Source organism: Oreochromis niloticus, unplaced genomic scaffold (assembly GCF_001858045.2).
Source record: "Oreochromis niloticus isolate F11D_XX unplaced genomic scaffold, O_niloticus_UMD_NMBU tig00007374_pilon, whole genome shotgun sequence".
NCBI lineage: Eukaryota > Metazoa > Chordata > Actinopteri > Cichliformes > Cichlidae > Oreochromis > Oreochromis niloticus.
Window position 1 is genome coordinate 119,748 of NW_020328523.1, and position 72,089 is coordinate 191,836.

Here is a 72,089-nt window from a genome sequence, read left to right on the forward strand (position 1 = left end):
TAGGATTTTACCTTCAATATGGACACAAGTGACTGCAAATCACTGCTTTGTCTGCTTTATATGGACACTTTATAAACATCAGAGGAAGCCATGAAAGATTGGGGAACAGCCGCTCTGCTGGACAAGGACATCAGTTGACTCGGAGCAATGGGAAACACACTGAGGCCACCTAGAGGACAAGTGGGGAACAGCAGGGAACTTCAAAAAAAGTGACCGGAGATGGCTGTAAGTGCTAAACAGAAGAAACATCCATGATGTGTAAAGTTCAGCTTCATATGATGAAGGTTTTTATTATTATTGGATGCTTTAAGTACGGCTTCTTCTCTATCAGTCTCCAACTTTAGCTATAAAGACTCCACACATGCTACCAGAGCAGCCCTTTCAGCATCTATCTTTAAACTGGTCCACGATGTAGTTGAAGACACTGCAGAAGATTTTCGGCTACTTCGATTAGAACATTAGTGCTTAGCTACAGGGGCAAGCTTTCCCAGATGAATGTGCCTGATCCCATCTGCCGGTGGATCACTGACTTCCTGACGGACAGGAAGCAGCATGTGAGGCTGGGAAAGAATGTCTCGGACTCCCGAACCATCAGCACCGGCTCCCCTCAGGGCTCTGCTCTTTCTCCTCTGCTCTTCTCCCTGTACACTAACTGCTGCACCTTGTTGGGATTCAGAGATTCTTTTATTGTAAACGTATAATCTGCCTTATGATAAATGCATTAATAACATGTTCTACAGTATTATTTTATCAGTAATATTTCTTATGGGGTTCATAATGCATTGAATATGTTTGTCATTACATTGACCTTTTTATTCACAGGTTGAGTTTATTTTATACACATTGCATAACTGTGCTTGTTTAGAGTTGATGTTCCATCCAAGAGGGTTTTAAGCTTCACTGGTGAGAGTGTCCAGGTGATACATGTTGAGGGAAGATGAGAACATAGCAGGTTAATTGCATGCATGCTTACAATACACTTATTAATTTAGTGGCAGGCCTGAGCAAAGGCCCAAGTGTCTTCTGCTCTCTTTTTGAGACCTGCGCCAATTCAGTCTACTTAGTGATTGGTGACGAGGGTCAATTATTAGCTTTTAACGATCCCGAAGCTTGAAGTTTATTACCTTAAAAGGCAGGTGTTATAGAAAAGAGAAGTTATATGACTGTTTATAGTTATTAAAATGTATAAGATGCGCTCATGTCTGTCAACTATGTATTTTTGACTTGTATTGACGTGTATGTGTGGGCGTTAATGTTCTATGGTATAAAACCAGTTTTTGATGAATTTTTGTCAGAGGAAGACATATGCAGATGTTGCCTCTCCTGTGTTAATAAACTCATCGTTTGATTGCATTCGTCTGGTGCCTCCGTCGTTTGTTGTTTGGTCTCCAGTTGATCGATCTCGCTTCATTTTGGTGGAGGATGCGGGCAACCTGAAGACCAGTAGAAAGAGCTACAGGTGTTTGTTGTTGGCGGAGGTTGAGACCAGATCGGGTGATCGGACGGCAGACGTCACGGGGTGATCGCTTGACTACTACTGGGCCCACATATAAAAAGGTAAGGCACAAACCTCTTAAACGGAAATTGTGCTGGATTGGGACATAATTCTAAAATATGTAGTCAAGTGGTTATCCATAGATCTCTGTTTTGAGTTTTGTTTGAAATAAAAATCGTTGTTTGCAACGAAAGTGAAACTTAAGATAGTGTTGCATTCATGGTCGCCTTGGAAAAAGCAGTACTGAGCTAAAAGTAACTAGAGATGTTGTTTTAAGGAAATAGAGAGGAATAAAGAGATTATAAGTGTTTAAAAGTCACGGAGCTGAAGAACTCCACCCCTGGGAAAGACGTTTCCTGGGTATTAAACTAGGGGGGGGGCCCGCTGAGATTTCGTGGCCTCAGACATAGCCCCGGTGATCGCAGAGGATCATTGTTAGGGAGACACTTAAATAAGAGAAACTCAAGCCAGCCGTGAGCTTGAGGTTTTGCAGCAAGCCGAGCCGAGCAGTGAAACTGAAACTAAACTTTTGAGTTATTGAGATATTGTGTGTTATGAGAGACGATTAAAAGTATCACCTGTGCATTTGTGGACCCGCCGTGGTCAGTGAAGATTTGTGGACCCGCCGTGGTCAGTGAAGATCTGTGGACCCGCCGTGGTCAGCAAAGATTTGTGGACCCGCCGTGGCCCAAGAAAAGCTGTGTTTCTGTTGATATATCTGGAGAATTCGCGGACCTGTTGACGTCTCTTAAAGACGAGCCGCGGTGTGTATATCCGGGTTGTTGGGACCCACGCATACAGCTGGAAACTGTGACGTAAGAAACTGTCTGAAATGATTTAAAGTGCCAGCCGGCTGCAGCTCGGGTGTGTGAGAGGCTGTAAAAGTCTCTTTTCCCGTTCTTTTCTTGCTGGGGAAAAAGTGCGCAGTTAAAATTTGGGTGCGGTTACTTCCCCTTTTAATTGTAATATTGTTTTGAAGGGATCTGTGTATTGAATGGGCGAGACAGACACTGGAGTTTTCACATTAGATCAGAGAGACATAACTGGGTTTACTTTCACCGTTTTGCTGACGCCAGTAATCCAAGGCGAGCCGGCACAGGTGCAAGTGGAGGTGTTTGTTTGCTGTGAGACAGCTTAGAGTATCATTTTTATAAAACAGTGTGTCTAACTGAAATAGAGTTCCCCAGTTTTCTGGATAATTGTTTGTGTTTAGTAGAAGCCCTAGACCAACTGGTGAAACAGAACAGTGAAGAGAGAAGAGAGGTTCAGCAATAACTGATATTGTGTCATATTATTTTGCTCTCAGCAGATACCGAGAGAATTTATGAAATAACTTATGTGGTTGTTTCTTGCCTCCTCAGAAGCAGATTTTATTATTGGAGGAGGCTTAATTTCCCTGCCGATAACAAGGCATGGTATATTGTATGTCTATAAGATTTGAGTTGATTAATTTCCCCGAAGGAATCCTTGCGATAGGTGTAGCTCAGGGGGAAACACAGGATAATTATTATATCCTTATACTCTCGGCATTTATGATTGAGGAGTATCTCCCTGAGTTTTTTGGTTATTGTTTAAGGCAGTTTAGAGAGCTGACTGAAAGGGCTGAGAGGGAATCCACCTCTGAAGGCCAAAGTTGAGTTTCTGTACCAGTAAAATCCCTTGGGGTTTTTTTTTTTTTTTTTTTTTTTTATCAAAGTCATACCACCAGATATTGGTTTAGTTAAGAGTTATCGGTGTGTTATATTATCTCAGTCTATTGAAAGGAGATGATTCATTATTTTTCAGTGTCGGCCAACTTAACATTCGTGGGTGAGCTGACATATTTGGAATTGTATATATATTGTGAGACTGAGGATACAGATCACCAGTTGGTTGTACAGGCAGCTTTGGTTGACTCACAGATTTCCCTGTTTTTGCGGGGTTGTGTAGATTTAGTTCAACACCTTGTTGCCCTTTTTGAGAGTGAGTTGGCCAGTTAAGAAGCTATTTGGGTGCAGTCAATTTTTTCTTTTTATTTTCTTATTTACAAGAAGAGAAATACGCACTGTAGGCCCCTGTAAGAGTAAGAAATAAGGCTGTATGCCCCTCACTGATTTTAAAACACCCCGTTTTATTGAACAGTGTGATTTTGACTTTAAGTAGAAAGAGCAGAGAAGTGTTTTGATATTGTTCATATTAAAATAGTTGAAGTTTAGAATTATGCAGTATTTTGCTCAGCCTTCATTTCTTCTTTTTACTGAGACCTAGTCTATAACTACCACGAACTAGAATTTGGCATAGAAAGTGGTGGGATTAATTGTGTTTGGTGTTTAAAGCAAGAATTGCAGCCGGTTGGGTGCTTATTTTAAAGTGTTGAAAACTGTGGCTGTTCTAAGAAGTTTGTGAAATAAAAGCTGTGCTGTCTGGCCCCGTGTTGGTCACTGTGTATATCAAGCAGGTATAAAAGAGGAAGTGTCTGGGTGGCCGACTACCGTACTTCTGACGGAAAGGAGGAAGTGTCTGTTCTCTGGCCCCAGAGCTTCTGATAGAGAAATAGGAAGTCACGTCAAGGAACTTCCGAGGGCGGGCACATACAGCAGCCATTTTGAAAGCAAGATGGCGAAAAGTTCAACCGGGACATCTAGTGGACAAAAAGTCTATAAGCCACTAAATGATCAGCTTGAAGAGTTAAACAAAGCCATCCACATGGCTTGCACAAAAACAACTAAAGTAGCAGATAAAGAATTTAAGGCTGTAAGGAAACATGTTGAGAAATTATGTGCTGCTCAGCAAAGAACTTTGCAGGATAGGCAACCTCTTCATCTTATTTTTGAAGAAGAAAGGGAGAACTGTGCAAAGAGATTACAGCAATTGCAGCAGGAAACATTAACACATGCAATAAACAGACACACCAAAGCAGAAATAAAACTCTTAAAGGAAACTCACGCAAAACTCTGTAAATGGATAATAATGTGTAAAGGGATTTCAGGTTGGATGAAAGAGGATGAGGCTCAAGCTCAAGAGGTAAGTTCACTTCTCTCACAACAGGAAAAGAAACCAGAAAATGCAGAACAGGTGCGCACCTTGATGAAATCTTTTCAGGAATTGCAGCAGGAAAACAAGAAACTGGAAGGACAAATATATTTGCTAAACACAGCAAATGAGAAACTGGAGCATGCGCATGTGAAGCTAGCACTGCCTTCCAACCCTCTCCCCACCTCTCCTGAATTACCGGAAGACACATTGCCACCACACCCATCTCAATCATCAGTAGACTCTTTGCAACCGTTCCATCCTTGGGTCGTTCAGGCGGCATCTGCTCCACCCCCTCCTTATGTTTTCCCCATAATGTCTTTAGCAGGAGGAGAGATTAGAGGGCCACAAGGACAACAGGGTGCAGTAATCGGAGGTTTTGCAGATGTTGTACACATTACTCCTGCAGCAGCAGCAGGTCAGCCACCTAGTGCACAGCCCAGGGCGGTACAGCCTATGGGTATGGGAGAAGCAGCTTTAGCCAAAGCTGGACCCTCAACTTCATCTCCCAAGTCTGTAGATTTTATGGAGTTTGATCCATTAAAAACACAAGGGGAACCTGGAGCTGAGGATCACCTAAGTGTGAACTTAGCTACCGGTCAGGAAAAGTTGAAAGAAGGAATCTCTGTTACCCCCTCAACAGGTGGGACGGCCTCACCAGCCGATGAGGTTCGGAGGCTGGAGTTTACTCCACTGCCTACCCCAGCTAGAAAAGAACATTCCCAGCCAGTAAAGACAGCTGGGATGGAAAAGCCTCAGTGGATAGGGGAAGTTTATGGAGAAGTGCAAGCTGATAAAGATGCTCTGGCAGAAATTCTGCAAAGAGTAATCAAAGTAGAAGAGAGAGTAAAGAAAGAAAACTTGGCTGTCTTTAATGAAGAAGATGAGATAGAGGAAGAGAATGAGCCAGACTGTGTGGAAGGTTGTGAAGCTCAACCAGATACCAAAATGGCAGGAATGAAGTTGCGATCACAGAAAACTGTGTATCGGACGGAAAAACCAAAACAAAAGCCGGTGAGCCAGGATAAGACTATAGCAGGGCGAGAAAAACGACAGTCTATGTTTAGAAAATATAATTTGTTGAAGCCTGAAGAAAAGGAGGTGCACTTTAAGAATAGCTTAGATAACTTAGAATGGGAGATGCCCTTAATGTGTGGAGCAAAGCAGGAACCAGTGTATCGTTCATACAAGATGAGGGATCTAGAGGCCCTAGTTCAGCAGCTGCCCCCTATAACAGAGGGAGGAGCAGCTTGGTTAAGGAAGTTAAGAACCTTAACAGAAGGAGACGAGCTTGGCCTTGGAGACTTTAGAGCCGTCGCAGGAAGGACGATGATTGCGGGAGGTTTAGCTGATGTGGAAGAAATTGCTAAGACTACCACTCTTCCAAATGATGTGCCATATAGTAGAGTAGAAGATAAGCTAGCTGACGCGGTTCGTGAAAAATACATAACTCCAAATGTAGGGTCAATACCAAAAATAACTTGGGATCCAAAAGACACTCCCAGAGAATTTTTAGAAAAAGCTAAGGAACAGTGGATGTCACAAACTGGCATACATCCAGGTCAAGAAGGTGAGAACAGAGCTTGGTTCCGCGCCGCTGTCTTGAAGGGGCTGCCAGAGAAAGTAACAACTGATTTAGAAAAGAACCCAGATTTTGCAGTAGCAGACTCCACCCAGTGGGAGCGGCATGTAACACATCGGTTACTGTTGGAACAAGATACGGTAAACAAACAAAAGAAGGAGTTAGAAGATGCACAGGCGCAACTGTTAAAATTACAGTTGAATGAAGCTCGTGAGAATTTTAGTGTTAGGAAAAAGGAGAAAGAGGGTAGTAAACCTATGATGGTGGTTCAGCCCCAGGTTGATCCAGCGCCCGAGCAACCAGAGCGTGCTCCCAGTTCTTATCCTGGTGACCATGAAATACCAAGGCAAAGACGCACAGGTAGAAATCGGGGGGCCAACCGTTTACAGAGGGGACGTGGTGGACTCTGGCGACCAGACCCTAGAGCTCGTGGTCCGGGGAATCCCAGAACGAATTCATGGAATGTCTGTTACCAATGTGGAAGAGAGGGGCACTGGGCTCGAGAATGCCGTGAGTTGCCTCGAAGCTATGAACAAAGAGATTACCAAGCATGGGGAACTCAGAGAGGCAGAGGCGGTTACCAAGACAGACATCAAGCTCCCAATCCAAGAGTTGCGCCGCGGTCTCAGTATCCAGTGGGAGACTGGAGCTGGGAGGAACAGTACTGATGGAGCCCACAGGAACCAGGCAGCAGGGGAATGGCAGATCCTATGCTGTCAATGACAGTGGAAGGTGCAGAATTGCCCTTCCTGGTGGACACTGGGGCAACGTACTCAACTTTGAGGACGACACCAAATAGTGCAACCATCTCTAACCACACTGTCAGTGTTGTGGGTTTCTCTGGGATACCAATGACTCTGCCACTCACAGACCCAGCTCTGACCAAGCTGGGCAAACAGACTTTGAGGCACCGATATGTGGTATCTCCACAAGTGCCTGTGAACTTGATGGGCCGAGATTTACTCATCAAACTGGGAGCCACCATTATGTGTTCCGCGGATGGACTGACGGTCTCTCTGCCCGGTGGAATGTCGCTACCGTGCCTGGAAATCAATTCAAAGAATCAATACTTGCTGCAGAACTGTGAACCACCCCCTGCTGACATTTACTGGGGGCGCTTGGTAGAAGAAGGCATTTTGGAACAATATCAACAGTGGAGACCCTGGATCATGAGTCTTGCGGTGTACTCCTCGCCTAGAGATCCATTCCATGTCACTCTCTTTTATGATAGGGATGATGATGATGTTTACCGAGAAGCCTTCCAGTCTGAACTTGAGGGTCAGACCTGGAACGTTCAAACACAAAATATTTATGTGGGGCCAGAAGGTGTAGCAGCGGTTGTTAAATTAACAGATGAACAGTTGTCTTGGTATAACATGGGATCAGATTCGGCCCCACACATCACATTGGCAGTCCATGAGGGACACCAGGCCAAAGAGTTGGGGACGATGGTGAGGCGTGCGCTGGATAACGCTTGGTGGCAACCCACCCAAATTCCAGATGTTTGTTATGCACCAAAATGTAAAATATATCGTATCACATGTGTGTCCAGTGACGCAGTGATATTAGAGCATCAGCAAGTATCAAGAATACATGGTAGTGAGAGAACAGATCATCCAGATGCAGTGGTAGAACTTTCAAAATTGCCTGACACTCTGTGGTCTACAGGACCCACTGATGTTGGCTTAGCCCATTGTGCGCCGGTTTTGTTCCAGCTGAAATCGGACACGCCAATCTCACGACCACAATATAGACACAAGCCTGAAGCAGAAGAAGGGATCGCTGAGACGATTGAAGGGTTGTTGAAAGCAGGAGTGCTTGAGCCCTCGCAATCCCTTTGGAACACACCAATTTTGCCGGTGGAGAAACATGGGACAGGGAAGTACCGTATGGCACATGATTTAAGACTTATTAATGCCATACTACGTACCGATACGGTGCCTGTACCTAATCCATACACAGCCTTAACTGAAATAACCTGCGACCAAAAGTGGTTTACATGTATTGATCTAGCAAACGCGTTCTTTTGTCTCCCATTACATCATTCACTCAGAGACATTTTCTCTTTCACATACAGAGGTCGTCAGTTTAGATACACACGCTTGCCACAAGGCTTTGCCCTGTCCCCAGGCATTTTCAATCAGGTGCTTAAAGAAGCCCTGTCACCCTGTCAGTTGCCTGAAGGGTGCACATTAATACAGTATGTAGATGACTTACTTATCGCAGCTACTTCAGCAGCGGCTTGTACGGCAGCATCACTCACAGTGCTCAAAAGACTGTCTGAATGCGGCTTTAAAGTAAGTAAAGAGAAACTACAGTTGGTTCGACCAGAAGTCACATTTCTGGGCCGTGTAATAGCCCATAAATCATTGGGACTAATGAATGCACACAGAGACCAAATTTTGACACACCCAAAACCAAGAACGGTAAAAGAACTTCTTTCTTTTCTTGGCCTGACGGGCTACAGCAGACAGTTTATTCCAAACTATGCAGGAAGGACGGCTCCCTTACGGGATCTGATTAAACAGGTGGGCGTTCGAAACCTTAAGGCTGAATTGCCATGGACGCTCGACACTGAAGCCGCGTTCATTTCTTTGAAACAAGACTTGTCAAGGGCCTCAGATTTGGCCACACCTAACTATGATGAGCCATTTTACTTGGATATTTCTGAAACACTTGGAATAATAAATGGTGTGTTGTTTCAGAAAAAAGAGGGAGGAAGACAGGTACTTATGTATGTCAGCATAAGATTGAGCCCAACAGAAGCAAGGCATCCTACATGCACACAGCATGCAGCAGGGGTTGCCAAAATAATACAGAAAACAGCACATGTGGTGAGACAACACCCACTAAAAGTTCTGACTACACATAGTGTGGTGGCATATGTGAACTCGCAGGCGTTCACCATGACCTCATTAGCACAACAGAGGTTGAGTAAAGTTCTAGATGCTCCAAATCTGACATTTACACATGAAGGAATTAATATGGCAGATTTAATGGGAGCAGGGGAACCTCATGATTGTACTAAGAAAGCAGAACTGGAAGGGAAAGTCAGGGAAGACTTAAAAGCAGAACCTATTCCTGGAGCTGAGGATTGGTTCACAGATGGCTGCTGCCATCGGGATGAAGAGGGACTGAAAGCAGGCTATGCTATAGTCTGCAAACAAGGAACTGAATTTGAGGTAAAAGAAGCAGGGAGAATTGAGGGACAACAGTCTGCTCAGAGAGCAGAAGTCATTGCACTGAGTAGGGCCTTGAGATTGGCCAAAGATAAAAGAGTGAATATTTATACTGATTCAGCCTATGCTTTTGGAGCAGCCCACGTGGAACTCCAGCAGTGGAAGAGAGCAGGCTTCCGAACAGCAACAAATGCTCCTATTTGCCACAGGAAGGAAATGGAGGAACTGGAGAGGGCCCTGCACGACCCAAGTGAGGTGAGCATTATCAAATGTAAAGGACACTCTCAGGCAAATACCATGGTTGCAAGAGGAAATCAGAAAGCGGATGAAGCCGCAAAGGAAGCAGCAGGCTATAAAGGACGACAGCAAATGGTGCAGGTAATTGCTGAAGAGGAGGCAGGCATCAATATGTTGGAGGAGGCCAGACAGGCCCAAGAGGAGGCTTCTCTGGAGGAGAAAGAGGTGTGGCAGAGCAAAGGAGCGCGAAAAGAGGGTGGTCTTTGGAGAGGAGTTGATGGACGACCAGTCCTAACTGACAAACTGGCCAGACAGAAGATAACTGAGGCACATGGGCTTGGCCATGTGGGAGTGGCACAGATGGAGAGAAATTTGTGTCACTGGTGGCACCCAGGACTAACAGCTATGATAAAGGAAAAAGCCCAAACATGTTTAATTTGTGGAGCTCACAATCCAAAACCAGTGGTAAAACCAGAACCAGGTAAGTTTCTCCTGCCAGAAAGGCCAGGAGAAGAAATTGTGATTGATTACACTGATATGATTGATGTGGGCCCAGGGGGAGTCAGATATCTGTTAGTGTGTGTAGATGCTTTGACAGGGTGGCCAGAAGCGTGGCCCACCCGAAAGGAGGACGCCAAAAGCGTGATTAAGTGCTTAATCAATCATTATATCCCCAGGCATGGGTTTCCAAGGCGCATTAGATCAGATAATGGAACCCACTTTAAAAATCGAGACCTGGAGGAAGTAGAGAAGATGTTGGGAGTAAAACACAGGTTTGGGACTGTATACCATCCTCAGTCTCAAGGGAAGGTAGAAAGAATGAACCTGAATTTGAAAAACAAGTTATCTAAAATCTGCGCAGCGACGGGGTTAAACTGGATTTCAGCTTTACCAATTGCTCTAATGACTATAAGATGTTCTGTTAATAAGTCAACAGGATTCACCCCGCATGAGTTGCAGACGGGAAGGCCATTTCCAGCACCTTGGACAGAGGTTCCAGCGGAACACACCACGAGAGGTAACAGGTCTCATGCAGAATATTGGGATGAATTGAAGTGTCTTGTCTCCAGTTTCACCAAACAGGTTACTTCTGGACTGCATGTGGCGGACCAGGTGACCCCAGAGGCGAAGGCGGTCTGGCTAAAGGTTATCAAACGCAAGTGGAAGGAGCCACGCTGGACGGGTCCTTATGAGGTCGTTGCCAGGACAACTACAGCAGTTCAACTGAAAGGGAAAGGCGATACCTGGTATCATTGGTCGCAGTGTGCGCCAGCACACGAGAGCTTGCTAGAGGAAAACTCCTCTACATCAAACACAGGTGTCAACGATAACGAGCAGAGGCAAAATAAATCCTCTCACCTGTGCAACGGGCCAACCAGTAGTCTACCTGGGAGGCCGAAGAGAGAAGAGCAGCAGCTGAGAAGGTCGCCACATCAGAAGAAAGGAGCAGTGACCAGTTGAGAACTCCAAAAGCAGGGGAGTTTCAGTCCAGAACACAAAGTTTACCTAACATGATGCAGACACACGAGTCAGAGACACGTAATGAGAAAAAACTGATTAAAATGTTTCTTACAACCACATGTCTATTGTATACTGTGATATTAACGATGGCTGTGTTGTTTATTGTTTATATTTTGCAGGGCACTCCGAACCACTCGTCTGAACACGGAGGCCAGTCCAGCACAGCACTTCCTGAGACTGCAGTTCCTAAAACGGGATCGGTAAAAAGACAAAAGCGCCAGGTGTCAGGTAAAGGTGATGAGTGTCTCAGCATGAATAATGGCATAGAGTTGAATTATGTTAAAGGGTCTACCAGCTCTTTCACGTTTGATTTGTGTGACGTTATTAAGTGTACAGGAGCTAGTAGTAGCTGGAGAGCATATGATATATGGGTTTGCAATCATCCCATGATATGCTTCCGTAAGGCTGTTTGGGGCCCCTCGTGGGGGAAACACGTTTACACCTATATAACAGATCAGTGGTGTGCTTGGCAAGACGTGGTAGGTTGGACAGGAGTAGGATGGCAGCCAGACGTGCCGCAGGGATTGAAGGGGATAGCCATTCAAAGGGATTATTCTGTTTCCCAGAACCCTGTCACTCTTTCCCTAGGACCGTGGGATACGCTCCCAAAATCTGGGATCCCGGGAGGTATGTTCTATTTGGTAATTGGGGTGGATGTCATAGGGACAGATCCATCAGGGATAATTAGGGTAAACTTAGTTGAACCAATTATCACTTTAGCTGACCAAACAATAACCTCAGGGGCAGTCGCTCAAAAGGAACAGGAACTAAAAGAGAAATTACTTGTGACATCAGATTACACTAGATTGAAGCCGCAGGATTTGATTGAGCGGGCCACCGGTTTCAAGGACAGTAACCTCTGGCTTGATTGGGTGGCTCAAAATGCTAGAGAACAACATGTATCTGACTGTGTTGCCTGTGCGGCAGCTAGGCCACGTTTGTTTACAGAGCCCGCCCCATTGCATTTAGAAGATAAGTGGGGCTATGAGTGTATGTTACAGTTAACCAGAAGTGCAGTGACCACTGGCAACTGTACTTTGTTGTCCAGGCTTTTCCCTCCCGTTTCAAAGCAGACAACAGTGGGACCATTTATGCCAAAACAAGATAACTATACATGTTTTAAGTTCTCTACAGATAATGAAAAGTACAAGGTGGGAGAGATCGACCCAACTTGGTGTGCTGTCACACTCCAGGGACGAACCACCAATAATGTAAGCGACCCAAACACAATAATTGGAACATGGGCAAGAAGTGGGCTCTATTATTACTGTGGGGAGAGCACTCTGTTGGCTCGTGTTCCTTTGGGAAGCGTAGGGACATGTGCAATGGTGCGATTGGGAGCTCCGCTTATGCTTATTGGGAATCAGGTAAAGGCTATTCCACAACACAACACACGTACTTTAGCTGCAAGACGTAAGAGACATATTTTGGCTAGAAGAGGGACTCAGGGTACACATGCTTATGATCCTCGTTTGGACTCGCCGACCTGGATAGACTCCATAGGAGTGCCCAGGGGAGTTCCTAATGAGTACAAGCTGGTAAATCAGGTAGCTGCAGGATTTGAGAGTATATTAATTTGGATAACGCCTAATAAGAATGTTGATCGCATTAACTATGTTCATTACAATCTGCTGAGACTCTCTAACCTAACCAGAGACGCCATGATGGGGTTCGCAGAACAATTGGGTCCAAGTTCGCTGATGGGCGTGCAGAATCGAATGGCCCTTGACATGTTGCTGGCAGAGAAGGGAGGTGTCTGTGCCATGTTCGGAGACATGTGCTGCACCTTTATTCCCAATAATACTGCCCCAGATGGCTCAGTAACCCGAGCTCTGGAGGGCCTGAAAACTTTGTCTAAAACTATGCATGAGCACTCAGGTATCGAAAACCCGCTGGAGTCCTGGATGACATCCGTGTTCGGACGATGGAAAGGTGTGGCAATGTCAGTGATATGCTCCTTGGGTGTATTTTTGGGGATACTGGTCATTGTGGGGTGTTGTATCATTCCTTGTGTCAGAGGATTGTTGGTAAGAGTAATGGCGAGGGTTGCTAACCCTGGCTGGGTTGAGGGCATCTACCAGATGAACTTAGAACCCATAGAGTGGGGCAGGGAGTGATACAACATGAAGTGTGGTGACATTCCTTGTTGGAATGTCAAAAGAGGGAATGTTGGGATTCAGAGATTCTTTTATTGTAAACGTATAATCTGCCTTATGATAAATGCATTAATAACATGTTCTACAGTATTATTTTATCAGTAATATTTCTTATGGGGTTCATAATGCATTGAATATGTTTGTCATTACAGTGACCTTTTTATTCACAGGTTGAGTTTATTTTATACACATTGCATAACTGTGCTTGTTTAGAGTTGATGTTCCATCCAAGAGGGTTTTAAGCTTCACTGGTGAGAGTGTCCAGGTGATACATGTTGAGGGAAGATGAGAACATAGCAGGTTAATTGCATGCATGCTTACAATACACTTATTAATTTAGTGGCAGGCCTGAGCGAAGGCCCAAGTGTCTTCTGCTCTCTTTTTGAGACCTGCGCCAATTCAGTCTACTTAGTGATTGGTGACGAGGGTCAATTATTAGCTTTTAACGATCCCGAAGCTTGAAGTTTATTACCTTAAAAGGCAGGTGTTATAGAAAAGAGAAGTTATATGACTGTTTATAGTTATTAAAATGTATAAGATGCGCTCATGTCTGTCAACTATGTATTTTTGACTTGTATTGACGTGTATGTGTGGGCGTTAATGTTCTATGGTATAAAACCAGTTTTTGATGAATTTTTGTCAGAGGAAGACATATGCAGATGTTGCCTCTCCTGTGTTAATAAACTCATCGTTTGATTGCATTCGTCTGGTGCCTCCGTCGTTTGTTGTTTGGTCTCCAGTTGATCGATCTCGCTTCAACCTCCACCCACCAGTCTGTCAAGCTAATCAAGTCTGCAGATGACACCACCGTTATCGGACTCATCTAGGAGGGGTATGAGTCTTTCTACAGGATGGAGGCTGAACGTCTGGTGTCCTGGTGCAGCCACAACAACTTGGTGCTGAATGCCCAGAAGACAGTGGAGATTATTGTGGACTTCAGGAAGCACACAGCCCCACTCCCCCCCATCATTCTGACTGACACCCTCATCTCCACTGTGGACTCATTCCACTTCATGGGTACCACCATCACCCAAGACCTGAAGTGGGAGCCCACCATCACCTCTGTCATTAAGAAAGCCCAGCAGAGGATGTACTTCCTGAGGCAGCTGAAGAAATTCAACCTGCCAACATGGACGATGATGCAATTCTACACTGCAATCATCGAGTCCATCCTCACCTCCTCCATCACCGTGTGGTACGCTGGAGCCACTATCAGGGACAAGCAGAGACTGCAGCGTGTTGTGCTCTCTGCTGAGAAGGTGATTGGCTGCAGATGTGATAGATTGATTATTAGTTCATAATGTAGTAAACAGTTGTGGTTAAAAGTTACTCAATTTATTATTCAATTTGTTTCAAATATGTAAATGTATAAACAAGGGTAAAAAAAAGTCCCATCAAAGAGATGTAATGTAACACAAAACAGTTAAAAGAGTTCATGACTTTGTTCAACCGGATAACAATCCTTAATGTGACTATAACCTGTGTAAAATTCAATCTGTGATCTACTTGTCGAGCCTGGGGAATAATCCATGTGATTTAGTGATCATGATTGATTCGTTATGTCTGCCGTTGCCGGAAGGGGGAGCTCTGGCCACGATGCCTCATTCGCAATGAAGCTGCTGAAGGAGAAGCATCGTGTCTGAGCGTCATCATTGACTTATCCCCTTTTCAGCTCCTTTTCAGGGTGTAACACAGACTCCCATCTCTGCAGGACCTGTACACCACCAGGACACTGGGGCGTGCAGCTCAGATCACAGCTGACCCTTCTCACCCTGGACACAGTCTGTTTGACCTGCTCCCCTCAGGCAGGAGGCTCCGGTCCATTCGCACCAGAACCTCTCGCCATAAGAACAGTTTCTTCCCCTCTGCTGTTGGACTCATGAACAATAACCATATACACTGTGTTCACTGCATCTTTCTATTTTTGCACTGATCACCCCCTGCATTCATGTATATATCTATCTGTTAAGCACTTTTAATCTTTATTTTTATGTTTATTTAAGCGTTGTCTGACAGTATGTTTTGCACTAAGTACCGCAGCAATTTCCTAAATTTCCTGTTGTAAACCAACATTTGGCAATAAAACCCTTTCTGATTTCTGATTTCAGGAAGTAGGTGCCAAATATGGACTCATGCCAGAAATAAAGCTGAGGAGTTTACATTTCATCTCCATAAGTCAAAACAGAAACACAACAGAAGGTGAACAGCTGGGAGACACGGCTGAGGCTAATTACACATGACGAGACCGGGGAGAGCCACACAGAATACATAGGCTGTGTCCCAATCCAGCAACCTCACGCTCTGGAGTACGCACAGTTCGCGTACTAGGAAGTACGAGAAGTGCGGAAGTGAGAGGCTTGTGAAATGGGACGGTCTAGCCTTCGTCGCGCTGCTCAGGTTGCCTAGCAACCATGATACTAACCGCTGGAAACGTGTCATACAGCTTTGTTTGACAGAAATGAAGGAGAACATATTTTGTTCATTTGTTTGTTTTTTTCTACATATGCTTTGATTTAATAAGTATCTGAGGCTGAGACCACAGGACTGTAAAATATGATTGTTGGGCTTCATTTCTGTACTGAACAGTCATTTTAAGATTAGTTAGTAAATAACAATTAGCTAATGTTGTTCATGAGACTAAAGTCATATCACTTTGGTAATGTAAATATAATATGGCCAATATTATAGTTATTATATTAATCATTATTAGTTATTACAGCAGTGAATGAACTCTGTGTCAAATACTGAGCTTCAGTAAAGATTCAAGTTGCAGTTATTTATATTTCCTATCACCTTAAATCTTCACACAAAGACAAGTATCTTTGACAGTGTATATATAGATGTATTATACATAAGAGACAAACATTGTTCTTTCAATATGTTAGCATTACTAAATTTGGCTCAATGCTTACATATATGTGTAAAAAGGAAAATGTACGAGCTGTGATAACTGTTTCTGATAGAATGAAGATCAGACTGATATATGAAATATTCCTTTATTGGGTGAGAAAATCAGACCATGTCATAACTGCTTTAAGTCATACAGAATAGATATCAGAGCCTTAAACAGGCTGACTTCTGCTAAATGGGTCAAACTGGGCAGAAAGTCTACAAACACATAACATCCTTATAGAATATGATGTAACACTATAGATCAACTTACCTCAGACTATATAAAGCATATAAACAATTACAGCAATATGATGCAACAAACAGCAGTGCTACTAATCCAAAATACTCAAAGCTTCATAGAACTGAAACAAACATTTATTTTTAGCTCCATTCTGCTGCTGATACATACTTTAGGTTTCTGAACATTAAACTTGTTGCTGCCTTTCATAGTGTGTAACTTGAAGGCCCTGAGTACTTTCTCCCACACTGAAAACACTGGGATGATAACATTATTTGAACATTACCTAATAAGACTGATTCAGGACAGACAATTAGTTATGTTAAACTTTCCTAGCAGTCCTTCACAAACAGGGAACAGTCTGTGGTCATGTCCAAATTCATGGGCTGCATCCTCCTGAGGACGCATTTGTAGACCGATTACGTCACAGCGACGCGCCGAAGGCTGTCCAAATTCGTAGACTCCTCCGAATGCAGCCGACAAATGCGTCCTCCTTTTCCCCGAATTTGAAGGATGGGTCGGGTGTGTCCTTCGTGGCCCACCATATCCCAGAATTCATAGCGCGGCCCAGCCAAACTCCAGTTTCCGGCAATGGCGGCCGCTACCAAGTTTTAAAATTACTTTTATTAATCTTTCTGGGTCACAAAATAAACTTTTAACATATTTTCAGGCGAGAATGTAGCTGTGTAAACTTCAAACATCTGCTCGGTTTATCAAGATATTGCATATTTGCAAAAGTGGTTCGACGTTTTCGGAGACGTCTGTTACCCACCAGCTCGATAGCTAGCCGAGAGCTCGAGGGTCACTGAAGCCGCCGAGAACGGCACAACTCCTGGCACATCATTTTCAGATCACCGCGGACTTTCGCTACTCAGGTTAAACGTAATATATAAGTCACTTAGACAACCTAAAAATGTTATTGTTTGGCTTTTTTCAGTGTTTTATTTGTTTGTGAGAAAATCGGTTTGGCTGAGATTAAAGTTATTAGATTCGATTAGATAAAATAAAACTTTATTAATCCCCCGGGTGGGTTCCTCCTTGGTTTCCACACAGCTGAATAAACGTCAAACAGAAAACCGATTAAACAGAAGTGTGAGACGGTCGAGAATTTACGCCAGTGTCCTGTTATATTTTAGATAGCAAGGAGCAGACGGCCGAGACAGTTTACCGGAAGCCCACACACACAGACCAGTACCTCCTCTTTGACTCCCATCACCCTCTGGAACACAAACTTGGAGTAATTAGGACCCTACACTACCGGGCAGAACATGTTCCCTCTAAGCCTGAAGGGAAAAAGAAGGAACACACACATGTAAAGGAAGCACTCAAAACATGCGGTTATCCTAATTGGGCGTTCATAAAGTCAGCAAAGAGGCACAGAAAAGAAGATCAGACACCAGCGAGGGAGGATAAGAAAGACAGACGCAACAACATTGTCATCCCCTATGTAGCCGGTGTATCAGAGAAACTCAGGAGAGTTTTCTCCAAGCACGACATCCCAGTGTACTTCAGACCCAGCAACACACTCAGACAGAAACTGGTTCACCCGAAAGACAAAACTCCTAAACACAAACTTAACAATGTGCTGTATGCTGTACAGTGCAGCGAGGAATGCCCAGACCTCTACATTCGAGAGACCAAACAGCCACTTCACAAGCGTATGGCACAACATAGAAGAGCCACCTCCACAGGACAAGACTCAGCAGTCCATCTGCATCTTAAGGATAAAGGTCACTCTTTCGAGGATGTCAATGTTCACATATTGGACAGAGAGGACAGATGGTTTGAAAGAGGAGTGAAAGAGGCCATCTATGTCCACTGTGAGCGACCATCTTTGAACAGAGGCGGTGGTTTACGACACCAACTGTCTGCCATCTATAATCCAGTTTTGAGTTCCCTCCCCAGACGCCTTAACGCCCACTCACATCCTGGGCCATCTGACCTCAGGAAATCACATGACAAGGTGGGGCCAGGTTTCACAATGAGCTCACCCGAAACCCTGGCTGATTAGGTCCCACACCCGCTTTCACACCTTGGCGCATGTAATTAGAGGATCACCAGGGGGTCCTTTGTCCCTCTTTGGGGGGATACTCCCACTGGGTTTAAATCTGGGACTCTCGGCCATTTGACCTTAGAACTGAAGAAGCTTCTCGGATGAGAGGTGAAACGTCTTCAAGCAACTTAAAGAAGTCCAGACGCTTTTCTTTGCAAACTCCTTTGACTACGATGACCTGGATGACTGAGAACCTTCACAGACATAAGAGTATGTTGCCCTTCAAAACACCTCCACTTCTCCTCTTATTAGAGGACTGCCTTATTATTAATCAGCTAATTCTGTCAGTTGATGAAAGAAAAATGCTTGATCTCACCTGAGAGTTTCCAGTGTACATTGTGGATTCTTCAGTCCTTCAGACAGAAGCTTCACCCCTGAATCCTTCAGGTTAATGTTACTCAGGTCCAGCTGTCTCAGATTAGAGGACTGAGAGCTGAGAGCTGAGGCCAGAGCTTCACAGCTTCTCTCTGACAGGTCACAGTGACTCAGTCTGAAAAATAACAGATAAACAATTACAAAACTAAAACACTTATGTTGAAGTGTAATGAGATATTATTATATTTGGCAATATTTAATCTTGTTTTTGTCAGGAAACTGAGCACTGATGCAGAGCAACATGTGGAGAGGATCAGAGGAGAAGAAGTGAAGAGAGAACAGCAGTAAAACAACACTGAATTGTTCAGTGTGCTTTTGGTGTCAACACAATGTGTCAAATTTCTTTATTTTGTATTTGTTTTAGTAGAATTGATGATTATCACTTAGATAACAACCACAGGTCAGGTCTAAATTGCACTTTGGTAACAGTTACACCCAGAAATATTTCAGAAATGTGGACAATTTGTGCTCCAATGTATTCAGTATTGAACAAACTGAGTACCGATGACCACTTAATATTTTTGATATTTTATTTGAGTTGTTCCACCTGATTTGTGTTAACTAGAATAAACATTTAAAAACTAAAGCAATGATCACATATTTACTTACAGAGCTTTGTTGGAGGGTTTGACCACTGGCAGCAGCCTCAGAAGAGCCTTTTTAAAGGCTCATGTTCTCACTTAGATCATTTATTTCTACTTACATTTCTTTCTGGGAAAAATGGGGATTACTTTGAAAACAGGAAGTATTTTCCCCAAAAATCAGCCCTGGATTAGTAAATCACTCAAACATGTTCTCAATCAGAAGAAACTGTCTTGTTCTTAAGGGAGAGAAGAAAAAGATCGAGGCACAGAAACTTGTTCAAAGAGAGATAAAGCCGATAAAATCAGGTCTAAAAGTAAAGCAGAGGATGAGCTGAATAAAGGACACTCAAGGCTGGCTTGGAAAGGAATGAAGTCCATGGTGGGGATGCAGAGCAAGGACAAAAGATGAATGTGATGCTGAATCAGCAGAAGAGTTGGACTCATTTAATTCCAGCTTTGATATCATTGATTTCAATGAAGAGCTTTGTGATTTTAGGAAAGGGCTGGTAGCTCTGAGAGTCCCACTGATGAGGTGTCTGTGAGGGTTCGCAGTCATCTAAAGAGCTTAGAAAAAAAAGGCATCTGGGCTTCTTTAAGTTTCTTGAAGACGTTTCACCTCTCATCCAAGAAGCTTCTTTATTTCTAGGGTCAAATGTCAAGGGTCAATCAGGGACTCTCTAGTCCCAGATTTAAGCCCTGTGGGAGAGTCCGCCAAGGGGGTCATGAAACCCCCTGTTGATCCTCTACCTAATCACACGAGCCAAGGTGTGAAAATGGGTGTAGGTCACAATCAGCCAAGGTTGCGGAGAGCTCATTGTGAAACCTAGCCCCACCCTATCATGTGATTTCTTGAGGTTAGCCTCTGTACAAACAGACTTCAGCCATATGAGAGTGAGTGTGAGTGAATGAGAGCACACACAGGACACTCTGATCTCTGAATGTGTGTGAGTCAGTGAAAAAGAGGATTGTACCTGATATACTGTGACTGACAAACAGAGTTTAAAGAGAAAGGTGTTTGGATTAAAATGGATTATGCTAAAGTGAACGTGCTAATGAAATCTGAACTGACTGAAATGTGAAGTGAAGATTATTCAGATGTAAAAGAGAGAGAGGGGGTGATAATAAGGTGGGGCTGAAGATCAGTGAAGGGCATGTAAACACCTGATTGGCTGAGTAGATATCAGATCGACAGTTTCAAAGTTTTCTCTGTGGATTATAACTTTAAGAAGATGTGACATTCATCAAGGAATCCTGCTCTCCGGATTATTTCCATGAACACTGAGCTGGAACACATCTACAGTGCTGGAAGTGCCCATCTCACCTCCAACCTCTCTGTGCACATTCACTTTTTAACACTTTGTGAAACAATAAAGATGTAAATCTGAGTATTTATCTATGTTAGTGCAAACACCTCTAATAGGTTGGTTTAGTCTTTCCAAGTCATAACTTCCCTTGGAGTCTGTGGTCCAGGCTCCTAAAATCATCCTAGTTTAACAAGCACTACAATCTAGAGGAGAGCTGCACTAACAGGTGTGACTGATGAGATCTGACCTGCAAGGATACTCAGGTTTATGTGTATCAGGACAAGCAGGGAAGACCTGGACATCAAATCTGTCAGGCTGCCTGAGTCCGCTCACCCACATCAGTTCAGAACTCTGTATTATCTACTGAGAAAGACTCAGAGGATCAGGGATCAGAAGTTCTACAAAGAGTAGAACCAGACTTCCTGTATAGAGGTCTGTGGGCCTACTGATCCATATTGTCAGCACAACTTTCACATCATATTCATCTCAGCACAACTTAAACATGGTGACTGACCTCAGAGTTTCAAATCGACATCGTGGATTCTCCAGAAGAACACACAGCTGCTTCAGTCCTGAATCCTGCAGGTTGTTGTAGGTTCCACTCAGGTCCAGCACTCTGGGATACCAGGGGTTGGACTTCAGCGCTGCTGCCAGATAATCACAGCTGATCTCTGACAAACCGCAGCCCTTCAATCTGTATAAAGAATGAAAGAAGGTTCAGAATGTAGAAGTTTAGAAAATGGAAACTCCAAACAGCTGAAGTCAACAGGAAGAAGCTTCAAACAAAAACAAACAAGAGAAAAAAATGAAGTTTTCACATTGAAGTTGTACATTTATCATAAAGTTGTCAACTTTTGCCGTGTGAAATAAAAAAAAAAAACTGAACAGTGAAGCGAGATCATTCAACTGCAGACCAGACAACAAACGACGGAGGCTCCAGAAAAGTGCAATCAAACGATGAGTTTATTGACAACGGAGAACAACCATCAGCATATGGCTTATTTGCTCTGACAAAAATACACTGGGTTCTGGTTTTATAGCACAGAGGATCACACCCCCACATACACGTCAAATACAGTTCAAAAATACATTGTGTACAGTCATTGTTTACAGACAAGGGTACATCTTGTACATCTCTAATAGCTATAAACAGACATATAACAGACATATAACTTCCCCTTTCTGCAACACCTTCCATGCACAATCATAGTCTTAAGCCTTCGGAGTGTCTGACGGCTGGTTATCGCCTCCAGTCATCTGCTACCAAGTAACTAAAAGGGCAGCCAGTTACAAAAAGGTCAAAGACACTTGGGCCTTCGCTCAGGCCTGTTGCTAGATTTATGTATTGTAAGCATGCATGCAATTAACCTGCTATGTTCTCATCTTCCCTCAACATGTATCACCTGGACACTCTCACCAGTGAAGCTTAAAACCCTTTTGGACGGAACATCAACTCTAAACAAGCACAGATATGCAATGTGTATAAACTGACCATAACTACACCTGTAAATAGAAAGGTCAATGTGATGACAAACATATTCAATGCAATATGAACCCTGTAAGAAATATTACTGATAAAGTAATACTGTAAAACATGTTATTAATGCAGTCATCATAAGGCAGATTATATGATAGCAATAAAAGAATCTCTGAATCCCAACAACAGGAATCCTCAGAGTTGAACCCTCTGCACAGAGGTTCAGTTTCCTCTTCAGGTCCCAAAGTGCAGGACAACAAGGTTTCAAACAGCTTCGTTCCAGCAGCATCAGCCACAGAAATGCAGAGAAAACTCTTTGGATCTGTTGGTTGTGTTATATGATGCTGTGTTTGCATATCTGGTGTCTGTGTTGCTTTGTGAGGATGGATCACCCATCTACTGCAGCCCCAGATAAACAGAGCTGGACCTGAACCTGGTAGCTTCACTTAGAAGACACTTGTGACGGGAACGTGTGAGAAGTTTTGTGGAGACAAGTGTGGATTTTGAGTCTGGGACGAGCTCTCCACAGTCTTTGTGGAGATCCACATTCTGCATACTGCCTGTGAGAAGCTGGAGACATTTCTCCTCCAAATCCACTGAGCAGCTGCTCGTCGTGGTATTAGCTTCATGTGTGCGTGTTAGCATTAAGCCTCGGTGACACTCTGCTGTGGACACGGTCACAGCTGGACGCGTGATGGACGAGTCGTCCTTCCTGTTAAACTTCTTTGAGGTGAGCTTGAAGTTGCTGCTTGGGGCACATGCACAGCTGGTTATTGTACTGGAAATGTTCTGCAGACGAGTCGACACGCTCACAACAAAGCTCAGTGTGGACGACGCTGTGCACGCTCCAATGCTGATTGGTTAGAAAGTGGGCAGGAACAGGAAAGAGAGTGACAGCAGCGTTCAGCACAAACATGGAGGATCAAAGAAGAAGAGCATGAGAAGCTCAGATGGAGGCTGCAGTGGACACTTTTCATTGTTTTAACACTCGCTTTCACTTCAGCTTCACCAACAACAGCACAAGCAGAGCAGCCCACTGACTGCATGGCTGTGACGGCGCCCCCTGGTGACTGTGAACCACTACAACATGTAGACGGCCGTCTGCTGCTCATTTCTCTGCCACCATCACAGGAGCTCTTTATCCTGTTCTTCACTCTCATTGGTTCTTTGTGTGCTTGTTTTTACAACAGTAGTCATTGTGATTGTTCAAAGAAGACAATCAGCTTTGACTAAATGTAGCTCCTACAGCACTGATGGGAATAACTACTGAAGCTAATCCAGTATCAAAGCTCAGGAATCAGCAGCTCCCACCTTGTTTTCTTTGAACAACTATTTTTAGCTGCTGTGTTTTTGTGTTTCTGCAGACCTCAGACATCCTGCTGCTCTGGAGAACTGAAGCTCTAAAGGGCTCAGCCTTTATCTCCAAGAAACAAAGCTGATCATGGAGACTGTGGGGATCAGGGAAATTATTTTACTGCTACTGTTCATAACTGTCATCTTTATCATTGCATTATTCATCATTTCATCAAAGTATTTATTGAAGCTGTTGACATTACATTAAAGTCTGTATTACAGGTGTTATCATAATAACATAATAATCTTTCATTGCAGGTGCAACTGTAATCATTTTATACACATTGCATTGTGTACCTATAAAAGAGTTGTGGCTCAGTCTATCAATTGAAGGTCAAAAGCTTTGGCTGGCGAGAATGTCCAGACAATCTATTGTGTAAGGGGCCTAAGAGCTATGGAAGGATAGCATACACGCTTACAAAACACTTATATCATGTTATTCATTATTATCTTTTGTCTGTTTATATCTTTTTATTAAGCTTTGAGTAGTGGCATTTGATTAAAACAATATATCAATATATTGCACATATAGTTTAAGTTAGCTTGTTACACATATGAGAGTGGCCTCTGTCTGGTTGTGAGCCTTAGTAGGAGAGGTGAAACGGAGTGCATTTGAGGTTGACACATACATACATAGTAGGTAGACTCATTTCTAGGTAAGAGTTCAAACATTTTGCAAGCTTGCAACTGTATTTTGTGCCTGCATAAGTTTCAGTTTGTTGTAGGACGTGCTCTGATGTTCCAGAGATAAACGAGAGCAAACACGAGCTACAGGAAGACATCTGGCTTGGAGGCGAAGAGAATGTTCTTTTCTGACTGTGTCGCAGGTCGTCAACAGAACATTTGTGATGTATCTGCTTTGACCCATGAGGGGGTGTCATAAATAATACCCTGATGATATAAAACAATTGCTGGTGTATTATTGGGCGGAGATCTACAGCTGATGTTTTGCAGTGTACATCTCCCCACGCGTGTGTTCATTAAATCATCGTTTGACCTAACACTCCTGGACCATTGTTTTTTTGTTCTCATCCTCAATATTCTGGACATGGGACAAGACCCAGCAGGTCAGCTGATCTGTGGACAGCACCAGCATCTTTAAGTAAGTCTGAGAGCTGAGCAGTCTTTGGAAGCCTTTACTGTCTGATAGTCTCAGAGCAGGATTTGGATCATTATTTGGCTTTTCTTCTATTATTATGTTTAGTTTCTGCTTCACAGATATTCTCCGAGATGTTCTCTGAAATGTTTCCCACTGTTGGACAAACAGTTTCTTCATAAAGGAGATCTCCTGTGGAGTCCATCTGTGATAATATGTTAAACACTGAATTATGATTCATATCTGAATGTACTGACTGTTAATTATTGATGAGAACATAATCAGTAAATATAAAGATGTTTCAGTTTGGCTTTGATGAATCAGAATAAAAGTAAGAAACCAATGATGTTAGAGACAGGCCTAACTCAGGCCAGCTGACAGCCTGTGTACAAACAGACTTCAGCCATATGAGAGTGAGTGTGAGTGAATGAGAGCACACAGGACACTCTGATCTCTGAATGTGTGTGAGTCAGTGAAACAGAGGATTGTACTGAATATACTGTTACTGACAAACAAAGTTTAAAGAGAAAGGTGTTTGGATTAAAATGGATTATGCTAAAGTGAACGTGCTAATGAAATCTGAACTGACTGAAATGTGAAGTGAAGATTATTCAGATGTAAAAGAGAGAGAAGGGGTGATAATAAGGTGGGGCTGAAGATCAGTGAAGGGCATGTAAACACCTGATTGGTTGAGTAGATATCAGATCGACAGTTTCACAGTTTTCTCTGTGGATTATAACTTTAAGAAGATGTGACATTCATCAAGGAATCCTGCTCTCCGGGTTATTTCCATGAACACTGAGCTGGAACACATCTACAGTGCTGGAAGTGCCCATCTCACCACCAACCTCTCTGTGCACATTCACTTTTTAACCCTTTGTGAAACAATAAAGGTTTAAATCTGAGTATTTATCTATGTTAGTGCAAACACCTCTAATAGGTTGGTTTAGTCTTTCCAAGTCATAACTTCCCTTGGAGTCTGCGGTCCAGGCTCCTAAAATCATCCTAGTTTAACAAGCACTAAAATCTAGAGGAGAGCTTCACTAACAGGTGTGACTGATGAGATCTGACCTGCAAGGATACTCAGGTTTCTCCAAAAGCTGATTCTGTTCATCTGGACGTAGCGTTTTGTGGGAGAAATATTTCGTCACTCATCCAAGTGACTTCTTCAGTCTCAGCTGACTGCAGCTTTCCCCAATCTTATAAACAGTACATTTGCATAATGACTGAAACCAGCCCACTGAAGGAACAATGGGCTGGGAGGTCAGTTCTTTAATCTTAATTATGCAAATTCTCATGACCATTGATCAACAACCACTGACCAGATACTCATGTTTATTTGTATCAGGACAAGCAGGAAAGACCTGGACATCAAATCTGTCAGGCTGCCTGAGTCCTCTCACCCACATCAGCTCAGAACTCTGTATTATCTACTGAGTCAGACTCAGAGGATCAGGGATCAGAAGTTCTACAAAGAGTAGAACCAGACTTCCTGTATAGAGGTGTGTGGGCCTACCGATCCATAGTGTCAGCACAACTTTCTCGTCATATAACTTATATATAACTTACATATAACTTATATATAATTTCTCGTCATTTAACAAATTTCCCACGTGTGGGACTAATAAAGGTTATCTTATATTCATCTCAGCACAACTAAAACATGGTGACTGACCTCAGAGTTTCAAATCGACATCGTGGATTCTCCAGAAGAACACACAGCTGCTTCACTCCTGAATCCTGCAGGTTGTTGTAGGTTCCACTCAGGTCCAGCACTCTGGGATACGAGGGGTTGAATTTCAGAGCTGATGCCAGATAATCACAGCTGATCTCTGACAAACCACAGACACTCAATCTGTATAAAGAATGAAAGATGTAAGTTTATTAGACAAAGTGCTTGAAATCATTCAGTGTTTCATCATCTGTTCAGAGCTGAAGAAGGTTCAGAATGTAGAAGTTTAGAAAATGTAAACTCCAAACAGCTGAAGCCAACAGGAAGCAGCTTCAAACAAACAAGAGAAAAAACTCTGAATATTTCACATTAAAGTCATACATTTATCATCAAAAAATGAAAAAGTCGTGTTTTTCCTTCCAGGAACCACATGGCTTCACTTTTAAAGGTGAAGTGTGAAAGAAATGGACATATTTGAAGTCCAACACCTTTTTCTAGTCACATTATTAAAGCAGACAAACTACAAGCTCATTTTCATTCCAACAAGTCATCTTCTGACCCTTTATTATTATTGTTATTATTCAATATTTATGGAGGATGTTTTTAAATTCGGCTCAAATATGTGACAGTCATTTAATCCCATGTCAGTTTGGCCTCATCTTGGGCCAGATTATCCAGCACACACTCTGACCACAGGCCCAGGGGCCACGCACAGCTGGGCTCCAACCAATAGACACGAAACAAAACCAACACAATAATAAAGAGCACCATTTGATCTTCTTATTTTTTTAGCTTTTCAAGCCAAACATACTAAAAACATGAGCATACATATGTTTTCTGATAAAATGATGTGACAGTTAGAACAGAGTAAAGTGGTGGTGTTACAGCCTTTCTCCCCTCTGCTGCCGAGGCTGTTAGTCTCTCCCAAACTCAGCATCAGGACTTCCACATGAATAAAAGCAGCAGAACTGACTTTACAAATGAAAGAGGAAGAGGAGAAGAAGAGGAGAGGGAGGCCACCCTGACCATCACTCCAGCTGAAAACATCACACTTCCATTAAAGTTGGTGAGAAAATGTTGAGGAGGATGAGCTGCTGGCTCATCTGGAGGCTGTAGCAGCAGCTCACAGTCACAGTGGATTTCCACTCATGAAAAAGCTCTGGCTGCTTCATTTCTTATTTCATATCAGAGACTTTAAAGCTTCAGTGAAGCTGTACTGTGATGCTTCTTCCATATTCAGCCCAATGTGCTCTGTATTGTTTTATGCAGGTCATCTAAACAGGAATGAGCAGCTCATTTCACTATAAAAGGTTGGAACTGTAAAGAAAACAAACAGAGCTCATAAACTGAAACTGATTTCATTTTTTCAGCTGGAACATTTTAGTTGTTCCTTTTTCAATACATACATAATTATATTTACAGTAAATCTTATCATTCCCCTTTTCCCTGTCAGTCACCGCCAATGTTCCCTCTCATGTTTCATGTGTCTGAGCGAACACACAAACTCCCTGAGCGATCCCTTGGACCACGGTGAGCAACAGCAGACGTGTGCACTGTGGTCACACCAGCATTGAATCCATCCAAGTTACATGTTTATTAAAATAATCAAATTACAGCATTTATGTTAGACTACTTTCAATAAAATTCTTTAGCCCACTTACAATGAAAATTTAAAAAATTCTTGTTCATGACTTGTTCGTCCCAGACTCTTGTTCCTTCTTTCTTCTTCTTCTTCTTTTTTTTTTTTTTTTTTTTATAAAGCTCTGACTTGTATTATGAGTCTGTGGTCTGGGAGAGAGTCCTGTAACTCTGTCTTCCAAATATAGTATATAATGACTGTCGGGGGAATTTCCCAAATAGAAGGCTGCCAAAGTAAAACAGAGACACAGTGAGACAATATAATCAATCACATGTACATGGGTGAACGTCTCGAGAGAGAGTCACACAGTACACTTCTTTATTGCAGGTTATATAGGCATGTAGGTTACACAGCAGACGGAGGCAGTCTCCGCCTGTTCTCAGAATATAGATTGCTTAACTGACAAATGCATATCTTACTAAACGTTCTGTTCATACTATACTAAACATCTGTTTAAGTGGAACTTTCCGTTCTTCTTTACACAGGAACTTGTCTTCACAGGCATTTGATAAGCATAGGCAAGGCTTCATGTTTATCAGGGTGAATCGTCATTCAGAGTTTACACAATCACAAGCAAAGCATATTTGAATAATAAACAAAATCTTTTCACAATGACCAATGTTGGGCAATTAATTATATAGTTACTTCTTCCAAAAAGTAACTCAGTTTGGCAAACAACAAAGTTTTTTGCAGCTATTTTTTTAAATGCAGCCAAGGCATTTTTAAATAAACATTTCAAACTATTTACAGAACAATCAGCTGTTCTGCATAGAATCTGATGCCACACAAATTATTTGTGCCACTCCAAAAATAAGTTCTGTCCACTATGAGATAAAGGAGAACAACAGCCTGATACCTGCAGGCCTGACAACAGGAGATGTATCGCTCCTGTAACACCTGTAACATTCAGCAGTCGCCTCATTGTTCTGACACACACAACAAAACTATTGACTACACTACACACTAACTACACAAGACAACACACTAACACACTCCAAACATGCTAAACGTCGCAAATCTCTCACATCTCAAAACACCGCCGTCACTCCTCAAACTTCCCCCTTCCTAAACAACTAAATGCCATGTTGCCATATCATTTTTTGATTGGTCCACATGGTACATTTTTCCACCAATAGGAAAAGGTGGGGTTTTGGTTTTGTTTTTGCTCACAGGCTTTCGAGCGTTTTCCTTATAAAACGCCGTTTTTACCGTTTCTTCCCGCAGTAAATATAAACAACAATAGTATTCAGGAAGAAAACCAAACATTGCAGATATTTTTATCATAACTCTGGTTTTACGTGACCTATCAACACAATTTAAAAACTGGTATAAAGTCCACACTTTTCCCGTCAATTGTTCCGTCTGTCCTGCTCACATCTCCAATGGTTGTACACGTTGTCATTAACGTGGCTTCACTCCACATCAGCCACGCCGCTTTGCCAGCTAAAACACCGGTGTCGGCACATAAGGACGCTGTCATAGCCTGTCAGCGACGTTGATTGGCTGCGTATATACGAATGTGAATCGCATTATTGGCTGGACTATGGGATAAGGTGGCATCGTTCTAATCCCATACGGGAGCAGCCAGTCACTCACTGACTAACACTGCAAAACAGAATTGTTAAAGTATTAATTTTAATTTCAGTTGAGATTTGATTTTTTTTTTTTTTTTGTGCGCAACGCTGATTTTCTGTGCGCAGAGACCGTGCCAGCAGTGCGCAATTGCGCACGCATGCAGCTTAGAGGGAACATTGGGCACCACCACAGTTCACTTCAACAAAACTTTACTTCAGATTTGTTTTCATGTTTTGATCCAGTGATGAGAGCCGTTTCCCCCGTGGGTCCAGTCCTTGTACTAAGCTAGGCTAAACATGTCCAGTGTCTGTCTCTGTGCAGCTTTTAATCTGATGTTAATAAGGAAGAAATGGAGGAAGAAGAAAATGACTTCATCAATCAACATGCAGCTACCAACCCAAATGGTGATGTGGTGGTTAGTTATTACTGTTGTTTATGATCCCCTACATTATCCTACATTCAAATATATTCTCCAGCTACAATAGTGTTTGTGTTCCTAAAAGGATTTCATGAATGTGTTATTGTTCATGTCACATCTGTATGAAACAAACAGGAAGTGAGGTTTATCCTTCATGATCACAAACTGTTCCAGCATGTAAACCTGAGATCTGTGTGGAGCAGCTGACCTGTACGATGTGCACAACACAAACATTATTTACCATCAGTTACTGTGTGACTGAACCACGTGGGTGTATGAAACATCGCTTTTAGTTTTAATAGCACATGGCAACATTCAGACGTGAATCTATACAGTAACAATTTGATTTGTTACAGTGAGGAGACTGTTGAAGGGAACGATGAGGGGGAACTGTAACAGTAGCAACAGAAACCAGGAGACAAAGCTGAGGTCTGGGTTCCTCTATGCTGCACACAGCCTCCTGCTGCTGGACTTTAGTAAACACATAAATATCTCCAAGGACACTTACTTCAGAAACTCTGTTAAACTCATTACAAGTTTACTTCAGCTTTGAATTACTCACAACATCAGCACACATGAGTAAACACAGTAACTCACACAGCTACTGTTCAAGTTTAGTCATCTTTAATACAAATATACCTCATTATTATGAATCTCACAGCTACCTGCTCATTGAACTGAACAATAATTCTGTTTTACCATTAAAACAAAATATGTGATTGTAAAAAATCTTCAGACAGTAATTAAGAATCTCCTAAGCAATCCAAAGATAAAGAAAAGTTCACCTGCCAATTCTATAAAGCTTGGTTGTTTATACAATAATATCATTTAATGATCAGCAGTGGGGATGTTTGGATCCTGACCTGAGAGTTTCCAGTGTACAATGTGGACTCTGCAGTGCAGCAGACAGAAGCTTCACTCCTGAATCCTGCAGGTCATTGTTACTCAGGTCCAACTCTTTCAGACTAGAGGACTGTGAGTTGAGAACTGAGGACAGAGCATCACAGCTTCTCTCTGAGAGGTTACAGCCACTCAGTCTGGAAGAAAAAAAAACAAATTAATTAAATCAGTCAAATGAAACATTTTTTAATGCCAGCATGCAATACAATTATTGGTTAACTAAATAGCTTCATTAAAACACAACTCTTCTTCTATATCAGCACTTATACCTTGTAAGCTCCACCTGCTCCACCTTCTCAGTCAGAAGACATGAAAACAAACTGTAAATCTAGTAGAAACATGATTGGAAATCTTCTCAGATCCATTTGTACATTTAGGGCCTGATACTGAAATATAGCAGCACAGACATTAACAGCAGCAAAGGGTTCTGGCTGATCTGAGCTGGCTTGGCCCTGGCTTATTGAAGATTAAAGAAAGCGGAATCAGCTGTTGAAAACCCCACAAGGCTGCCCGCTGTGACTGAAACAATGGGACGGGTCGTGACTTCTCAAAATGGGCTCATTGAACGCAGCACGGATAAGATCTTGAAGAAGCTCATGGCGGTCGTGAGTTCTCAGACTTTGCTCTTTGAGCGCAAAACTGATAACCTCTCGGAGAAGCTCGTGGCTCTCCAACGGGAGATTGAGAGACGAGTGACTGACTGTCAGATCAGCTGTGAAATTGACATGCAGTTGTTCGCACCAAAGAAAACCATCATTTCATGCGGCTAACATACCGGCGCCAGCTGTGGTCTCAAGGCTGGAGCTGAACATAACAAATCTCACCCTGATAACAGACGGTGTTTAGACTGTTCCTTCCCATCCTAAGCATGCTTATCCCCTCCCGGTGCAGACGGTGGGTCGAGGGGACCAGCACAAATGCTGCAGGCCTGGATGCGCTGTCTACACCGGCTCCCTGTTGCTTGTCATGTGTTTCTATGGCATATTAAGAGTTTTCATGTGCTCTGCGCTAAGGTCATTTTTTTCTGTTCTCAAACTGATCTCCCTGTTGGAGCTCAGTCTGGGGGGAGTTCTTTTTTCTCCTCATCTTTCCTGATGTTGTGCATTTTCCGCTGTTCGGTTCCGGGTCGCTGCTCTAGCGGCTGACCGGCCAGCTACCTAGCCTGACCTGTCTCCCCAATGTGATGTTTGTGTATTGTATGTACTGTTGGGCAAGGTCAGAATCCTAATTGCCCCTTGAAAATAAATACAGTGTTCTGAATCTGAATCTGAAAAGATTACAGAAGACGACTCTGTTCAGTAAATATTACGCTCATGCTGTCAAGAAATACCAAAGGTAGGTAAAACTCTGGTTGTTGCAGCCATCCAGTATGACATGCTTTGTACTGTTCTGCTGCAGTTTGTGACACCTGGTTGATGAGTTGTGAAGGATGATGAAACAAACACTTCACTCAATGTTTTTCTTCTAAACTGGATGGAATTTTGGCAGCCGAGAGTTTTTCACAATTTATCCCAGCTGCAAATAGGAACACAACAAATAAATAACTTTACCCACTTGGATCCTTATCATTCAAGATTGTGAAAAGATTCTCTACTCAGAGAATACTGGTGATTTTAGATGAGAGAGATGATTTGGAAGACGATGAAGGGGAAGAGTTTTCAGAACTTGAGACCTTTTGTCTTCACCGTATAGGACAGAGAAGACAGGAAGGGAGGGAGAAGTGAGGAGAATGACACACAGGAAATGGTCTTGGGCAGACTCAAACCAGGCCCTGGAGTCACGACTCTAACTTTCAGTACACGGTTCACCTGCTCAGCCAGGTAAGCTACAGCAGTCAGCAGTGTGTGAGTTAATTTGAAGACAATGATGACTATAAGTCAGGTAAAAAAAAATACTTATCATCAACCAACAAGGGGAAAACAGTGAGCTTGAGTGACCAAGCTTTGACCAAGGGGGGCTCACTCCTCGGTCTTCTTGCCCAAGGAGTGAACCACCCTGCATGGCTATCAATGTGGTGCAACGAAGGCCATCATACAGTACAGGCCATCCAAGCTGATTTTTAACTTTTCGTCCCAGATACCACCTTAAAAATCATCTAGATTAGGATATGTTGGCTGATCTGAATTGTGTTCTAGATCCAATCACAACAAACAGAGAGCTGTTGTGTGTCCAAGGTGAACAGGAAGAATATATACATGCATAAAGTCAATAAAGTCAGAAGGTTTGCTTTAGACTGTGCTGCAGTTTATCATCAAAGACTGACAAACAGGCACCATGCTGCCAATAAATGGCATCAAGTCTCACTTGAGTTTTTTCTTTTTTTTTGTTCTTTTTTTTTTACAATTAAGATTACATTTTATAGCAACCACAGCAGAGATGACCAGGGAAGGTGTGCTTGAGGGGATAAAACAGCTGGATTCAGACTGAAGATGAACTGAGGTGCTGCACCCAAGTCTGCAGGTTCAGGGAGGGACAAACATCTGCTGCAACAAGTTTGGAGTGAGAGGAGAGAGCAGGCCAACAACAACAAAGAAACAACAAACACACTGTGGAAGAACGAAGCAGAGTTTAGTTTAAAGTGTAACTAAGGATGTTTCTCTGGCTGCCATGATTCACTGAGTAATTCAAATGCTTTAATGCAGGACCCACCATGCATGTAAAAGCAAGTGTTTCACCAATATTTGTGACTAAAAATAGACCTGCGGTAGAAATGTATCTAGCATGCATGTGAATATAAAGTATCACAACATTAGGCACATGCAGCCTAAGTGTTTAAACAAAGAATGATAACATAACAGCAGCAGTGATGTCAGAGTTTATGGTGGATTCAGCGTCTCGAGTGCACCGAGTTCTGGAGGCATCAAAGAGGCTACAGTTTCAAAACTTGAGGATACAAATTCATAAAAAGACAGAAAGCCTGGTGAAATAAATTACTGACACAGTTGGATGTTAAAGTAAAGACATGAGTACAAATGTACTCACAGAGCTTTGTTGGAGGCTTTGACCACTGGCAGCAGCCTCAGAAGAGCCTCCTCTGAAGCAGAGTATTTCTTCAGGTCAAACACATCCAGATCTTTTTCTGATGACAGTAAGATGAAGACCAGAGCTGACCACTGAGCAGGAGACAGTTTATCTGTGGAGAGACTTCCTGATCTAAGGAACTGTTGGATCTCCTCCACTAGAGAACGATCATTCAGTTCATTCAGACAGTGGAACAGATTGATGCTTTTCTCTGCAGACAGATTCTCACTGAGCTTCTCCTTGATGTACTGGACTGTTTTCTTATTGGTCTGTGAGCTGCTTCCTGTCTGTGTCAGCAGACCTTGTAGGAGAGTCTGATTGGTCTGCAGGGAAAGACCCAGAAGGAAGCGGAGGAACAAGTCCAGGTGTCCATTTGGACTCTGTGAGGCCTTGTTCACAGCACTCTGATGAAGTGATTGCAGTTTTAGTTTGTTAAATAATTTAGATTTCTTGGAGGTTGTTTGTTGTTCTTCCAGCAGATTGAGTCCAGAGTTGATGAAGGTCAGATGGACATGAAGAGCAGCCAGAAACTCCTGAACACTCAGATGGATGAAGCAGAACACCTTGTCCTGGTACAGTCCTCTCTCCTCTTTAAAGATCTGTGTGAACACTCCTGAGTACACTGAGGCTGCTCTGATATCGATGCCACACTCTGTCAGGTCTGATTCATAGAAGATCAGGTTTCCTTTCTGCAGCTGATCAAAAGCCAGTTTTCCCAGAGACTCCATCATCTTCCTGCTCTCTGGACTCCAGTGTGGATCTGTCTCAGCTCCTCCATCATACTTGACCTTCTTCACTTTGGCCTGAACCACCAGGAAGTGGATGTACATCTCAGTCAGGGTCTTGGGCAGCTGTCCTCCCTCTCTGGTTTCCAGCACATCCTCCAGGACTGTAGCAGTGATCCAGCAGAAGACTGGGATGTGGCACATGATGTGGAGGCTTCGTGATGTCTTGATGTGGGAGATGATCCTGCTGGCCTGCTCCTCATCTCTGAATCTCTTCCTGAAGTACTCCTCCTTCTGTGGGTCAGTGAACCCTCTGACCTCTGTCACCATGCCAACACAGTCAGGAGGGATCTGATTGGCTGCTGCAGGTCGTGTGGTTATCCAGAGGCGAGCAGAGGGAAGCAGTTTCCCCCTGATGAGGTTTATCAGCAGCACATCCACTGAGGTGGACTTTCTAGGGTCAGTCAGGATTGTAGTTTTGTGGAAGTCCAGAGGAAGTCGACACTCATCCAGACCATCAAAGATGAACACAACCTGGAAGTCTTCAAAGCTGCAGATTCCTGCTTCTTTGGTTTCAGTAAAGAAGTGATGAACAAGTTCCACCAAGCTGAACTTTTCCTCTTTCAGCACATTCAGCTCTCTGAAAGTGAATGGAAATATGAACTGGATGTCCTGGTTGGCTTTGTCTTCAGCCCAGTCCAGGGTGTATTTCTGTGTTAAGACTGTTTTCCCAATGCCAGCCACTCCCTTTGTCAGCACTGTTCTGATTGGTTCGTCTCTTCCAGGTGAGGCTTTAAAGATGTCTTCTTGTCTGATGGTTGTTTCTGGTCTGTCTGGTTTCCTGGATGCTGTTTCAATCTGTCTGACCTCATGTTCATCATTGACCTCTGCAGTCCCTCCCTCTGTGATGTAGAGCTCTGTGTAGATCTGATTCAGAAGGGTTGGGTTTCCTGTTTTAGCGATGCCCTCAAACACACACTGGAACTTCTTCTTCAGTGCAGACTTTAGTTTACGATGACAAACTGCAGCTTGAAGTTCTGAATGAGAAGAAAAATAAACACTCAATTCCAAAAAGAACTAATCTTTAAAACATGTTGCTCCATCTTCCATCTCTGGAAAATGTTCATTTATCCAAAATTTTAAATCTTTATAGAAATCCTCTTACTGCTCTGCAGACGGTCAGCCAGCTCCTCCTGCTTCATTCTCCTCAGGAAGTCCAGTGTGATCTTCACAATTGCCTCTCTGCTTCTGCTCCTCTGACTCTCTAAGCATTCTGGGTAATCTGGTCTCAGAACCTTCTGGATCTTCTTGAGCTCGTTCTTCACAAAAGTGATGATGTTGTCCTCCAGCAGCTGGAACAGAATATTTATGAATGAGCCAGTCAGAGTGAAATCATGGAGCCAAACATCAGATCCATGTTGGACACACTGACAATCCACTGGTCTACAAAGAGCAGCATGGAGATGGCTGTGAACAGAATCGATGTAACAGTAGTGGTTGTACATGTACAGACCATAAATATGGAGTCCAGCTGTGTTTGATGCTGCTGGGCAGACTGACCACTGGGAACCTCTGAGCTCTGCTGGTCCACTCTGTGGAGGAACCATGAAGAATTAGATCAACACAGGATAAAGATCCAGTAGTTTCTGCTCAAATAACTTCATCTCAATCAAGTTTGTCAAGTTATAAACTCTCAGATTGTGAACATATCAGTAATTTTCAGTCTGTTTTCATGGACGTCCTTTCAGTGGTGATGTCAGGGATGATTTTGAAGAAGCTCATTAAACTGAACCATCAGCAGATCACTGCTCCAACACCAGAACATGATCCGAGGTCTCCCTCCACCACCAGAACACCAGCTTTACTAACGTGGTAGATCAGTGTAGCACAGATCAATAACTGATGAGTCCTTTGATCAAAATCACTGAGTGCTTCACATCTGACCCTCTGATGTTTCTGTAGACATTTTGCATATTTAATGAATGTCTGACAGTTTTACATTCATTCTATGAATACAGTGAAATGTTGTGTTATAGTCACCATGTTTTTTCCAGCATCATAAATTCTTAAGTTCAGAAAATTAGATTATTTTTTCACAGCTGAAAAACAACAACATTTATTCTCTATTGAAATCTGCATCGTCCACTCCAAAGGTCACAATCTGAAGGTAACATCTGGTTTTGTTCCCTGTGATTAACTCTGAGCATCAGTATGGTGGGATTTATCCACTACATCCACACCACTGTGGTTCAGTGTTGTCCTGATGGAGTAACAGCAGCCAGTATGATCCAGGCTTTAGCTGCTGGGTCTCTGTGTGACCTCTCAGACTGTTTAACAGATCAGACACAAAGAGAATCAGAGCAGCTCTTTAAAGACAAACATGAACCCACTCAGGTCACACTTTCCCCACAGATATGAGCATCACTGTCCTCAAACAGCAAATGACCAAGTCTAACATTTGGATCTTTTCTCTTTCATTGTTTTCTTTTTAATGAATCTTTGTAACAATCTGAGGATGTTTCAGGTCAGATTTATCCAGGAAACACAAACATGTAAAGGAGTCATCACAGCTCTCTGACCTCGTTGGTCCAGGTTCATCACTGAAGTCTGGAGGTCGATCTTTGGACCGGTCACTCCTCACAGACGGACAGCTGGACCCTGCAGACTGTGACCTCTGACCCCTGCAGACACAAACATGATTGAAGCAGCTGTGATCACACAGACTGCAGATAATGCAGCTGTTTCCTGTCAGTAACATCCTCTTAGATTAGAGTTCAGCTTTTTACAGGAAAACTGGACAAAACTGATTTTGGTTACAAATTCATTTTCATTTCCTTCAATTTCAATTTTCATTTCCTCTCAGCTCACAAACACAGTCAGAAAATCAACAAAAGTTCACATGTACAGACCCGATATCTGATTTAAAACAAATGTGAGATTTACATTTCCAGTTTATCCAACACTACTAAGCAGTTTTTACCTTTAAATGTAATCTTTAAATGTAAGCTCCTGTCCTTTCTTATCTTTCTCCATCTCTGAGGGAGGTTCGCTCTCTTTTTTTTGTCTATTACTTTCTCAGCTGATGTTTTTGAGCTAACAGAAACGCTGCATTTGAAATGACCTGGCACTTTAAAAATGTTTTCCCTTAATTCTCCTCTTCAGGAGAAAAGCTAGATGCTGAAGCAACCACGACTGCAACTTTCATGTGTTTCTATTGAAGCTTAGATGTTTGAAGGATGTGAAATAAGAACGCCCCAAAATATGTTAAACTGTGACGTGATGCCGCCCTGAGCAGCAGCCCATGTCGCCCGTATCAAAAAAAAAAAAAAACTGTACAGAGGACAGGAAACTGAACCATGATTAACACTAAATCAAAGAATATTAATTAACCCAGAAAACACATAAACACTGGGTCACAGGACTATAACAGTTACTTTGTGGCAAAAAGAAAGTTGCTGGTACTCATGGTGCCCCGACGTCATGCCAGCGCAGTATAAAAGAGCTGAGACATCCTGAGGGTGGAGCGCTCATAACTTAGACCTGTGATGTTATGATGTGTGTTCGCTCTCCTGTATGCATGCAGTAATAAATAGCTTGACCACGACTCTTTCTGTGTTGCAGACTTTTATCAGAAAATTCCACGACAACCTCATGATACAGACTTGTAGTTTGCACCGATGTGTTTTCTAAATTCTATCACACACATATACGTGAAAAGTGAGCCCGAGACACTGATGGAGCTCATAGACTCTATTGCATGTCTGCGCTGTGTTCAGCATAATATTAATTAGCCATTAATTAGAAGAGCTGTATTGTTGATTTGTCTGCTATTCTTCTTAAAAGGTCAAACTAATATATAATATTGACTCATTACATGTAAAGTATTTCAAGCCTTTACTTTTTATAAGTTTGATGATGGTGCCAGGGCACCCATCAGCCTAGGACCGCCCCTGCCTGTGTACGCTCCATGTCTTGTGTCTCTACATGATTTTGTTAAGTTGTGCGTTCTCCCTGTCTTGTTGTACCTGATTAGTTCCAGCTGTTGTTTAACTGAACATCCCGGAGGAACAAACTTGAGGGATTAATAATGTTCTCTCTCTGTTTCTCCTCTTTAGCCTCGTCACAAACACTACAGCTAACAGTGGATTTTCCTGTTTTAGCTCAGCCAGCAAACAAAGCAGAACCACTTCCTGCTGAAAAGACAGAGAGTGAAAGTTTTTAAATAAACTCATTGATGCAGCACAACAGTGAGACAGATTTTTAGCTTCAGTGTTCTTATTCTCCACTAAGTCATTGCTTCTGTCACTAATTAGCTAACATAAACTAATCTATGTCTACAGAGAGTGCAGAATTATTAGGCAAATGAGTATTTTGTCCACATCATCCTCTTCATGCATGTTGTCTTACTCCAAGCTGTATAGGCTCGAAAGCCTACTACCAATTAAGCATATTAGGTGATGTGCATCTCTGTAATGAGAAGGGGTGTGGTCTAATGACATCAACACCCTATATCAGGTGTGCATAATTATTAGGCAACTTCCTTTCCTTTGGCAAAATGGGTCAAAAGAAGGACTTGACAGGCTCAGAAAAGTCAAAAATAGTGAGATATCTTGCAGAGGGATGCAGCAGTCTTAAAATTGCAAAGCTTCTGAAGCGTGATCATCGAACAATCAAGCGTTTCATTCAAAATAGTCAACAGGGTCGCAAGAAGCGTGTGGAAAAACCAAGGCGCAAAATAACTGCCCATGAACTGAGAAAAGTCAAGCGTGCAGCTGCCAAGATGCCACTTGCCACCAGTTTGGCCATATTTCAGAGCTGCAACATCACTGGAGTGCCCAAAAGCACAAGGTGTGCAATACTCAGAGACATGGCCAAGGTAAGAAAGGCTGAAAGACGACCACCACTGAACAAGACACACAAGCTGAAACGTCAAGACTGGGCCAAGAAATATCTCAAGACTGATTTTTCTAAGGTTTTATGGACTGATGAAATGAGAGTGAGTCTTGATGGGCCAGATGGATGGGCCCGTGGCTGGATTGGTAAAGGGCAGAGAGCTCCAGTCCGACTCAGACGCCAGCAAGGTGGAGGTGGAGTACTGGTTTGGGCTGGTATCATCAAAGATGAGCTTGTGGGGCCTTTTCGGGTTGAGGATGGAGTCAAGCTCAACTCCCAGTCCTACTGCCAGTTTCTGGAAGACACCTTCTTCAAGCAGTGGTACAGGAAGAAGTCTGCATCCTTCAAGAAAAACATGATTTTCATGCAGGACAATGCTCCATCACACGCGTCCAAGTACTCCACAGCGTGGCTGGCAAGAAAGGGTATAAAAGAAGAAAAACTAATGACATGGCCTCCTTGTTCACCTGATCTGAACCCCATTGAGAACCTGTGGTCCATCATCAAATGTGAGATTTACAAGGAGGGAAAACAGTACACCTCTCTGAACAGTGTCTGGGAGGCTGTGGTTGCTGCTGCACGCAATGTTGATGGTGAACAGATCAAAACACTGACAGAATCCATGGATGGCAGGCTTTTGAGTGTCCTTGCAAAGAAAGGTGGCTATATTGGTCGCTGATTTGTTTTTGTTTTGTTTTTGAATGTCAGAAATGTATATTTGTGAATGTGGAGATGTTATATTGGTTTCACTGGTAAAAATAAATAATTGAAATGGGTATATATTTGTTTTTTGTTAAGTTGCCTAATAATTATGCACAGTAATAGTCACCTGCACACACAGATATCCCCCTAAAATAGCTCAAACTAAAAACTACTTCCAAAAACATTCAGCTTTGATATTAATGAGTTTTTTGGGTTCATTGAGAACATGGTTGTTGTTCAATAATAAAATTATTCCTCAAAAATACAACTTGCCTAATAATTCTGCACTCCCTGTATTAGCAACCAACCAACTCAAAGAGTTCATGTTACTAACAGCTCACCTCTCTGCTGCAGACACAGGCTGGACTTTAAAATTAACGATGGCACCTTTAGACGCGTCACTCTGTAAGGACACACAGCTGGGTGGAGGTCCAGCAGGTCTCCCATTGATCCTGTCAGAGAAGTAAAATCTGTTTTTCCATTTGAAGCCACAGAAGCTGATGAAGACTTAGAATACTCATAAAAATCATATCAATCACTCAGAATAATCATGATCCCAAGAGAAATAGGTTTGCAGGCTAAGCAGAAAGAAACTCTAAACAAGTGTTTTATAGTGTAACAACAGAGCGCCACCAAGAGGTCGTTTACACTGTGCAGGATTATTGATGGTCCCACTGTGAGCAGCAGGAGTTTAAATGTTGGACATGGTTTATAGAATAAAGGAATAAAGGTTCAGTTACTTCCTTTGAGATGCAGTCTAGAGACCAGGAAACATCAAACAGTTCATTTAAATCAGATAAACTGACATCAAAGAGTTCATCTTACTAACAGCTCACCTCTCTGCTGCAGACACAGGCTGGACTTTAAAATTAACGATGGCACCTTTAGACCGGTCACTCTTACAGGACACAGAGCTGGGTGGAGGTCCAGGTGGGTTCCTGTGAATAATGATGGAGCAGTGATGTGAGTGCTGAGCTGTGACATGGAGAAGAGTCATGGACAGTTAGAGATGGTCATCTCACCTCTGAGCTTTGGTCTGGCTCTCATGTTCCCCACACAGAGTGCTTTTAGAGGGAGGGACTCCCTCCTCTCTGTCCTCACACTGATCCATGCTGCTCAATTCACATCAGCTCACACACACTTTCTACCTTCACCTGCAGAGGAAACACAAATCATTCATGTGCACATCAACTGAGAGCTGTAGAGGTCGTGTCTGATGTGTTGGACTAACATCCATCTCAGACACAGCTTTCATCACTTCACTACAAAAAGTGTCACAGAGCCCAGTTCAGCCTCCTTCAGCATCTGGACTCCCCAGGAACCTACGTCAGGATCCTGTTTGTGGACTTCAGCTCTGCCTTCAACACCATCCTTCCAGACCATCTCCAAGGCAAGCTTTCCCAGATGAATGTGCCTGATCCCATCTGCCAGTGGATCACTGGCTTCCTGACAGACAGGAAGCAGCATGTGAGGCTGGGAAAGAATGTCTCGGACTCCCGGACCATCAGCACTGGCTCCCCTCAGGGCTGTGTTCTTTCTCCTCTGCTCTTCTCCCTGTACACTAACTGCTGCACCTCCACCCACCAGTCTGTCAAGCTAATCAAGTTTGCAGATGACACCACCGTTATTGGACTCATCTCAGACGGGGATGAGTCTGCCTACAGGAGGGAGGTTGAACATCTGGTGTCCTGGTGCAGCGTGTTGTGTGCTCTGCTGAGAAGGTGATTGGCTGCAGACTCCCATCTCTGCAGGACCTGTACACCTCTAGGACACTGGGGCTCGGATCACAACTGACCCTTCTCACCCTGAACACAGTCGGTCCATTCGCACCATAAGAACAGTTTCTTCCCCTCTGCTGTTGGACTCATGAACAATAACCATATGACTGTTCCCACCACTAACACATGACCCTACACTGTGTTCACTGCATCTGTTCCATTTTTGCACTGATCATCACCTGCATTCATGTATATATCTATCTGCTTAGCACTTTTAATTTTTATTTTTATGTTTCTTTAAGCGTTGTCTGACAGAATGTTTTGCACTAAGTATCGCAGCAATTTCCTAATGTTGCAAACCTGCTCAACATTTGGCAATAAAACCATTTCTGATTCTGATTCTGATTCCAAATCCTCCATTACTGTAGTCCTACAAAGGTCAAACATGGCTGCAGAGAGCAGCTTTATGTCAGTAACAATGTCCAGCACCAAGCTGACTGCTTAAGTTGGGCATACTGTGTGATTTTTGGACCATCTTGAGACCATTTTTCACTCGTGTGACTGTTTTGGAAATCGGCCTGAGTTTCACCTTAATCATGTTTCGTGCATCGTGTAGGACACACAAGCAATTAACACCTCATGACCAGCTCCTGATCAGCAATCACAAGAAAATCAAATCTATTTGCATCAGGGCTGTATAGTGTGAGACCCTGCATTGTGACCTACAAACCCCTGAGATTCAGTTATTTGAGCAATTTGAGCACGAGCTGAATAACGTGACTGAAAAAATCACAGTGTATACCCAGCGAGATAGTTCATACTCTGACAACTAGTAGCATTTAGTTCTCCAGCAGTTCACCGGCAGGGATAGCTCAGTAGGTAGAGTGGTGGCCACATGATTGGAAGGTCAGGGATTCAAATACACTGAACAGCTACCCTGAGGTACCCTTGAACAAGGTACTGTCCCTACACACTGCTCCCCGGGCGCCCAACGGCTGCCCACTGCTTCACTGAGTGAATGGGTTAAATGCAGAGAGGAATTTCCCCACGTGGATCAATAAAGTACACAATATTATTATATTTAATCCTTATTATCTGCTCCTCTCACCCCTGTTTACCTCTGACAGCAAGAACATTTAGCCAACAGTTTATTAGCTTTGGTGAAATTATGAACAGGCATCAGGGCGGTCACCTATACTGTCCTTTCAAGAGTCTTTACTTGTCACGTGCACAGTTATAGAAGTACAGCACGCAGTGAAGTGTATCCTGACGCGCTCCTCGACTGTGCACTAAGAGACACAACATTATATGCATGAAGTGAATATATACAGGAGGACATTATGTGCAGTTAGTAGCATTTAGCTTTAGTGCTGAAGCAGCAGGACCAGTTCATCTGGAAAAAACAGGCGTTCATTGGCTCTTAAAACATTGGTGGCTTCGCCAAGCACCAAAGTCTTTGGACTGTCACTGATATCAGTGCTGTTATTCAACTTATTTCCTGTGTTACAGGAAAATGTATTGAACATGTTAAAGAGCTAAAGCCTGACGTCACAGATGAAGCAAACAATGAGTCCAGACTGAGTTCTTCATCGTTGGTACCATTGCTTTGTTTTTAGGCAGCAGCAGTGAAACCTGAAGAAAACAAAGTGTAAATGTTGATGAAGGTTAAACTTTGCCAGCACGTCTCCTCTGCCTGCAAACGATGAAGAGAGATGTTAGTGAAGTTTAGACCTTTGACCCACAGGAAGGTTTTTAAAGACACAATGATCAGGTTAGTGAAGGTGAGCATGAGAAACTGAGCTGATCAGTCATTGTTCAGGTTTGTGTAAAACATGTAATCAGACTGATTTGTGTTTGTGTTGGATTGAAAGCGGCATTTGTGAGTCCTCAGAGGTTACACACAATGCACACATTATAAATCTTAGTTTACACTGATGGATCATGTTGTTCCCATTCGTAGCATTTTGGAGGCAAATTTCTCTCCATATATTTCACTGGTTACAGTTTGTTGTCCTATTAAACTATCTGCAGGTCTGAGCATTCAAAGAGCGTCAGAGTGAAAAACGTCACTGAGTGGAAACAGAATCCAACAGGAATGAGCAGCAGAGTGCTGACTGATGATGACTGCAGTAATGACGTGTTTGATTAAGTTTGAGCTGATGTTTAAAATAAATTGATAAATAATCTGGACACAGTTTGATTGGTTTGTTTTTCTAACCAGGACAAGAGGGAGGAGGAGGAGAGATGAAGAGTGCAGTAGGAGAGCATCTGATCAGTTTAAAGGAGCCATTATGGCTCAATAGAAGCTCTGAAGTCACACAGTCAACATGTCAGCACACAAGCTCACACATGACTGCTTCATCAACATGGAGCTCTGAGTGTTTATTAAAGGATGATTGTGTGAAAGAGGCTCTAACACAGCTGACTGCAGCCTTCAGCTGTGAGCACACAGTGTCTCACATTTACATTAATTTACTGTCAAACACACTCAGTAACTTTAAACAGCTGCTGTGGTTCCAGGGCGGAGCTCCCAGTGTTTCAGGATCCAGTGTTTCCCCTGATCAGGTCTAAGATATCTGCCTGCACTGACTGCAGGGCCCAGCTACAGGATCAGGTTCAGCTATAAATAGACTGCATGTTTTACAGGGACTGTCAGCACTAAAGGAGAAGAGGACAAACTAAACAGGACACAAACAAACAAACACAGTTTGTTTATGAAGAAATCAGTCAGACTGTTTGATTCCAGCTCATCAATAATCTATAATCATGTGGATTTGTCTTCAAACACGATCAAAGTTTGTCCTGAAATAAGAGCTGAACATTTGCTCCAAACATCACAGCAACAGTCAAACTGTTAAAGGAGGAAACAAAGCACACTTACAGTTTCTTCACACAGGAACAACAAGCTCCAGCGTCTCCACCTGTCAGCTGCTGCAGCTGCTGCTCTTCTCCTGGACCTCAGACAGCAGGTGGTGCAGTCTCAGTGAGTGGATGTTCTCTTCAAACTGGTGAAATCTGAACATCAGCGCGTCACAGCGGGACACTAAACATAGCTCTGAGATGTGTTTAGGAGGACTCGGTGGTGTGGCGTTCAAAGACAGGTGACTCTAACATTGATGCCCATTTACATGCAGCCTAAGTTATGTTTGTTTTTGTTAGAATTGCCACATGTCCCCACATCACATGCAGCCAATCATAAAGTTACTCAAAATAGAGCCTCAAGGATTTCACATTTGCACCATTTCATTGTTGTGATAGTTAAACTGAGTTATTAGTAGTGATGTGCGATACCACTGATTTTCTTTCCGATCCGATACCAAGTAATATTCAGGGTGGTATCGACGATACTGATCCGATACCGATACTTTGTACAAAAACTTATTTTATTTATTGTATCTCAAATTATAGCATCAAAATGATTACAGAATGATGATTACACTAAAGGACTCCGTGAGAGACGCCTGCCTCGCCCTAGCAGCACCTGCCCCTCTCCTCCTCTTCAGTTCGCCTCAACATACGCTCCTCATATTCTGTGATTTACTCTGAGGTGTTTGACAAGGTTAGTGATGTTGCCACAACCATACATGCCAACCCTTCAAAATTTTTCTGGGAGAATCCCGAATTTCAGTGCCTCTCCTGAAAATCTCCCGGAGCCACCATTCTCCCGAATTTCTCCCCATATTTTCCACCCGGACAACAAAATTGAAAAACCATATCGCAGAATTCATAGCGCGGCCCAGCCATTTCCAGTTTCCAACAATGGCGGCAGCTACTTAGTCTTTCTCTTTCTGGGTCGCAAAAAAACTTTTAACATATTTTCAGGTGAGAATGTAGCTGTGTAAACTTCAAATATCTGAGCCGACCAACACATCGTTTTCAAACCCCCGCAGTCTTTCACTACTCGGGTTAAACATGATATATAAGTCACTTTGATAACTTAAAAATGTTATTGTTTGGCTTTTTCAGTGTTTTATTTGTCCGTGACTAAATCGGTTTGGCTGAGATTAAAGTTATTAGATTAAATTAAATTTAATTTAACTTTATTAATCCCTCGGGAGGGTTCCTCCGGGGTTTTCACACAGCTGAATAAACGTCAAAGAGAAAACTGATTAAACAAAGTGTGAGACGGTCGAGAATTTACGCCAGCGCCCGGTTATATTTTAGATAGCAAGGAGCAGACGGCAGAGTTTCACTCCACCGAGGGAGCTCGTGACGTACTACCCGGCTTTCTGTAGACCGCGAAGGCCGGGTCCTCAGGTGGAAGCGGCCTCTGAATTTGGACACCCCCGCTGTTTCCGGGCCGGCCAATAATAACGGGGACATTTAACGTATTTTATCCGATAAATAAACACTGTAAAATGTATTTATTACCCCCCAACTATGGAACGCCAGGACTGCCATAATGAATTACTTAAATACACCATTAAATAATTAATTAAATGTGGCAATAATTAATTAAAATGGGAATTAATTAATTAAATAAATAGTTATGACACATGTAATTAATTAATTATTGACACATTTAATTAATTATTTGTGTATTTCACATTTTAATTAATTATTGACACATTTAATTAATTATTTCATGATATATTTATTTATTTCATTTTGGCAGTCCTGGCACCTGGCTCTCATCATGAATTAATTTTATCTGTCAGCCTCACCCATCAAACTCAGGGGGCGGGGTTAACGCTGATCGACTCAAAACCATTGCTTTGGCCTGGTGGCCATTGTTTTTAGCCCACAACAACCGGCAGAACTGAACTTTGAAAAACCCTGTTTGTGTGTCACCAAATACCGTTTTAATACTTTTTTAGCCGAGAATGTAGTGGTTTAATCTTCATATGTCTGATCGGTTTGTCAAGATACAGCCTCTTTGCAAAAGTGCTTCGATGATTTCGGAGATGTCTGCCCAGTCTCACGGCAAAGCGTGGGATAGACCCGCTCGCCTCGCAAGCAATCGAGCTGTTGTTACCGCCGACAAAGCGCAGGCCCCGGTACACAGCTGTAATAACCCCCGCTGACACTGACTTCTTTTACTGAGGTTATATTTATCGGGGTTTTATTTCCTGATGTTCTTACGTGTCCTACGTGTTTCAGTCGCCAATTCTGAATTATAACTAACATTAAAAACATGTTTAAGGAGGAGAGAGAGCAAATAAATTCGATTAACAGCTGATCTTTGGGTTTCTGTTCAGTAATCAGCGTGACCTGCGTATAAACGCATGAAAGAGAAAACGTTGGTGTTTCCGTCATGTAGTAACTGCTGGCTTTAACTGTACAAAGGTTGTTCGACACTATGAAACACATACAGACTTAATGATGTTCGGCTAATATTTTTATTGTGAATATTAATCATGAGGGTAAACGGCCCTGTACACCACGGAGCGAGGTCAGCATATCCACGATATCTTCAGCTCTCTGAGTTAACCCAGAGTTTCACAGCTGACTATCTAACTGTCATCTACGAATATGTCACGGGTCATATCAATATGATTTTACAGAAAAGCATCCTTAATACTGCCAACTATTCCAGAGACGTGAACATCTACAGCATAAAGAACACAAAAATATAGCAACGCAACACTGTAACAGAGACGAACCGTCAGTTTGTCGCAGATCAAAGTGGAATGAAAGTGATTGGTTGAACAGGTGTTCGTGATCTGTGTTATCTGCATTTTCATCAGTGTAAGAGACTCAGCAGCAGATTAGACTAACAGTTATACATTTAATAAATTACCAAATGAATCCACGATCGAACCTGTTCCGACAATTTGAGTTTGTATTCCCTCAGCTGCAGACTCGCTGCTGTTTAAATGTTTGAGAGGAAGATTAGATATAAAGCAAACGTCAAACATAGACTCAGTCTGCGGTCACATTTGATATGAGGCCAGCACGGATATTGGCTGTGTCCTGTTTTAAGATCATACATGTAAAATTGTTGTCTGACCTCCGTCGATCCAGCCGCTCAGAGTCCGTGGTTACCATGGTTACTGCATAAGCAGCTATAATGTAAACATTACGCAGCATAGGTGTTTATGTTTTTCATTGCAAAAGAACTGTCTGAATGGTTAACTGACGTTAACTTGGATAAATTATAGTTAAGGAGTATCACAGATAACGCCCATGTGAGCTGCTGAAATCAGTAGGCTATTACTGAAATACACGTGCTATATCATAAACTATGATATAAATAGGGAGGTCCTATTAACATGTTTAGTTTTAAAGGACACCTTCCTGCCTTTAGTCTCATTCATGAGCAGTATTAGTTTTCTTCTAACATCCAGAAGTCTGCACGATGTGTTTCATAGTTTGTAACAAACCTTTTACAGTTAAACATAACATGACCGAAAAAGCAAAAAAAAAAAAAAAAAAAGAGAGAGAGAGAGAGAGAGAGAGAGAGAGAGAGAGAGAGAAATCACACAAATTATATGTTAAGCTCATTTATTTTTAGTTAAGTAAACTCTAAAAATTCTAACATAGCTGGTGCTTAGAATACAGTTAAATAACTATTAAAAACAGATGATATAATATTTCTGTCCAGGTTGCAGTCTTCATCTTGAACATGCTGTTGCAAACTCTGCTCCTCTCGGTGGAAATGCGCCTTTTCTTTCCTCTTTGTATAAAAACATTTTAAAAGTCAGTTTAATCTCAAAATTCACTGTTAAATCCGAAACACACCAGATAAAGAAAAGCGAATAGTTCAGTCTAACACATGTGCCAGTGAATCATTAAACGTCTGTAAAACTCTGCAGTTATGAAACATAACTTTAATTTGAGCCAAACCGATTTGCTCAGTTGTAAATAAAACAGCGAAGTAATCGTGACCCGACAGACAAAACCTGAGTGAATTAAGTCCAGCGTTTAACCACTGAGAGCTAAAACTCAGGTGAGGTTTCAAAGCTGTGTGCAGGTGATTGGACATCAGCTGCCGATAAAGTGGGTTCGCCTATGAAGTCCTCTGTAAGGAAACAAGCTCCAGCAGCTCTGCGCTCGGGAAAAATACTATATTTACTTATGTTGTGCAGAAAAATGCGCTGACATAGCGTTATATCAAGCACCGGCTGCCCAGTTAAACTGTGACTATCACCAGGTAACGTGGGCGTGTTTCTTGAATTAGCAGCAGGTGTTAAACAGCTGACAGGTGAGGAGGACGCATGCAGGTAAACTGAGGGCCTGCTGAGCTGATCGCTGGTGTCCTGAGAAACATGTCAGCTCGTTCTTTATGTTACAGAAGCACAGAGACACAAGACCAGGCGGAAAGAGACGATCGTTCGGTGAAAATGCGAATCTGCGAATGCAACATGTGGAACACGGAGAGTGGAATATGTAAACAAACCGGTTGATGTAACCCCCTCGGTGCACTCTGCATGCTGACTGTTAGCAGAGCTACTGAAATCTCTGAAAACATCTGAGCACTTTTGCAAACATGTTCTATGCTGACAACCTGACCAGACATGTGAAGATTACGGCGCGACATTCGCGGCTAAAACACTGTTAAAAGTGTAGTTGGTGACAGAAAAACGGGGTATTTTAAAACTACACCACCACCATTGCTGCCTGTGATTTGAAACGCATTCTGGGATACCTGGCTGCCTCAAGTCTACAGAAGCAATCGATTATCTAGGATCGACCTGTTTTGACTTACATTGCACGGCAACCAATCAAATGTTAGAGAAGCTGCATGGGCAGCGTTAACCCCGCCCCGTGAGTTTGATGGGTGAGGCTGACAGATAAAATTAATTCATGATGAGAGCCAGGCGCCAGGACTGCCAAAATGAAATAAATAAATATATCATTAAATAATTAATTAAATGTGTCAATAATTAATTAAAATGTGAAATACATAAATAATTAATTAAATGTGTCAATAATTAATTAATTACATGTGTCATAACTATTTATTTAATTAATTAATTCCCATTTTAATTAATTATTGCCACATTTAATTAATTATTTAATGGTGTATTTAAGTAATTCATTATGGCAGTCCTGGCGTTCCATACCCAACAGGCCTTTTGAATGTCTCCCTAGTATGGCCACAACACCTCACTCTTGGAGCCACATGTATCGCAAACCACGTCTCAGCTGTTTGTGGAGGTAAAATACGTCCGCACTATTACACTCCACCATGTGCGCATGCCAGCGGCTGCGAGACATTTATACAGCTGTATTTCGCACATGAATATGGCGGAAGAGGAAGTAGTTCCTTTGAATGTAGACAATCTGAATGTTATAGTTTCTTTCCACTGTGTTCCTGTTAATGATAAACTACAAATGTACTCTAAATTACTAAAATATCGATATTTTAATGTGAGAATCGATTCTAGAACATAAATGATTGGTATCGGAGGAATTGATATTTCAGTATCGATCCGCACATCACTAGTTTTGGAACAAGAAGAAAGGAGTAAAAAGAGCACGAGCGCATCGTTAAAGCCGACTAACGTGAAAACACGTGACGAGACGAAGGTAAGCGGTACGGTTTGGTGACGTCACAGTGAAATCCAGCATCATGACTTTAACATTGAACAGATCCAGTCCGCACAGGCTCAGGGACAGACTTCATCCTTTTACTTTAACCATGAAACATGAAGCTGTCGCTCATAATGAGACAGGAGCTCAGCTTTCAGCGTCACAGCTGGAACAACATCAGCTGACATGAAAGAAACACAGACGTTTGTTCCTGTTAGCAAAGATGAAGATGGAGAGCGTGAGGGAACTACAGAGAGGAGGAGGAGGAGGACACGGGCTGTGAGGGACGCAGTGGAGCAGCCCTCAGACCTGTGTGTCTCACACTGTGATTACACTCCACACACTCAGTTTCAGTAACACTCATGAACAACAATGAAAAGATAAAGTAATAAGTTACTGTAGTTCTCAGTTACAGCCTCGTGTTTCCTCCACATTCGTCTCTTTTTAGACATCAGCAGGAGCGAGGACGACCCAGCCAGTCTGAGGATGTCCCCACCACATGAACGGGGGACAGGAGGCGCAGCTTCCAGCCCAGCTGGTAGGAAAGTCCTCCTTGGGTGGACTTCTCTGTAACTATGGACTCATGCATGCAGACGTTTCAGTCCACAGTGATGTCAGTCAGTGCTTTTTAAAGATGTGCACGTGTGCAGGATGTGAAATCTTCACTTTGATTGTTAAATGTTCGTTCACTTTGTTTGTGCTTCAAATAAATTCACTTCATAGATGAAACAGTTCAATATTGGCTCTTGTTTTGGTTCTGTGGCCCCATGAAACCCCCCTGAGCCCACCCTGGTCAACCTGCTGTCAAACTTCATCTATCAAATATTTTACATAAAATGCTCCTTCCACTCATGTTCATGTCCTTTTCCTGCACACTGAAGTCTGAGGCAAAGCTTAAACATGAATCTGTCAACACCTATAAACACACTCGAATCAATGCTTTTTCTCCTCATGCACATGAATCAGGGTCTGTCATTCAGCACAGAGACTTAAATACACGAGTACAAAACAAGCAAGCGCTCCTTCAAATCTGTGAGCGCACGGTAACAAAAACACTTGACATGTGAAAGATCATCAGTGTCTGAATCTTCACAGAAATGCAAAAATAAAAACGTAGAATAGAAAACAGCAGATTTTTAGTGACAGAAGTGAAGAAAATGCTGTTTTCATTTTGCTTGCAGCATCAGAAGAGTGTGACATGATGCACACGTGTAGAAACAGACACGTGTAGCTGTGCATGAACACATGATTCCATCTTTCTCATGCAAACACCTACAGAAGCTGTAAACAGGCAGAGAAGCTTTCCTGCACATGTTTGTGTTCTCAGCAGTGACGCTGCTCACAGCTGCTTCGTCCTCGTGGGTTTGGTGAGGCTGCAGGTCAGTAACCATGGTTACAGGTGTCGCTCTGAAACTGGTGATCAAAGATGTCAGGTTATTGTTTCCATGCAGAATCAAGACTGAAGTCAAATAAATCCACTGTGTGTTTAGATAGTGTGTCATTTCCATGGTAACACTGACTTATAGAAACAAAGGCGATCCATCAGTCCAGATCAATAATGTGAGCTCATTTAAGTGCACATGTATGTTTGTGTATTCACAGCATGAAGGCTGATGTCCACTGATGACTGCTGACATCTAGTGGACATTTGATGACATTACAACAACAGTTTGTGTGAAATAAACAAAATGCAGATAGAAAACATTAATTGACACGAGGAGAAGTCATGTGACTGTGACGACAGATGTCATTGGTGGAAAGATCGGGGTCATCAGAACGCTGACTGACCTGCAGCCTGATGGCCTGTGGCAGGAAACGTTCATCGTTCAGCTGTAACCTGATGGAGTCGTGTGTAAAATAAGGCAAAGATGTGGATGGAGCAGAAGAAGAGCAGACGCTGAGCTCCCAGTGTTTCAAACATACACACCACTGTGTTTGTGCTGTTCCAACATACGCACAGTGGTGACAACAAAATAGTCTCGTCCAATAAATCTGATGGTCATTTTGTGTGACGTCTCCGAGAAGTTTGAACTTTTTCATACAAACATTAGTAAACGAGGCCACACAGGTGACGACTTCATGCCTGTTGCTCTCTAATCTGGAAACACAGAAGAAGAGTCAGACGTGTTGCAGCAGGGAGACGAGCGCTGTCATGAAGTGTGATGCTTCCAGCCTGCAGTCAAACACCACCTTCAGCATGTTTCAGCCTTTTATCCACCATCACACCATGAAGCCGCCTCCAGTCAGAGATGTTACTCTGAGCGCTTTGTCATCGGGTCTCCTTCCTCGTGTCCTTGTCTCCTCCCTCCTCGTGTCTCAGGTGAAGCTGCACAGAAACCTGCCCAGCTCGTGTGATTCATCTGTGCAGAGCTTTAAACTTACACTCTCCTGTCACACAAGCTCACTTAAATAAAGTTTTTTGTCCTCACGTGAACAAAGTGAGTGTGTGTGCTGAAAGCAGCTGCTGTGTGTGTGTGTTTCACTTCTTATTGCACACTAAAACACACACACTCTCAGCTCAGTTTAGTGTGTGCAGCCAAACATCACGGCAGACTGCCACAGAGTTCAGCTTCCTCATAGTTTCACACGTCATAAGCCTTCACATCACTTCCTGTCCTCACAGGAAGCTGAACTCCGTCTCTCACAGCAAAGAGCATTTGTCAGAGCCACACATATTCTTAAGGACAAAATCAGTGTTTCACAATAAAAGCCGTGTTAATTCAAAACTGTCCAGCAGCTATTAGGAGGGCCTTTAATTTGAAATAGATGGAAAAGGAAGCAGAAAAGGTCAGCCAGCTTCAGCGGTCAGAGGTTAAAGGTCATGTGAATGAAGAAATGCTGTTCATACTTTGGTTATTTTTTTCTGTTCCCACTTTTGTTGTTTTTGGTGACTTTCAGAAATCTTCCAGCTCTATAAAATAAAGTGATGCTGTAAACATCGCTGTGGCAGATGGAGGCTCAGCCGCCTCCAACCGAGTAAAGAGCTTCAGGCTCAGCAGCTCTGATGGTTCATTGGAGGCAGCACAGAGTGTGGAGACATCTAGTGGTGGTGGAGAGAAGTGCAATCAAAGCTCTGCTGGTGGATGTAGTTACTGTGAGGTCCCTGATGGAGCTCTGTGATTGGTGGATCGTCCAAACTAAACTCAGTGATAAAGTTTCCTCTGATAAACAATGAAAGGACCGATCAGCTGATCAGCATTGTGACACGAGCACTGGATCCAAATTTGAAGTTCTTTTCTCTGACCAATGAAATCTGACCTGGAATTTGGGGAAAGTCCTGGAAAGTTGTTTTCCTGCATTAAGGATTCTGCTCACAGCCTGGGTGACCTTTGACCTTAAGCTGAAGATTCAGCTCCCACATTAATCATTAATAATAACTGACATATGAAAGTGTATCAGGGCCTGATGTGGCCCGCTGGCCGTATGTTGGACACCCCTGCTTTAGCTGCTGAGTCATGGCTGAACGAGCACAAACAGCTCAGACTTGTTTCTCACTACTTTCTGTGGAGAAAGAAAGAAAACAAACCCACTCATTATCTTCAGAGTGTACATTTGATTCTGTGTCACAGTGTGACTGTGGGGATGAAGGAGCTCTCAGGGCCTCCACAGCCTCCTGTTTCTAAAAGCAGCAGCTTCAATGACAGGAGGAGGAATAATTATCTGTTTAGTTACAAACAACAACGTCTCTGATTTGATGCTGTTTCATTTTAATGCAGACAGAATATCAACAGCATCACAAAGGCTGCAGATGAAGTGTTTTCATGTCCCTGAGTGAGGAAAGTATTAGATGCTACAACACACACACACACACACTCCTGATCTCAGCTCATGTGTGGATGAAACACAGCTGTGCACAGATTCACTTTCTTCTGCTCCACCCTCTCCACCACCACAGGACCAAAGAGCTAAGCCACGCCCCCTCACCCCCATCACTGCTAACCTCTTACAATAACACACTTATTGACTCAGGCTGTGGAAACTCTTAGCTCGTAACTCCGGCCTGGATTTTGCACTCAGCTCATAATCATCCATAGTTCATATTTTCTCATCTATATCTGTGGGCAGGTCTGGTCTGGAACAGGTGAGTGATCAGCAGGTGTGACCAGCCCACCTACTGACCAATCAGCTGTCATGAGGGTGTGTCAGAGCTGTGTGGGGAGAGCACAGTTGTTCACAGTTGTTCCTCTGATGAGCATCAGTGTTGATTATGGAAGCTCAGACACAACTTTACTCTCTGATTCTTCCTCCATCAGCTGCTCTGTGAGCAGTAATATAGGATCCTGTCTCTGACAGACAGATGATGACCTTTGATGACCTTTGTGAACTCTGTTTTTAAGTTTACTCTGAGCGTGAAACAGCATGAAAACTCAAATCTAAACATTCATTTAATGAAACACGATTCTTCCTCACATTCTCCTCGTCTTCATGTTGATGCTACGCTCACTAAACATCATTAATACTTCACACACACCAGCTTTGTCTCAAATGTCCAACATAATAAATCCCTGTGTGATGTGTGATGAGCTTTAACATCACTGTCACTGAAATGATTTAAATGTGTAGATGTTGTGTGTGTAGACTCAGCTTTGAGAGATTAGTGTGTGTGTGGCTGCAGGAATGTTGGAAGATAAGAAATGTGCCAGAACTCCATCCTGATAAAAGACAGGATATTAAGAGTTAACAATAGAGTCATAATTCATATGTGATTGTGCTGATAGTTAATCCTGCTTAACTGACTGAAACTGTTTAGAATACAATCAGGTAGAAGTTTAGCCAAAGCAACGAATAAGAAAATCTGATAATAACTCTGTAGGCCCCACACTGAGAGTCTGTGTGGAAAGGATGGAGGAGCCACTAATCTAACATCAACATGGAAATCAAATCAATTATACTGAATATATTTGTTTCTGGGAAGAAAGTTTTCCTGTGTATTTGAATCAAAAAGACATTATGTGGATGTTGATGTGAAAATGAGCTGATGGTGAATCTAACTGAAGATGAACTGCATGGGTTGATGCTTCATAAAGTGAAGTATATTCATATGCAGCCAAATGTTCATCATGGAATTTTCTATGTTAAGAAGAAAAGAAGAAAATGAAATGAAGTGATTTTGAAGCTAAAAGTCAGACACAGAGAGGATGAACGTTTATGGTTAGTTGCTCGAGTTCTTGCGATGAGCAGAGACGTCATCTGAAGACTCGTCCTGTGAGTCCACAGTTTGACACAAATTCATAGAAATTCTATCAGGATAAGATAGAAGATCTTTATTGTCACTGTTACCAGAACAATGAGTAGTTTGGCATCTCTCCATTGGCAGCTTGTATCTGTTTACATTCAGATTCTCAGGATAATAGAAGAAGATAAATAAAGATAAGAACAAGTTTCAGAGGTACCTACACAGGGAATGTGTGTAATGCACAATAAATGAAGTAAACAAAAGGATCTGCACAAGTTCTATACAGAAACAAATCTATAGATATATCTGCAGGTACAGTGTAAAGAGGAGGATCAGGTCAGTATAAGGTGCTCTGTGATTGGTGGGATTGCACATTGAGTAAGTGGTAGGAATGCTGGTTGCTGCTGTAAAAGAATACAGTTCTATAAATAGAGGCAGGAATTCTACTGTAATGAATACTGGTTAGAAATAAATCTAGTGCAAGTGTCCATGAGTGTTAACAGCACAGTTAACCTTCAATCAGGGTGGAGATAGAAACTTCTACTGAGTCTGTTTGTCTTTGTTGGACCTGTAGAGTTTACCAGAGGGAAGGTGGGAAAGTGAGTGTCCAGGGTGGAGGGGTCCTTGATGATGATGCTTCCTGCTGAAGTCTGCCAGTATAGATGTCTCTGAGGGGGGTTAGTGAAGTGCCGATTGGCCGCTCTGCTGCCCTCACCACGCGCTGCAGTTTCCTCTTGTCCTCCACAGTGCAGCAGTTGAAGCAGAGGGTGCAGCAGGAGGTCAGAAGGCTCTCGATGGTGGAGCAGTAGAAATTAATTAGCAGGCTTTGGGGCTTGACATTGCTTCCTGAGGAAGTGCAGCCTTTGTTGTGCTTTCCCTACCTGGTGGGACATGTTTGTGGACCAGGTAAGGTCGGCCGAGATGTGGACTCCGAGGAACTTGAAGCTCTCCACCCTTTCTACCTCCTCCATCAATGTAGAGGGTGGAGTGCTCAGATGGCTTTGTTCTGCTGAAGTCGATTATCATGTCCTTGGTCTTGGCTGTGTTCAGATGCAGGTTGTTGTCGTCACACCATTGCTTCAGATGCTGAACCTCCTCTCTGTAGCTGAATCATCGTTGTTGTCCATCAGTCCTATGATGGTGGTGTCATCAGCACATTTATAATGGTGTTACTGGTGTGGACTGGAGAACAGTCATGGGTGAAAAGTGAGTATAAGAGGGGACTGAGGACACACGTTCAGAGTGAGGGTGGAGGAGGTGTGGCTCCCATCCTGACGTTCTGGGGTGTGTTGCTCAGGAAGTCCAGTATCCAGCTGCACAGTGAGCTGCTGGGTCCTAAGTTGCTGAGTTTATGAACCAGTTTGTGGGCTTGAACTGTGTTGAAGGTAAAGTCCACAAACAGCATTCTCACGTACGTGTTTCCTACTGTCCAGATGTGTGAGGGTTGTGTGAAGAGCTGTAATGATGGCGTCCTCTGTCCACCTGTTTGCCTTCTACAGACTGTAGCAGTGAGAGGTTGAAGATGGTGCTGAAACCTCTGCTAGTTGGTCTGCACATGCTTTAAGCACTCCACCTGCTGCACCGTCAGCACCAGCTGCTTTCCTCGCATAGACTCTGTGTGGCTCTGACCTGATGCTGCTCCAGCTGGATGGGGGCGTCGTCCCTCTCTGTAACGCAGGATAGGTGTTGGTGTCACTGTTTTGTTGGTCAAAGCGGGCGAAGAACTGCTTCATGGTGTCAGGTGAGGTGATGTGCGGGGAGTTTGTTTGTGTGCGATTGTCCTTGTAGCCAGTGAGTGTCTTGATCCCTGCCACATGTTTCTGGAGTGGTTTGTGTTAAAGTGTTCCTCGATGCGCTGTTTGAATCTGCGTTTGGATTCTTTGATGCCTTTAGATTAGACGCCTCTTTGTAGGTTTGTTGGTCTCCTGATCTGAAGGCACTGCTCTCAGTAGAGCTGCACCTCACTGTTGAGCCATGGCTTCTGCTTTGGGAACACTTTGTCTTTGTTGTTGTTACACTCTCAGTGCAGATGTATGAGAGTACAGCAGATGTGTGGCCCTCCAAGTCTGTTCCTTCTGTGAATACACTCCAGACCATATTGTCCAAACAGTCCTGCAGGGCTGTGGTGGATCCACAGTCTAGTGTTACTGTGTTACTTCTGGGTCTTAGAGACAAGGTTTGGATTTCTGAGGATGTTTCTGGGGGATCTAGTTTGGTTAAATTATAGTTCTGCATTCTTCATCATCATTTCACTTATTTCTTGGTGTTCACATCTCATTTATTTCCCTTTCCTGATACAACTGTTAGTTCATGCTGGTTTAAATGAGTCCTAAACTTCATTGTATGTGACATTAAACATCTTAAATGTAACTTTCAGTAGCAAAGAAAGCTGCAGGAGCCCAGGTTCCATCTTCACACACATCAGGAGCAGCTGCTCCATCACAAACACCACAGAAGAACAACAACACTGGATCAGATTTAATGTAACCGGCTGTTTTTATCTGGATTTATCTGACAGGGACAGAGTTCATGTTCATGGACATCAGGATAAAAACAGAAGATGGAAACCTGCCAGATTTGAGCTGCTCATGTGTCGTCCCTGGGCAGGTCACATGACTCTATCCAACACACAAAGACACACAGACACACAAGAAAAGCCAGAGAAACAAAGACAAATCCAAACAATCCATCATACTGAGTTAAAGTGATCACAGGTCTGCTTTGTTGGAGCCTTCAAAGTGTCACATGTGGACTTATTACTACCACTGAAGGCCACGCCCCTCTGGTCATGTGATCATGTGGTTTGTAGGAACGCTCCTCTTCCTCAGGGGATCCACCTGTGCTTCCTCTCCTCCACCTGTTACAGTGAGGGAACGTCCTCCATGATGGAGGAGCTGCTGGAAAGTGCTGAGAGTTTCCTCCAGAGTGAGACCTCTGTCACAGTTCAGAGGATCTACGGCAGCAGAGACCTTCATGGACACTAAAAGCCTCAAACACACAGCATCACACTGACTCCACTCTGACATCACTGATCAATAATCAAACAGATCAAACTGATTGATCAGCCATCAGAGGAGTCGGATCAATGGAGCAGCTTCTGTTCCTGATGTTTGATCCTGGACCTGAAGCGTCCCTGCAGAGGAGACACGACAGCTTCACACAGAAACACAATAAAATAATAAGTGAAAGAGAACCAAGTGAAAGTGAACAAACAGCTGTAACTGTGAGCAGCACGATTCTCCATCCATGATGTTTCCCTGGCTCCAGGCCACACAGCTGTATCTGTCTGTGGGGCGTTTAAGGGTCAGGCTGAACTGTCCGCTTTTCACACGCTCGTCTTTCTTTCACTCTGTGATGCTGCTCCTGTTTGTCAGGCTTCTCAGGACGGTGCCACCACTCCACCTGAGTGTCCTCAGGCAGCCGGACAGACTCCGCCCCCTCCTCCACCTGACACTCTGAGAGAACAGCAAACACAGCATGAGGTGTACAGACAGCAGCAGGTTTCAGAGGTGTAGAGAAAGCTGAAGTCGATCAGAGCAGAGGACGGAGGCCATGTCCACACTGATACGTTTTCCTTCTAAAAGCTTCTTTTTCTCTCCGTTTTGGCCTCCACACTGAGACGGCGTTTTTGGTCAAGGAAAACTGAGCTTTTTGAAAACAGTGACACAGTTTAGTCATATGATGCAGTCATGTCACCAAGTAAACTAAGTGGGTGGACCATTATACAGCAGTTATTTTGTTTGCTCTCAGCTTTGACAGATTAAAGATTAATATCAGTTTATACCTGCTGCAGAGCTCCAGATAAAACTTTTCCTCCACATTTGGCAGCGAAGCTTCAAAGAGCCTGAAAGTAAATAAACGGCACATGGAAATGACTTTCTGTGTGAGGCTTCAGTGTTAGTGGAGCCGCTAAAAGTGGTGGATCTAAATCTGCACCTCAAAGTGCGTTCACATACAAGTAGAAGGGGAGTGAGTGGGTCAGCGCTCAGGGCTCAGACACTAAGTTGGCCTTAAACACACCATTTATTTCCATGGAAACAGACACAACCAGAGTTACAGGTTAAATCCTCCTATACAATAAAAAGAGTCTCAACATGCTAAAAACCCTGCCGCAGAAATAACTCTACACTGTCAACACAAAGGCTAAACAAATGTTTCCATGTGCTAAAATTCCCATAATCCCACAGTCCAGCCACACGCGGGCAGATGTTCCTGAAACAGGAGAGGAGAGATTTCTCTTCCGGGATGGAAACCACGCCGGCCAGAAGAACAAGGGGGCGGGGCTCCTGTCGCACACCTGTCTCCTCCTGACAGCGCGTCACAGTCCCGCCCCACTCCACACCTGAACACGGCCTCCGTCGTAGCACCGCCAGATGCAGGCAGAGGGACACCCCTGCCCTGCTGTGGGTTGCATCGCCTCCCACTATGCTGGCTTGCGCGCGTTTCTTTTCCTCCTGCTCGCCTTTCGTGCGTCGCCTTCCCGTCTCTGCCTCACCATCGCCTTTAACAGGTCAGCCTGGCGGCTGATAGGCCGCCTCGGGGAACGCCCCCACCTCCACAGGTGCTACTATTGTGCGCTTAGTCCACAGTGGATTAAAAGAATATTGTGCAACAACACTAAAACACACAATATCAGGATAAAACCTGATATTTAAATATCAATAAACAAACATATAAATATGACAATAAAATCATGCAGGTAAAACCAACACTATGCACCAATGCACAGTCTGATCAAACATCAGAGTGTTCATCAGCACTGCAAACGATAAAGGGCTCAGAGCCCCCTCTTTGTGAGCCCACTGCCTGAGCCTGTGAGTATTTAGAAAGTAGAAGGACAGAAACTCCAGGTGTGGACGAGGCTCGTTGCATCAAAAACAGCTGCTGCTGTGATTCCTGCTGAAGGGGCTTCAAATAAGTGTCTGAATACTTCAGGAAATATGATGTTAAAGAAATAATCGTAAAGTTTCCAGTTTGTCATTATTAGAAACATTATCAGCCACAGGCTGAATGGATTCAATGGAGTAAACTGGTCCCACCATGACCTCTGACCTCTGACCTGCATCTACAGCACTGAGCCCTGACAGTGAGCAGCACTTGTTTCTTCAGCAGGATGTTTCCCTCCCTGCTGCAGACGGTGCAGGTGGAGGTGTTTGTGTCTCCATCTGTGGGGTATTTCAGGGTCAGACTGAGGTCTCCAGGTTACAGCAGCTTTCTCTTCATCTTCGTTGGGTCTCTGTAAAACTTGTGTGTCTCAGTTTGTTCCTGATGTGTTCCTGACTCGTTCTTTGGTAACTAGTCTGCAGCGTCCTGTAAAGTGCTGCAGACATGTTGGATGAAGAAGAACAGACAGACTGAGCCTCCACAGTCGGCCATGTCTCACACGCTTCCTTTCTTTGGGCCTCAGCATCAGCAACGTGTCTGCGGAGGATGTAGCTTTGAGTGACCACAGCTGCGTCTTTGTTGACCTTCACTTGAGGACGTGCCATTGGATAAATGAGTCTATTTGAAACTTCAGAAACAAAACTCAGATCAGAAAATGGGAGAAATTCAAAGTTTTGTTTGACACAATCAGCTGTTGCGTCTCGAGCTGCCTCACCTATAAATGTGGCTCTAAAGCAGACAGCAACAAAAGTCTGATTTTCTGTAGATCAAAGAAATCAATGACAAACCCCCCCAGAGCGTTCTTGTTGTGCAGCTCACTGCTGCTCTACTTTTACACCTGTGACATTTGATGAGAATCAGCCGTCTGCAGCTCCCTCAGAGATTCTCCCCACAAAGCTTTTTGCCTTGTAAACCTTTTTAACGCTTTTCTTCAGACTGGAGTGTTCCAGCTTTTTCAAACATGCCGTTGTGGAAGCAAAGCTCAGCAAACCCAGCTTAGATCCAACATTACATCAACATTATAGATCAGTTTCTCTTTCAGGTCAAAGCTTGTTGAGAAGCCACTTGCTGCCCACCTCACAGCCTGCTTGAAGAAACACCACATCTATGAGCGTTTCCACTCTGGTTTTGGTCAAATGCATCCACTGACACTGCACTACTAACAGTAAGCAGTTATATTGTGACGTCAGCAGATGGTGGAAAATACACAGTCCTGGTCTTGTTGGAGCTCTCCTGCTCTGAACATCTGAAGCTCTCCACCACATGACTGAGCACAACTCAGGGAGGAACATTTACTGAAGCTGCTGCAACATTTGCTGTCAGCACATGATTGTGTGACAGTCAAGGAGCCACCAGAGGACACCTGCTAACAGGGCTGGTATCCTCACTCATTTCTACAATCCATTCACTTTGAATCGCTGAAGTTTGCCTCAGACAGTCAGAAATATTATTATTCATTTCCATATGTTTATCTCTATAAAAGAAAGCTGACACTGTGAGACTTCATCAGAGGTGTGAGCATCACAGCAGAGGCCTTTGTGTCAAAGTCACTGAGGATAAAACAGAAGAAAATGAAGCAGATTTTCCTGGCCTGGCTTTTTATAGCAGATGACCTTAAAAATATTCTGCAGTAGAACAAAAACACATGTGAACATGACCTGATGAAGTGAAGCAAAGTTACAGAGGTTTGATTACAGACACAGCTGAGAGTTTTGCAATTTTGCATCATTTTACAAAGTTTGTTCAGTTTTGAGCAGCAGAAATGAGACTAAGTCAAAAACAGGGTTAGGGTTAAAGAATTAAAGAATCTGCTCAGATTTAAAATGGTGAAGCAAGCATGCTTATTGTGACAATATTAAAAGTTCAGTTTGAGTGATTGTGATCGTCTACAGCAGGGTTTTGGTTTGATGTTGACCTTTGACCTGCAGTGGGACATCTCTCAGTCTAAATGACGGAGCAGGTGTAGGTGGCGCTGTCAGACAGTTGGAGGTTGGTCAGGTTCAGGCTGAGGTCTCCAGTTTCCAGAGCGTCAGTCTTCATGGATGTTCGGCCGCTGTAACGCTGGTTTGGATCTTTCAGTTCATCTCCTTGAAGCTGGTGGACGGTTGGAGGACTGAGGTCGGAGCGACTCCACACCACTGTGGGGCTGTCCAGTTCAAAAGTGGGAAACTCACAGGGCAGCAGGACAAACAGCTCTCCCTCATACAGCTCCACAGCCGAGGCATGCTGGGAAACTGAGGACACAGACAGAGTCCATGTGTCACTTTGAGATCAAACGTGGACACAGCTTCAGTTACACAATATCAAATATCTACATATAGAAATAAAATCACTGTGCAGGTCAAATAAATAAATACAATAAAGAAAGAAATAAGACGGGTATAAGTGAAAAGTCTGAGTTCAGCCCGTCGGCTCACAGAAACACTGACTTCCTGTTGTTAATGAGGCGGCTGTGGGAACAGGTAGGAGGCTCCTGATTGGTTCATAAGGTGTGAATAAATGTGTCATGTAGCAGGAAGCAAAGCCACATCAGGCCTTAGAAGGAATTCATGAAAGTGTGAAGTCTGTCTGCAGTGCAGTGGAGTGATCTCCTCCCTATGAATGAAGTTAGAAGTCTGGAATTTTAGGAAGCAGCTGCACGTCAGGAAGCACAAATGTGATGAGGAGAAGGCATGGAGCGCTGTGTCAGGCTCTGCTGTGGAAACCAATCAACTTTTGCATGTTTTGAACCGGAAGAAGAAGCAGGATGTGAACTTTGTAGGTCAAAACAAAGCTCAGGGTCACATTTGATCCAGTACTCATGTCACCATCAGTGTTGGGCAACTTACTTTGAAAAAGTAATTAATTATAATTACTAGTTACTTCTTCAAAAAAGTAACTGAGTTAGTAACTTCAATTCAATTCAATTCAATTCAATTTTATTTATATAGCGCCAAATCACAACAAAAGCCGCCTCATATTATATTGTACAGTAGATAGCACAATAATAAATACAGAGAAAACCCCAACAATCATATGACCCCCTATGAGCAAGCACTTTGGCGACAGTGGGAAGGAAAAACTCCCTTTTAACAGGAAGAAACCTCCGGCAGAACCAGGCTCAGGGAGGGGCGGGGCCATCTGCTGCGACCGGTTGGGGTGAAGAAGGAAACTAAGGGAGGATTCAGGGTCACCTGGTCCAGCCCTAACTATATGCTTTAGCTAAAAGGAAAGTTTTAAGCCTAATCTTAAAAGTAGAGATAGTGTCTGTCTCCTGAATCCAAACTAGAAGCTGGTTCCACAGAAGAGGGGCCTGAAAACTGAAGGCTCTGCCTCCCATTCTACTTTTAAATACTCTAGGAACAACAAGTAGGCCTGCAGAGCGAGAGCGAAGTGCTCTAATAGGGTGATATGGTACTACAAGGTCATTAAGATAAGATGGGGCCTGATTATTTAAGACCTTGTATGTGAGGAGCAGGATTTTGAATTCAATTCTGGATTTAACAGGAAGCCAATGAAGGGAAGCCAAAACAGGAGAAATATGTTCTCTCTTTCTAGTCCCTGTCAGTACTCTTGCCGCAGCATTTTGGATTAGCTGAAGACTTTTCAGGGAGTTTTTAGGACATCCTGATAATAATGAATTACAGTAGTCCAGCCTGGAAGTAATGAAGGCATGAACTAGTTTTTCAGCATCACTCTGAGACAGGATATTTCTAATTTTAGAGATGTTGCGCAAATGGAAGAAAGCAGTCTTACATATTTGTTTAATATGTGCGTTGAAGGACATGTCCTGGTCAAAAATGACTCCAAGGTTCCTCACAGTGTTACTGGAGGCCAAGGTAATGCCATCCAGAGTAAGAATCTGCTTAGATACCATATTTCTAAGATTTTCAGGGCCGAGTACAATAACCTCAGTTTTATCTGAATTAAGAAGCAGAAAGTTAGCGGCCATCCAGGTCTTTATGTCTTTAAGACATTCCTGCAGTTTAACTAATTGGTGTGTGTTACCTGGCTTCATGGATAGATAGAGCTGCGTGTCATCTGCATAGCAGTGAAAATTTATGCTATGTCTTCTAATGATGCTGCCTAAGGGAAGCATGTATAATGTAAACAGAATTGGTCCTAGCACTGAACCCTGAGGAACACCATAATTGACCTTAGTGGGTGAAGAGGACTCTCCATTTACATGTACAAATTGGAGTCTATTAGATAGATATGATACAAACCACTGCAGTGCAGTACCTGTAATACCTACAGCATGTTCTAATCGCTCTAATAGGATATTATGGTCAACAGTATCGAACGCTGCACTGAGGTCTAGCAGGACAAGCACAGAGATGAGTCCACTGTCAGAGGCCATAAGAAGATCATTTGTAACCTTCACTAAAGCTGTTTCTGTGCTGTGATGAGCTCTGAAACCTGACTGAAATTCTTCAAATAAGCCATCCGTCATACATCAGATTCTAACTTTTTCTAACTCAAAAAATGATCTTTAATTTCTCCGGGGACTGAGCACACACAGAAAAGCTCAGGTGTGAAATCATTAGAGGACTGAGGAGGAGCTCCTGGTGATCCGTGTGGGACTAAAAAGCTCTGATAACGTCCATCCAGCAGCTGATAACAGGGACATTTGGTGCCATGTCAGAGCTGCACAGTCAATCATCAGTTTGGCTCTTTAGTTTGAAGAGTTCAAAGCAGCAGCAGAGAATCTAAAGTGTGTCACACAGCACCAAGTTTCCTTTGGTCACATATGAAATGTGAGTCAGAGCTTCAGCTACACAACAACAACACACACACAGCTGATTGTAACATGAGCTCATCTGAAAGCCACCAAGAAGAATCCAGTGATTTGAAAGTTGCTGCTTTGGATTGTTAGTTTGATCTGAATCAGAATCCAGTGTTTGATGGAAATCTGCTCCTGAAACAATGAACCAGGTTAAAATACTTTAAATCAGTGCAGATGTATAATGTAATTTAACATGTTGATAATGGTTGTAGTGGGCTTGTAATGTAAATGTGATTAAATGTGACATTAATGGTGACGCTGCATAAACCTGATCAAACAGTTCTATTAGTGGGTCTGTGTGATCAGCATCAGTGGGTTAAGGTGAGGCCTTGACTAGTAGAACGTCATGTTGGTGTCTGACAACACATGAGCCAACATCAGACTCCGAGCGCTACGATGCTAAAGATCAGAAGATCCAGTGTGACATCATCGTTACCTGGCAACAGCAGCCCTCATCTGACTTTATTGGAGGATATTTACACCAGCAACACTGTTTAGTTTGATATGACGGATTAACAACATGCTGTGATGTCCAGTTCATCTGTAATAGATACTGGATCTAATCAGTCAGCAGATATTTGATCAGCTTATTTATAACTATACTAGAAACAAACACAACTGTGTTGGTGATTCATGCAAACTTGCATATCAGCCTTTGAAGGTTTTGTAGCATTGAGAACAAAGAGGTTGTGTTAGGGCTGAAAAGCCCGACTTGTTCTCCTCTGCAGGTCATCAAATGCACCACAGAAGTTTGTATTTGCACAGCCTGTATATGTTTGATGGCTTTATTATTCTCTGTTCAAAGAGAATAAATGTGCAAAATGTCTCATGTAGTATCAGCTTCATTTAAAATGACTGCAAACATTTAGAGAACATGTGCTGCTGTTTGTCCTACATTTCAACACTGAATGAACCCTGAAAACGTGATGGCAGGTGGCAGATTGGAGTCCACATGAAATATCGGCTGTATGAAGACTGAAAATATAGATGATACAAATATGCAGCCAAACATTTGTGGACATGGATAAACTATCTGATCCAAAAAGCAGGAAGTGACACAGCTAGAAAATGAAAGTGTGTAACAGCTGAAGTCAAATGTAATGCAGAGTTGAATCTGCACTTGGATCCATGTGTGAAAGGTCCACATGTAGGGATCACATGAGTCCTGATGTTTGTCAGTGCAGCTTGATAACTCCATCTACTGTGGGCTACATATACTGGGCTGGTAGCTCCATAGTGTTGCAAAGAAACTATTCAATGTGCAAAGTTTAAAATCAGAGGCTCTTCTAACACAGGAGCCATGTTGAGTTTAGATCACAGCGACCACCGGCAGTCTGAAATGGAATGAAGCCCATTGACAGCCAGCAGGTCTAAACAGGAACGCAGCCATTTGTATGCGTGGCAATGATGTGGCTGCAGCTGACACAGGATTGGTTCAAACTAAACATCATTTCACAGAGTTCACAAATAAACTCACGTTTTTATCTTTGAAGATCATCATAAAGTAGAATTGATGGTCCAGCAGACAACAGCAGGAGGTTTGAGCCCTTCTGATGCAGCAGAAACAGGATTTGGAGGAAGATGTTAATAGATTAGAAAGAATTGTACACTGTGAATCAATGCAAGTCTTTCTAGATAGACAGATCTTTAATAATCCCTCAGGTAGGTTCCTCTGGGACAGTCACAGATAGAGACACCAATTCTGACGTCCTTTGAAAGTTTTCATCACTCGTCATGTTCATTTACAAACAACAGTCGCACAAACTACACAATTATTTTCCTCCAATTAGGACTTTTCACTTGCAGAAATGGTCCTGTGTGATTTCTAGGCTGTGATATAAAAACTAGTTCCTAATGGCAGCGATTCACTCAGTAAACATGTGTTTCCTTCACCAACCTCACACACAGATCCAATAAGATCAGGAAGTGGGCAGTATAGTACAATATGTGTTATTTTGTACTGTGCTGCCCAAACTAAAGATCTGCTGAAGTGTTGGAAATGATTCAGATGTTTATTTTGGACGATACAGCAGAAGATCAGACATGAAAGTGGAGATAACACAGAAGACCTGCAGCAAAGGGTCAGAGGTCAGACTGGGCCACGTGATTCAACAATGAGCCAATGATCATCAAGTAGTGACTAAAGCAGAGCCCTGACGTTCTGACATTTATCACACAGTTAGAACAAATGTCTGCTGATGACTTCATCTCATGAAATGACTGATAGATGTCAATTCATTGATCAGCTGAGCTGCTGATCTTCATCGTGCACAGAAACATTCAGCTTGTTTCAATCAGTAAATAACTCCCACTACTCCCAGTTTGAACTGTTCCCACTCAAAATGCTGTCAGAACAATGATCATTGTAGAACTTCACAAACATCACGTGTTGTTTTCCACATGGAAGATCAGCAAACATACAGAAACTTCCTGTTGCCACACACGGCCTCTAAAATCTCTTCCACGCTTTCTGTCTGAAGTCCACTCTCTGTGTCGGATCCACAGGAAACAACAAGATCTTATTAACATGGTTTTCAATGTGTCTCCTTCCAAAAAGTCCAACCAATGAACAAATGTGTATATTTGTGGAGACCGAACAAAAGCATGACACATTTGTCTGTTTCTATAAACTGGTGTCAAACACAAATATGAAGAGTTTCATTGACAGACTCCAAAATGCCCCCGCAGTGAATCACAGGGAAATCCTACAGTGTGCAGAGAATCTTAATGGCTCCAACATCAACACATCCACAATGTTGGATCCAGTTCTACCTCACAGAGTTACTAAGACACACCCTCTGCCAGCATTACAACAGCTCCACCTGCTTCACCTGCCTCCTCAGCCTCTGTACACCTGAAGAGAAAAGAAAGGCTCCAAAAGCTCAAATCTACAAAGGATTCATGAAGTTTCATCCAACAAGAACATGTTTGCCTTCCACAGTGTGCTGTTAGACACCACTGTACCTCTGCCATTTCAAAAAGAGCAGCTTGGGAACATTTTGGCTCCAAACACTTTGTGTTTAACTTCCTAATCTTTGTTTTCTTTGTGAACAACATCTGGAGCTTTTTGACTCATAGAAACATCATTTTGTTCTTTAGATGACAGCAGATTGGGACTGAATAATCAATCACTATCAAACCAATAAAGATGCTGATTTTACAGGAACTTTGTTGGAGAAGCTGTAAAGACATGAAACTGGTGGAGATCCCAAACCAGTTGATAGTGCTGATTATTCCAAATAAAGCTGTTTTCCATTTGAGATGAAATGACTTTCTGTCCTGATATATAATAAAGATGTTAGTTGTTTTTGAGCCCCTGTATTAAAAGTAGATCCAGTTTAAAGTCAGCTTGAGTTTGATGTCTTTATGTCAAAGCTGCTCATGATGTTGAGCTGCTGATGGAATAAAAACAGTGAAAAATCTGCCTCAATATAAAAGCATGTAGTCCAGACTTAAATGGAGCCTATTGTTAGCTGAGGTCCACACACAGTGTTTGACAGTGTAAACTGTGTGAAAGGGCTGCTGGTGGAGCTCACTAGGATGAGCAGGTGACCATGTGCCACGAGGTGGAGAGCAGCTGGCCTGGCTTTGATTCTGACCACGCCCCCTTTCTCTCTCCCTCTGCTTTGCTGTCACTTATCTTCACTGCTCTGTCCAATAAAGCTGAAAAAGGCCCCAAATCAAAGAAATCTGCTGCAGCCTCTGAAATGTCTTCTGTTTCCTTCCCGACGGCTTTTTCACCGTCAGCCCATCAGACAGTCCAGCAGCATTTATGATGATGTCATGATGTTGAAGAGACTGCTATGGTGGCCTCCCATGACCCCCAGCCTCATCTACACTGAGATGCAGACATTTGAAAAGCAGACAACTGAATAATAGTCCAACACAACAGTCTGTGTACAGACACACACTGAGCTTTCATAGAGTCAAAGGAGTCAATCAAACACAGCTAGTTGAGTCATTTCTTGTGTGAGTCTAAAGTGAATCTAGTATTTGAAAGTCCACTTCCTGTATTTGTTGTTGAAGACTTCTTCAGCTTCTTCTCAAGGACATCAGCTGCTTGTTTGGCAGCAGAGGCAGTTAAGAAGCTTCCTGAAAAACACTGAACAGTGAGTTCACTGTGGCATATGACAAATTCAGCTTTCTATGTGCAAATGTGTCTGTGTCAACCTTTCAAATGCTGTTGAATCCAAAACATCAGCGGCTCCTTGGCTGCTCACTTCATGCACTTCTGTCTTTGTGACAGTCCAATGACATCACAGCTGTTTCCACCCCCAGTGTCTCAGGACTGGACACCTTTAAACATGTGGAGGATCAAACAGCCGTCCAGCTAAACATACATGAAACTATCAAAGCTGACAATCATTCCAATAACATCTAATGGTCACATATATATAGACACAGGACTACAAGGAAATGGCTCTCAGCATCTGGCTGTGGGAACAAATGAGTCCCTGTTTGTGTTCAAATTGTGTGCATGTTTTAGACGTGTGTCACATGTAGAAACACAAAAATGACACAAAGATGTGTTTGACACAACTGTGCAGCTGTAAGTTGTTTCTAATGATTCATTGAAGCTCTTCTAACATTCTGGAGACAATCAGTCCATGAATCTGTTCAACACCACAACAATTTGACTTCAATGTGAACGTTTGCCATTAAATAACCTTCTTCATCCAGCTGACAGCATCCTTCATTCTATGATATGAACAGTTCCTCCTGTTGATGACAAACCTCTGACATGATCTGCTTGAGGAGCTTTTTCATGTGAAGCTCTCTGAGCTCAGGGCTAAGTTGCTGTGTTTCATCTTTAAGAGCTGCTGCCTCCTCGCCGTTCTTCTTCTCCTAATGACACCATTTCTGCTTCAGATCTTTCACTGGGCCTAAAACAGATGAAGAGTAGATCTACTGCTGTTCACTGTTTGTGTCAATATGGAGAAATATGAAAGACAAACACAGCACATACAGAGAAATGTAGACAGAATGTGCAGCCAGTGCAGTAAATGGTCTAAATATCAGCTCTTTAGAAAATGATCCTGATGAACATGAAACTAACATCCAATGAGAAACACAGCTTCCTTGTTTCATGTCCAATAACAATAAATGAAGAGCTAATAAAGAGCTATTCTATTGTAAAATGCTGAGATGATTATTAGACACAACCCAGCGGCTCACCAAAAGCCTGCATTGCAAATCTATATGAAAGTAATCTATGCTCATATATGGCAAAATCCTTTAAGTGTCACTGTGTTTTTCATCTGTGCTCTTGTTGGTTGGACAAGTTTGTAAATGACAAAGAGCTCAGTGGACTTTGCATCCATCAAATCCTGTTAGATGTTTGTTTTTCCTTCACAGCTTTGTGATGAAGGCTAAAGAACAGAGATATGAACTATTGCCAATATGAATCCTGATGCATGACGTGGGCACAGACCCACCAAAGCAACACTCAGCTCACCTCATTCCAGGCGCTTGTCTGCTGGAGACCATGAGCCTTGTTAGTCACACATTAGCACCGTGGTAGGAAACAGCCTCCATCATTTCATTAGATCTGAATTTGGACTGTTTCCCTCTGGATGAGAACCAAGTCTGTCAAATCTATTGATCCAACACAAACTATCAAACACATTGGCTCACAGTCAGACTGGCTTTGTATGGATGGTGTAACAGGGGCTGGGAAAGGATGCTGAAAGCTGAATATAATACAGAACAATAACAGGACATATAATCATGTAGAAACATGATCTTCAACAGGCACACTTCTATTATTCATGATCACAAAGAACTTGTGCAGCCCTGATATCAGCCCTAATATATGAGTGTGTTTGCCCAAAGATTGAAACAGCATCAACATGACAGCTGTAAGAAATCTTCTCTCAGCCTTGTTTGGCAGAAGATCCCTGCAACAAAGATTGTAGCTGAAAGATGACGTGTGTAAAGTTTGTCTTTGGGAGGGTTGAGGCTGTTTTTAGACCTTTGATAGTTTCAATCCAGTTCTGAAAGACAGAAATAAAAACAACATCATTAAGATCAGATCATGGAGCTGTTTCCTGCCTTGTTTCTAGCTTCACATTACAAGACTTTACTACAATAAAGATGCTGACATGTATCTGTAGGAACAACATCATTGGATCTATAACAACTGGAGCCAAACCAGTGGCTCTGCTGGGATCACTGGTGAGCCAACACTTCCTTGTTGATGCAGATTTCAGGGCTTCCTGTTGCTCCTCCGTTATAACTGTTCTCTCTTCTCAACACATGATGACACAAAGGAATCAGCAGTGACGAAGATGATGCTGAAGCACACATGTCACACATATAACAGAGCAGTGCAGTTACACACACCTCTGCTTGACATTAGGCCTCAAACAAAGACACAAAACACTAACTTGACTCTAAATAGAAGAAACTGGCAGCTTTTTCTGTTCTGTGCTTATTTATATTTGACACACATGCTTCTCTTTGTGCAAACACACATCGCACTATAAGGGTAACCTAGCACACAATGATTGGACAGCACAGTGATGATGCTGGGAGATCCTATACGAAGCAACACAGAAACACTGAGAACTTTAAACATTGATTATATTGAGATAAGCAGCCGACCCAGTCTAGATAAAGGCGAGCAGCTGGGACCGCTGCTGCACCAAAAACAGGTTTCAGTGTTTCCATGTGTGTGTGTGTGATGTCTTTACTTATACTGGTCAATAGACTTTAGTCAACACATGATTGAAAGGTGTTACACATGAAATAAAAACAGTGTTTCATCTTTATTCCTCTGAAGCAGCTGCATTATAACCAATCTGCTCCTTTGTGGCCTTTAAAACAGCTTAAATAACTGTTGTTATATTTGTTTCTGCTCCTCTTGGACAGACGACTCTTGAAAAGACATTTTTGAATTTCAATGTGACTTTAACTGGATAAATATGGGATATATAAACGTCCCTCTGCAACAAACTGATTCCAGCTTCTACC

The 72,089-nt window shown here is 42.9% G+C and overlaps 1 protein-coding gene and 2 long non-coding RNA genes across 3 annotated transcripts; 2 read left to right on the forward strand and 1 right to left on the reverse strand.

Moving 5' to 3' along the window:
• Positions 1-491: 491 nt before the first annotated feature.
• Positions 492-11,083, forward strand: LOC112845449 (uncharacterized). Its single transcript, XM_025904848.1, has 3 exons — positions 492-631; positions 1,440-1,557; positions 10,436-11,083. The coding sequence occupies exons 1-3, from the start codon at positions 492-494 to the stop codon at positions 10,964-10,966; spliced, it is 789 nt and encodes a 262-aa protein (XP_025760633.1). The 3' UTR covers positions 10,967-11,083.
• Positions 11,084-18,715: 7,632 nt separating this feature from the next.
• LOC112845446 (uncharacterized) lies at positions 18,716-26,376 on the reverse strand. Its single transcript, XR_003218264.1, has 3 exons — positions 26,230-26,376; positions 21,143-21,322; positions 18,716-18,855 (listed from the first exon to the last, which is right to left on the reverse strand). It is a non-coding gene; the product is annotated as an uncharacterized LOC112845446 (long non-coding RNA).
• Positions 26,377-57,063: 30,687 nt separating this feature from the next.
• On the forward strand, positions 57,064-58,181 carry LOC112845447 (uncharacterized). Its single transcript, XR_003218265.1, has 2 exons — positions 57,064-57,209; positions 57,987-58,181. It is a non-coding gene; the product is annotated as an uncharacterized LOC112845447 (long non-coding RNA).
• Positions 58,182-72,089: the final 13,908 nt, after the last annotated feature.

What these genes read in the sequence shown, in the direction of transcription:
- LOC112845449 (XM_025904848.1), top strand. Translation starts at nt 492, where the DNA reads ATGAATGTGCCTGATCCCATCTGCCGGTGGATCACTGACTTCCTGACG. An exon ending in GGCTCTGCTCTTTCTCCTCT is followed by an intron (nt 632 to 1,439) that starts GCTCTTCTCCCT and finishes GGCAACCTGAAG; the next exon opens with ACCAGTAGAAAGAGCTACAG. An exon ending in CTGGGCCCACATATAAAAAG is followed by an intron (nt 1,558 to 10,435) that starts GTAAGGCACAAA and finishes TCTGTTAATAAG; the next exon opens with TCAACAGGATTCACCCCGCA.